This window comes from Enhydra lutris, unplaced genomic scaffold, assembly GCF_002288905.1.
Source record: "Enhydra lutris kenyoni isolate GAN:26980312 unplaced genomic scaffold, ASM228890v2 scaffoldscaffold9, whole genome shotgun sequence".
Lineage (NCBI taxonomy): Eukaryota > Metazoa > Chordata > Mammalia > Carnivora > Mustelidae > Enhydra > Enhydra lutris.
Window position 1 is genome coordinate 23,099,729 of NW_019154093.1, and position 72,089 is coordinate 23,171,817.

The following is a 72,089-nucleotide window of genomic DNA, read 5'->3' on the forward strand; positions in this document are numbered from 1 at the left end:
TGGGTTTCAAAAGCCCCAAGGCACTGGGGATGAACTCAATTCTATTCAAGCAAGTATCAACCACATTCAAGACACTTAATATAGGCACTGGGGTTATAAGGAGTAAGACATGATCCCCGAACCCCAGGAACTCCAAGGTCACAGTTTCCAGGGAGAGCTAGTAAACTTGAAATTATAATACATTACCACATATGCATTGAAAAGGCTTAGAAGTGGTAAAGACTAATGATTAAATTCCCTTCCTAGCTTTCTGAGATGGTACTTTTCTCACTTATTTCAGTCTTTCTTCTCTTCTCTATGCACTTAAGGGTATAAATTTCCCTCTAAACACGGCATTAGCTAGATCTTTTAAGTGTCAATGTGTATTTTTCATGATCACCCAATTAAAACCATTTTCCCAGGGCGCCTGGGTGGCTCAGTGGGTTAAGCCTCTACCTTCAGCTCAGGTCACGATCTCAGGGTCCTGGGATCGAGCCCCGCACTGGGCTCTCTGCTCAGCAGGGAGCCTGCTTCCCCCTCTCTCTCTGCCTGCCTCTCTGCCTATTTGTGATCTCTATCAAATAAATAAATAAATAAATAAATAAATAATCGCTCCTGTTTATAAACAAATAAATAAATAAAATCATTTTCCCACCCATGTGGTTTCTTCTTTGACCTGGGGGCTATTTAAAGGCTATTTAAAGGTATTTCTTAAATTCCCAATGTGCAGAATGTTCTAACACTCTTAACTGATCTCCACCTTGACTATCTTGTGGTCAGACATACTCTAAATGATTTTAATCCTTTGAGATCTGTCGAGACTTGCTTTATGGACCCACATCTGGCCAGATGTTCCATAGGTGCCCACTGGGTCAAGTTTGCTGATCGTGTCACTCAAATATTCTACAGCCTTCCTGACTTCTAAGATCCACTTATTCTACCAGGGGCTAAGAGAGGTACGTAGAAGACCTTACGATATGGCGGACTTGTTTATTCCTCCTTGTAAGTGGCTCTGTCCTTTTTTGTGGATTTTTGAAAACTGAGGTATAAAATACGGAAACCGTACATATACAGTTCAATGAATGCTCATACGCATACACCCCCGGTCCAAATCAAGCTACAGAACATTTCCAGCACCTCAGATTTCCAAGTCAATATGCTACCCCTCTCCGTTACCACTATTCTGACTTAGGGTGAAAACATTTTCCCTGTTCTTGAAACACATACAAATGCAATCACAGTATATATCCCTTTGTGCCTGGCTTCTTTTGCTAAATATTATGTCTAAGAACTATGTCTACATTCACGTTGTGTAACACAGCAATAGTTCATTCTCTGGACTGCTGTGTGAAATCGTATTGTGAAAGTACGGCATGTTTATCCATTCCACTACAGTGATGGGCATTTGAATTGTCTCCAGTCTGGGCTACTGTGAAAAATCCTGCTACAAGCAACCTTAGTAAACGACTTTTGGTGGGGACGTGCTCTCATTTCTCTCGGGCATATACCAATTCGTGGAACGGATAGATTCTAGAGGAGGCCTCGGTTTCGTTTTAGTGGTTATTGCCCATTTCTTCACTTTCCAGCAATTCTGTGGGAATTTTAGTCCTTCCATATCCCCAACACTTGTCATTGTCAGTCTTTGGAAGTGCTTCTGCTAGGTGTGTAATGGGATGTCAGTGTTGTGTACATTTTTATTTCCCTCATAACTAATGGCACTGAGTATCTACCTCCTCTTATAAGCCATTTGAATACCCTTCTCTTATAATTACCTGCTGTACAGAAGCATTAAATCACTATACTGTGAACCTGAAACTAATATTAACACTGTCTGTTAACTAACTGAAATATAAATAACAACTTCATGGATAGGAAAAAAAGTGCCTCTTCATCTTTTGCCCGTAATTTTGATTGAATTTACTTTGAGGCTGTTATGAGGTATATTAACACTTAGAACTATATCTTTCTCATGAACTGAATCCTTTACTTTGAAGTGCCCCTCTTTATCTCTGGTAAGTTTTTTGGCCTTAAAGTGGACTTTGTCAAAAATTAATACAACTAGGGCGCCTGGGTGGCTCAGTCAGCTAAGTGTCTGCCTTCAGCTCAGGTCATGATCCCAGGGTTCTGGGATGGAGTCCTGCATGGAGCTCCCTGCTTAGTGGGGAGTCTGCTTCTCCCTTTGCCTGCTGCTCCCCCTGCTTGTCCGTGTGCTGTCAGATAAATAAAGTCTTTTTTCAAAAAATTGATACAACTAGGTGAGCTCCTTTTTTGTGTTTGCATGTTTATCTTTTCGTATCCTTCATTGTTCAACATATCTATATGTTTTAAAGTGGCTCTTGTTAGCAGCAAACAGTTGAATTTTGTTTATTTAGTTTGATAATCTTTGTGTTTTGATTTAGTCCATTTTCTATTTAATTCAATTAATGACGTATTGGGTTTAAATCTACATCTTACTATGTACATTCTCTTTTTCCTGCCTATTCTAGATTTTTCCCCTCCTACTTACTTTTATATTTATATAAAATAAGTACATATTTATATGTATTTTTATATATGTATATATACATATAAATGTGTATTTATATATCATTGGTATTCCATGCTTTTCTTGCCTGAACTTGAAAATTTTACTATTGTTTCAGTGGCTATCCTGAAATTACAATTCACATCCTTTAATATACCAAAGTCTACTGCTGGCACTTTCACTCTCTTTCCAGTGTAATGACATCAGGCTCCCTGTTCAGTGGGGAGTCTGCTTCTCCCTCTCCCTCTGCCCTTACCCCCCTGCTTCTGCACTCTCTAAGTAAATAAATAAAATCTACTTAAAAAAAAAGTTAAAAATAGAACTACCCTACAATCCTGTAATCCCACTACTGGGTATTTACCCAAAGAATACAAGAATACTAATTCGAAGGGATACATGCACCCCTACATTTAGTGTAGCATTGTTTACAATAGCCAAATTATGGAAGCAGCCCATGTGTCCATCTGTAGATGAACAGATAAAGAAGATGGGGCATATATACACAATGGGATACTACTCAGCCCTAAAAAAGAATGAAGTCTTGCCATTCACTATGACAGAGCTAGAGAGTATAATGCTAAATGAAATAAGTCAGTCAGAGAAAGTCAACTTACCATCTGATTTCACTCATGTGGAATTCAAGAAACAAAAGAAATGAGCAAAGGAAAAGAGAGAAGAGCAAGAGAAACCAAGAATCACACTCTAAACTACAGAGAACAAACTGGTTATCAGAGGAGACATGGATAGAAGGATGGGTTAAATAGGTGATAGGGATCAAGGAGGGCACTTGTGATGGGCACCAGGTGTCGTATGGAAGTGCTGAATCACTAAAGTTGTACACCTGAAACTGATATTATACTGTAAGCAAACTATACTGGAATTAAAATAAAAACTTAATATACATAAATAATTCAATTTAATTAGTCTCTTAACTCTAATCTGGAGCCCCTGTGGGTCTATTCTATTGTCTCTTGCTTTTGTTGTTCTCATATTGTCTTGTCTCTTCCTGTGCCTGGTTATTTTTAATTGTGTGCAGACACTGTATTTGAAAACTTGTTTGTAAAAATAATTGAAGCCTAGGATGTTGTTTTTCTCCACAGAGGATTTATGATAGTTTATCCCAGAACCTAGAAACACTGGCAAACAGGGATTACCACAAATCAATTTAATGAGAATTCTAACTCAACTACAGTTCATTCAGTCTATCTCTTCTTCACCCTTCCCTCTAGGGTGTAGACTTTTGGGGTCCCAACCCAAAGCAAGGGGACTTAACTCCCTCTTTTTAGGCCTTTGCAGGCCCAAATTGTGCCCTTATCTTGGGAGGCTCTGGTAACTGCCCCTACCCTCCTTTCTCTCCTAATCAACAAAGGTAAGCTTGCAGAAGCTATGTTGGCACTGTGTGACCTTTTCCCTCAAGCCTAATTAGACCCTTGAATACTTGACCCATCTGGGCTAATTTCTTTCAATGTGGAATGTGGTTGGCCTTCAGAAATGGCCAGTCTCCATTATATGAACTCAGAAGCTAGAGGGCAGCTGGGGCGAGTGGTAGGCAGCCAGTAGACAGGCAGACAGAATAAAGCACTGAAGTAGAAAGAAGCAGAGAAGAACCATTTAGAGATCCTTAAAATTCTCCCGGTTCTTCATGGGACAGAAGCATATCTCTACTTGTGCTCACCAAGACTTTCCCCACACCCTTAGGATCAACTCCCCTTTTTACACTTATGCTAAACTGAGGTGGGGATTGTGTCCTTGCAGCTAAGGGCCACAATGTTAGGGAAGGACTAGTGTTTCATACATATATAGTTAAGATTTATGTATTTGAGAGAGAGAGAGAGCATAAGCAGGAGGGGCAGGGAGGAAAAAGAATTTCAAGCCCCTGACTCGGGGCGATCCCACGACCCTGAGATCACAGTCCAAGCCAAAACTAAGAGTCAGATGCTTAACCAAGTGGGCCACCCGGCACCCCTAGTGTTTTATATTTTGTCAAGACTATAGAATACTAGGGGCGCCTGGGGTGGCTCAGTGGGTTGAGGCCTCTGCCTTCGGCTTGGGTCATGGTCCCAGGGTTCTGGGATGGAGCCCCACATCAGGCTCTGCTTGGCGGGGAGCCTGCTTCTCCCCCTCTCTCTCTGCCTGCCTCTCTGCCTACTTGTGGTCCCTGTCTGTCAAATAAATAAAATCTTTTTTAAAAAAGACTATAGGCTACTGTTACTAATAAGCTGAGAGACAAATCAAGAGTCAACATATCTTTGAAAGACTTTCAAGGTAAAGGCCTGTGATTTCGAGGCCACCTTCTAATGTTTCTCTGCCAGGGACATCCCATAGGTCTTCCAGAACTGCTTTACCACCAGGATCACTTGCAAGGCACAGTCAACCGTATCTGGTAAGATATGTGCGTGCAGGTAGACTATGAGCAGTTGGAGGCAAGGCAGAGCCACACAGCTCCTGCAAAATAATGCAAGCAGTGAAGTGGGCTAGCACCAGGACACTAAGAAGACGCTGCATTTAGTGCCGAAAGGGTCCATAAAGGAGGTGGGCATGAATGCTAGCAATAACTATTGCTTGGAATAGGCTAGGAGCAGAACAGGTGCTCAATCAACCAGAGCAATAGCAAGACACATCAGTTGTGTAAATACAGTTCTTGGCAAACAAGGGTTGCCTCCATTTACTTCTCCCACGCAGGGTGGTGAACCCTTTGAGGACAAGGTCTATGACCTTGTACAATCAGTGCCCATCACAGGGTCTGGTATACAGTAGGCAGTGAGTGAATGCTGAATGAGTGAATGGAAGAATTAATAGCATTTTACAAGAACCAGTCTACAACACCTTGTCTTAAACTCCTGAGGCCATATGTTTCAGAATAAAGAACTTTTCAGATGTTAGAAAGGTAACAATGATGCATATTACGTAACACCCTCGTGGGGTCTGGGGCAGCACTTCATAGTCAAATATGCTACGACTATAAGCAGAGTCATATTACATGGAATAAATTAAGTCTACAAATAGCCCCACATCCATTCAGATCAGGTTTTGCTGCCAAATACATTTTGTCACCAAACTTAACCAATAAAAAAATGCTCTAGATTCCAGAATTATAAAGATCTGCTAAAAATGAAAACTCAAGGAACCCTAGAAAGGACCGCTAATTTTCACTTTTTTATTGGGAAACTATTGTTAGTGGTGCTCATAGCCTACATGAGTTCACAGGTAAGTTTAGCTGCTGATTAGACCTGGTTAAAGAAAATGAAAGGTCAGGGGGCGTCTGGGTGGTTCAGTCAGTTAAGCAGCTGCCTTTGGCTCAGGTCATGATTTCAGGATCCTGGGATCCGTGAGGAGTCTGCTTCTCCCTCTCTCTCTGCCCTTCCACCTGCTTGTTTTCTCTCTCAAAATAAATAAATCTTAAAAAAAAAAAAAAAAGCGGGGGGTGCCTGGGTGGCTCAGTGGGTTAAAGTCTCTGCCTTCGGCTCGGGTAGTGATCCCAGGGTCCTGGGAACAAGCCCCACATCGGGCTCTCTGCTCAGCAGGGAGCCTACTTCCTCCTCTCTCTCTGCCTGCCTCTCTGCCTACTTGTGATCTCTGTCAAATAAATAAATAAAATCTTTAAAAAAAAGGGGGGGGGGAGTCAGAAGGAATTATCCAGAATAAAGCTTAGAAAGTAAAAAATATTAAAATAAAGAGACAAGATGCAGACAAGACTGGAAGGAGAGGGAGTTCATAGTCTATAAGAGGACACGAATTTGTAATCGGTTAAGGTCCAAAGAGGGATGACAAAGCACTGAAAAAAAAGCACTGAAAAAAACACATAGAAATCTAAGTGAGAGGATCTGGAAAGGCTAAGCTCATTGTGAAGGATGGGAAGCGTGCCAAGACAGACTTTCAGGCAAGGGAACATGAGCACAAACACATAAAGGCATGGCCGGGCAACTCATGATCTATCACCCGCTCCGATTTCAAGGTAGGTCTATGAAACCTGACTATTTCTCAGCATTCCAACCTTACCTATGGGGTCTAACCAGATTCAAGCTTTCCAATAAGTGCATCGGATGGCAGAAGTCTACCCTATAGCAAAGGATAGTTTTTGTGCTTCAGACACTCATCTGAGAGCCCCAGTGAAAGAGAAAATCCACCTGAGCGGCAGTGCAGTCTCCTAACTTGCAGCATTAGCTACCTGACACTTGCTGGAAATACAAATTCTTGGGTCCACCCCAAACCTACTGAATCAGAAACTCTGGAGGTGGGGCCCAACAATCCGTGTTAATAAACTTTCCCAAGGTTCTGAAGCATGCTAAGTTTTGATTAACTCCTGATCTGAAGTACACCTTTCTCCCAGTACGATTCAGACCACCGCTTAGAATGTGTTACAAACATCTCTTGGGAAGCAGTCCAGACCTCCTGAAGCCACTGTGCTGCAGGGGAGCCCGGCCTCCACAGCTCCAACAGGCACTCCCTGTGAATCTCGTGTGTCTGATTCCAAGTTTCCAATGTCACTGCATTAGATTATCAACTCCTCAAGGGCAAGAACTGTCTAGTTCACAGTTCAGTTTCTTTCTAATAGTGGGGTGGTAACAGACACTCAGTGACTGTTTTTAAATGATTAGCTAGCTCTGGATCAACAGGCACATTATTACAGCAATGTCAAGGTACCGTGACTGGGAACTACGGGGGTATGTGCTTGTCTGACCTTGTCTTATTTCCCTTAACACACAAAAAAGTTCAGCTTATTTTAAAATGGTGGTCAGCAGCTTGTTAAGAATAGCTGGATTACTGGGGTGCCTGGTGGCTCAGTGGGTTAAGCTTCTGCCTTCGGCTCAGGTCATGATCTCAGGGTCCTGGGATTGAACCCTGCATCAGGCTCTCTGCTCGGTGGGGGGCCTGCTTCTCCCTCTCTCTCTGCCTGCCTCTATACTTGTGATCCCTCTCTCTGTCAAGTAAATAAAAGAAAAAAAAAAAAAAAGAATAGCTGGATTGTTAACTGTGGAATTAAAGCTATTTTTGTTTTAAGTTCTTTGGTTTTAAAGAGGACTGTGGGTTGGGAGAGCAAAAAAGGGAGTTGAGGGCCTTCGTGCAACACCTCAGCTACCTTGAGGTGAAGTTCAGACTAATTAGAGTAAAGCTGATAGACATAACTGTTAGCCTGGGGGAATATGATCCACTCAGAAACACTACTCCAGCCCGAAAAGAGATGGCTTTCAGCACCGCATCCTTTGTTTAGACTTGGAAGAAAGAGACCCTCAGAATTCAGGCTCCTTAGTTCTTACTGAACACAGGTCACCCACCAAATCAGTTCAGTTAGAGGCAAGAGCTCCACATTTCTCAAGAAGTTAAACCTTTTCAAGTTTTGTAACCGAGACTGAACTGAAATGGCTCAAGAAACACACACACACCAGAAATTAAATAATTGAACTCGAGGATACACGTATTTTAATAGTCCCGTTCAGAAAAACTGTCAATTTATTTTTCTACCCAATTCAGTGTCAGTGATATACAAAAATATAAACAGATTACCATATTTACAGGAAGATATACAAAACAATCACCAAGGAACAAATCCGGCAAAGTGTCAAACTGTTGCTTATCCACAGCCACTCAACTGTACGTGGTTTATTGTAGGACAGTTGCCCGGGAAAGATGCTATGTGAATTCAAACCTTCCATAAGCTCAAGCAAACACTACAAGAGCTGACAGAACCATGCTTAGCACGGACAGTCAGAGAAAACTTTTAAAGAACATGCTCTAATTTTCAGGCCAATGTTATAGCATGAGCGGGCTCACAGGCAGGATGTGGCTTCATCAAAGGAAATGCTTCCCTCCTCTTGGCCTTCCTAAGATCCTCTTCCTTGTATACAGGAGAAGCTCTCTTCGATAACAGGTGATTGAGCAACACCCTACCCAGAAGATGGTGCGTAGATTATCAACACAATGGGGAAAAGGAACAGACTCTCTTCTCAACTAAATACAATCCAGATTTGGGGAGGCAATTTCCAAATCTCCAGCAGGCGGACATTATGTGACCTGTATTTTGTACACAGCACATTCCCTTGAGAGAAAATAGGACTGAGCACCTCAGAAATGTTCCTATTGCTCATCAAATAGATCTTTTCCCAAAGTATATGGGGAATGCAAAACCCTAAACCGAGCCAGATATTAAAGGAATCGTCCCATCGTCACTCTCAGGAATCCAATGGGTCACATAGCACAATTCTTCTTTATTGGAAGCAGAAGGTTAAGAGTTCTTTTCTCCCAAAATGCCTCAGCCAGGGGCAGCCCAGAAAGTGGAACACAAAAAGCTCAACAACATGGAATGCAACAGTTTTCAGTCAACCTCGCCACAATCTTCTGGTCATCTCCAAGACACTACCACATTCAAAATTCAAGTTCATATTCAAAAAAGAGAGCACTCTACTTCAGATGACAAGTAAGAGAAAGAGGGAGAGAAAGAGAAGGAGGGAGGAAGAAAGAGAAAGAGAGAGAGAAAGAAAGGGGGGGGGGAGAAAGAAAGAAAGCAGGAGGGAGGAAGAGAGGGAGGAAGGAGAGAAAGCAGAGAAAGAAACAAAGGAACAGCAATTAGCCTAACTACTCCAAATGCTGGACAACCGGGAACTGCCTCCTGAAGACACTCAAGGCCAGCAGGATTCACTTATAATTTGGCATGTGCTGGCTGAAGGGGCAACAAACAAAAAGAATAAAGATATAATGCATCAAGTAATCAGACAAATGGTAGACATACATACCACATTAAAGATTCATATACAATACTGTGCTGATTTTAAAGAAGAAATTGGGGGAGAGGAGAGGGAACAGACAATAGGAAAAGAATTACAAGGGAGCGTTTCAGCCCAATACCAGTCCAGTGAATACTTACCAGTGGGACTTCCTATCTTTCATCTCCAAAGAAGTCGATCTAGTCAATTATAAAATTACCTTCTCACTTTTGGGACATACAACATACTCCCAAGTACAGTAAAGCCCTCCGACATTTTGGTTTCACTTGCTATATGACTAAGTTGTTTCTGGTTGTAAAGATTTTCCTAATATACTTTTATTAGCCAGTTAACACAGTAAAGGCTGCTCCCTCTGTGAGGCCAAGCAAGCTTCACCAAATAATTTGATCTAATGAAGATGAAGGGTGGGGGCTGGGGGGATGGAGAGGAAAAAGGGAAAGTTTCCTGGTTTTAGTTGCAAAACTTCTTCTCTCACTTGAAAACCTCTGCAATCACTTAATGCTTTGTTCCAGAAAAAGCAAGCAAAACTACTTGGGAAAATACCCATATACTTATTGTTTACTAGCATGATACAAAACAAATTCATAGTTGTTAGTCAATCATCTTTCGAAAACCAAATGTGAATGTTTAATCTTGTAACTTAAGAACTGAATTTTTCCACATTCCTTTATATAGAGTTAGCATCTGTAAATTGAGATCTTTTTTGGACAATCATGCAAATTTAATTTGTCCCTGGAAAGAAAAACACAACCTACCAGATTAACAAAATATGTCCTTTAAACAATAATTTTTCTGCGAATTTTTCTGCACTGTTACCACTTTTATCCTTCAGTAAACAGAAACTACTCTTAAAAGGCTTATGGATTGCAAGTGTACAGGGAGTTAAAACTCTCCGCACAATTAGGAAGATTGAATCAAGTCAACCTATTTTACCTTCTGAGCGGGCTCTATTCAGTTCAAAAGTAAATTCTAAACATTTTCCAGCTATTATTATTAAGCTAGAGAAGCTAGAGACATTTTCACTGCCATCGAGGCTTCTGTAAAATTGAATAAAGATTTTATTATACCACACACACAAAAAGCAATCGGTACAGAAAAGGCAGTTTTCGGTTATTCTGCTGAGAATTTCTTTCCATGATTTCTCCCATTAAAGTATAGTTTTCAAAGCAACCACCACGACAAAGGAAGCATCTAATTAGTCCATTTTCTTCTGATCCAAGAATGCTGAACATTTACTGTCCCATCTGTAGCTGTATCAGCAGTGTAATGAACACAGTTTATATTACTGAGCTATTCTTTGAACTCCAAGAACTGTTGAAGTCTTTTCTGATGTTCTGCAGATGCTTGCACAGCACTAAATGAAACATAAATTCAAAGCATAAGCTTTATTTTACATTAAGCATATTAAGTGAACCACAGAGCACAGAGTCAATATTTTTCAAAACAATTAAAAACAAATAGAAATCTTCACTTATTGAGTACTTCTGAGAAAGCTGGATGAAAACCCTCCTTAATCTAATGAGGAGGAGGGCTTGCATTCAGTAACGGCATGCTTCTACCTTCTAAAAGACCAAAGCAAATTAAGACTGACAAGGGAAAGCATCGATTTGAACCTGCTCTGCTGTGGAACCTGCTGTGCAGAGTTCCAGGCCTGGCAGCAGATTTTCTGGATTTTATTATTTTATTTAAACCAGATTCCAACATTATCTTTGAGTTGTGGAGTATTTGAATTGCCTTTAATATAAAATCCTTTAAACTAAAATGTTTGGTTAAAACACAATGGACTCCACTAATCGTTTTCAAAGGTAACAGCTTGGTGGTTTAGATTTAGTTCTCCCTTTGAACGTAGTCCTGTCTCAGATGGGGAAATGGAATTCTCTCCCCACGCTCGCCCCCACTAACGTACACTACCTTGATGAACTTAGAGCAAATATATCCCGAAACTAGTATAAAACTTCCTTTTAAACTTTTGGGCAAAAACTGAATACAGTGAAAGATTCTCGTTTTCTGGCTGTTGAAGATGTATTATTAAATGATAAAATTCCAGATTACAGAAAGTCACCACTATTAAAAGTGCCAAAAAAAAGTCTTATTATAGTAATTTCACTACAAATCATCCCCAATTGCCTTACAAATACACATCTCTGCTAGATTCAACCTTGCAGCTGCCTCCAATTGAACCATTTCAAGTACTTTACTGTGTGGACTGGTGAAGCCGGATGACACACCTCTTCCATAGGAGGGTCAACAGAGGTAAACAGACCTTTTGTGAAAAGGCCAGAGGTCAAGGAGACAACACCGCCTAGTAGTATAGTACAGACACCAGTGGACAGGCTCCGGGGTCAGAAGGATTTGAGTCTGAATTCTGATTCTGCATAATCATGGGGAAGTTAAACCATTAGGTAACTTGACCACAACCACAGATTGTTAATGACGTAACTAGACATAAATCCAAATGTTTTAACTCCACATCTTCTTTTCCCAGCATACCGTTCTGTCCTAGACGTACAAAATAGTCTCTGCTGACCTCATCAAATTTAAAACATGGCTCTTCCATGTTCTAGAGAAAAGAAACTAAGGCAGAATTTCATCCTCCTAATTTTTTTATCAGTCATCTATCCCCCTTTCATATCTAAAACTCTCCGCGCCCCCTCTCCCTGTTCTCACTCGATCATCGGTACACATATCCCAGGTTCCACAGCCATCCAGCATCCCCCACCTGACATCTTAGAGGCAGTCCTGGGCACAGGAAGAAAAAGAGGTGTTTTAAGAGTAGGAAGATCGGATTTCAGGTTCCTGTTCTAACACCAACTAGGTGGGGCTTTTAGGCAAGTCCTTCACCTTCTTGAGCCTCAGTCTTTGCATCTGTGTGGTTATGATAACCTCTACACTTCACAGACTCTTTAAGGAAATGAAACGAACATGGATAAAGTGCTCAGTGTACTGTCCAGAACAGTGCTGTCCCAATAAACTTCCTGTAATGACAAAAATGTTCTAGACCTGAGCCGTCTAGTACGGCAGCCACAAGCCATATGTAGTTATGGAGGACTTAAAATATGGCCAGTGTGACTGACCCACTGAATTTTTAGTTAATTTAAATTTAAACTGCCATATGCAGCTATCATATTGGAGAGCACAGATCTAGAAGACACTCAATAAAATTTTGTCTGTTTTTAAACAAGTGAATAAACCTTTCACAGCTCTTTACATTCCCACACAGAACCAAGTGTTCCATAAAAACCTACTATTTCTGCTGTGTATTATGGAAGTAAAAGCAAATATCCTGCTGTTTCTAAAATCGGGCAGTTTGAGGAAGCTCTGAACTATTTATTGATAGTTCTGCATACAGGAAAAGCAATCTCTTGTGTCTTCTAAAGTTCATTTATAATTGTGATAAACACAGTTAATAAACTTGTATCCCTTATCCTGCCTAACTAGATTATTTCATGAGAAGAAAGCAGTAAACATCAATGAAACTAAATATAAACAGGTCTGGCATTTGTGGTTTTCTCTCCGGTTCCGTTTCCGAAGGTGTTACGATCTGTCACTATTTTTCCAGCATGATTCACAAAGCACCAAGGACTCGTTTATGGAACACTCTGCTCACCCCAAGTCTTAACTAGCTAACCAAGATGTAATATCAGAAGTATTTTTAATATGCTTTTCTGTAAAGGTACTCCATTTTTTGCCTTTTTTCTCTCATAAGGATGTTTTGGTAATTAAAAAAAATTATATACATAATTCAAAATTATATAGAATATAATGAAATTACATTTACTGCTTTTATTAACTTTCTATATCCTCTTTTTTGTCTGTATGAAAGAAGGCCCCAAAGCTTATATGACAGGCCCAATTTTACAATATAAATATTACTAACTCCAAACTGTTAATTCCCAGTAGGAATCATGAAAGCCCCAAAAGAACATGTTCAACATGTGAGCCTTTATAATTCTCATATCTATTTCTCAAGGGAACTCCCGAAAGTGGATTCTTATCATGGATTAAAACAGGTAAACTTACTTCAGATGTTCACCAAATGTAGTAGTTATCCGATAGATGGCAGTTTTTAGTGATGCTCTAAATGCAAATCTTAATGTTTTATAAGAAGTGTCCACAAGACTTCCGGAAATCCGAGGTGGTTTACTGGAAGCGTGAGGAAGTTTGAAGTACTTATCCACTGCCTAGATCAAAAAAGAAAGAAAGAAAATAGTTCAGAATATCAAGGAATCCATATTTAGTCCAAAGGATTAAGGAGATTTTATTTCAAATAGATGGACAGAGATACACACATCATACAGACATACTAGACAACATTTATTCTGGATCACAATCAGAAGTTGGGGGGGGTAGGAAGCAAAAAAAGAACAGTGTGAGAAACAGCACAGTGGAGGTTCAGCCCCAATAGCAGTTAGCAGAGAAAAGTCCAGACCAGTCCTCTAAAAAGGAGCTATACTCCAATGGCCTTGAAAAAGCAAAGCTGGGAAGTGAAACACAGATATCCTACTCTGCTTACGGTGTGTGACCACTAAGAATACTTCTATTATAGATCTCAGCAAAAAGAGAGACAAGACCAAAACTATATGTAAATCAAGTTATTTACTAAACTAGCTTATTTTCCTTTTCATTTCTAGATGATAAAGCATCTCTGAACAAGAACAGGTGGGGAGAACTGACTTTATTTATCCTTGATAATGAGATTTAAGTATATCTTTTAAAGGTCCAAGGTAAACAATACAATTTTTATATGATATAACTACATTTAAAAAAGGGAAAACTGAAGAAACAAAAGTTTAAGTGAATTAATCTAGTATAGGAAGATCATTTCTACAGGGAGAAGAAATAATAGTAAAAGCCTATTCTTTATACTTATGGATATAACCACCAAAAGAACTAAAAACAGTTAAAATGATTTCTGCCATCAAGTTTTTTTTGTTTGTTTGTTTGTTTTTAAACTCATTTGACAGAGAAAGAGACACAGCGAGAGGGAACAGAAGCAGGGGGAATGAGAGAGGGAGAAGTAGGCTTCCCACCAATGCAGGGCTCCATCCCAGGACCCTGTGATCATGACCTGAGCTGAAGGCAGACCCTTAATGACTGAGCCACCCAGGCACCCCTGCCATCAAGTTTTTAATTTCAAGAACGCTTTTGTATCATCTGAGTGATCCTGTTTATTTTAGCATCCTAGTTTTGTTTTAAGGACCCAACATCTTCTATTTCTGAGGATTTTGATGATTTTTGTTGTTTTGGTTTTTTTATTTTGGTTCTTTCTTCCCTTCCTTTGCTTCTTTGGTCTCTATCTTCTGCGTTAGAGATTCTACTCAGAAATCTAGTGATCCCTGGCTCGAGACTGAGGGTGGGACCTCTTAAAAAAGCTGACCGAAAGCTGGGTACACAAGAGATTACCGACAACAGGCTTCACAACAGGTGATCTGCATGGGGTTTTTTTTAGGGTGGGTGCCCAGCTCAGTCAACTTTTTCTTCTTGGATTAGTCAGAGTTCCCAGAGAAGAGTGTTCCAGTACCCTGTCTGGAGGGCCTGTGCTCAGGTGAGTACACCCCTATGCTTTTCAAACAAGACCCACAACTGTGTCTGTTGTTATCTACTCACAACGCTGCCAGCCCAGAGCCCCCGGTGTTCTACCTTCTCTGAAGAATAAACCTCAACTGCTGGAGGGAGAAGCACCAGCAGCAGAGAATCTAGGGACCTAACCGATTTTCAAACAGCTCTCAACTATCCTTATTCTGGTACCTGTCCCTTCACCCTTGGTTCCAGAGGCACTTGGTGCCTGTCCCACTACTGACTTCAGATTTGCCTCTGAGATCTGTTAAGTTAGTTATCTCAACCATCTGCTCTCCAGCTTTGAAGACTCTGTTGCTGTTGTCTCCTCTCCTGTTTATGGATTTATGTCTTTTTAAAAGTCCTTTTACTGTAGTTTAGCAGAGCTTTGGGGGGAAGGAACAAGATTTAATGCGTGTGTTCAGTTTGCCATGACAAGTTCAAGTCCAATTATTTATTCTTTCAGTAGTAACTTATAAGAGTATTTCCCAAGACTGGGACATATTTGAGATCATTTTAGGCAGTATGGGGAGGTGGTATTCAGTGACACACTTAAGCAACATTAGATAACACTGAATCATAATGGATAAAGTTACTTCCTTTTCAATTTTCTTGTGAACTTTCTGACTAACCCTCATCAGACAAGGAAAAATAGTCATCATCATTTACCACCTGGGTCCAATAGATCATTTTTATAGTTTAAGGTTATCTCATAAAAAATTTACAGAAGAATGATACCATCAAAATGGAATATTTTAAAAAACTTTTGACAGGGGTGCCTGAGTGGCTCAGCGGGTTAAAGCCTCTGCCTTTGGCTCAGGTCATGATCTCAGGGTCCTGGGATTGAGCCCTGCATCAGGCTCTCTGCTCATCAGGGAGCCTGCTTCCCCTCCTCCCTGCCTGCCTCTCTGCCTATTTGTCATCTCTGTCTGTCAAATAAATAAATAAAGTCTTTTAAAATTTTTTAAATAAAAAATAAATAAAAACTTTTGACAGCTCATAATTTTGTTGAAGAGAGACTAGCCATTTTCCTTGCACCGTAACTGGAAAACTCTTCATCCTTAGGTTTATAAAGAAAAATTCAATGATCAATCCAGTGAGCTTTTTCATTTCAAAATCATTTATTTCCTTCCAATTACCTTTGTATACACCTTTGTGTACATTTAGCACTTATCCACTTATAAACCATATAAAGTAAATTTTGGGGTAAAATATCACAGAAAATGAAACAATACCATCACATGTACTTTCGACCAAGTGGGATGATTCACAGGTTCTTATTATAAAATATTGTCAGACAAGTCTTTCCTCTTGAATGACTTACTGGATGGGAATATTTCCTTTTTCTCCTAAAAAATACATTGTTCTGTCATTTATACTGGAGTTTGAGGAAATATACCTAGAATATTATCATCTGATTCACAGTCTGAAATTCCTCTTACATGATCACCATTAAAATCTAGAGCGGTGCTATCCAGTATGGTAGCCACTGAGATATACATGTAGCTACTAAGCACTTGAAATGTGGCAGCTCTCAACTGAGATACGCTGTTAAGTGAAAAATACATATCAGACCTTGAAGACTTAGTGTTAAAAAATATGTAGATTATCTCATTAGTAATTGTGTATTGATTGCATGATAAAATTAAAATACTGTAGATTTACTGAGTTAAATAAAATATATCATTAAAATTAACCTCATCTGTATTTTTTTTTTTAAGATTTTATTTACTTATTTAAGAGAGAGAGAGACAGAGAGAGAGGGAACAGAAGCAAGGGGAGTGGGAGAGGGAGAAGCAGGCTTCCCGCTGAGCAGGGAGCCCCATGTGGGGCTCGATCCCAGGACTCTGGGATCATGACCCGAGCTGAAGGCAGACGCCTAACGACTGAGCCACCCAGGCACCCTCATCTGTATTTTTTCAATGTAACTCCTAGAAAAACGTAAAGTTACACAAATGTATTGCATTATATCTCAATTTGACAGGGCTGTCTAGAGTTCTATTTGCATTCATGTTCTGATTTACCTAAATAATTACTGAACATACTGGTAATTGTCTTCCCATTACCAGTGTGAACAAAACATTTTAAAATTCTGAATTAGCAATCATATTCAATGAAAGCTTAAAATTAAAAAAAAATATATAAAAATGTGTATCTAGGCCTTTTCTTGAAAGATGACGTAATACTATGTGATTTCATCATTCTCCTGTTTTCTCGTTGGTCTTTTTACCACAGTTGGAAATAACTGATGAGTAATGATGAAATAATTTCCTAGGATGATCAAAGAGTAAACTGTTCCAAGATACTGGAAATGGAAAATCACTAAGATTCCAAAATACATCTTAGATTTTAAAAGGGTCCTAAGGGTAAATGCAAAAGAATGAATTTTATTGTTCTTCTCTTTGTTCTTCAAAAGACCTCTAAGAATAAAAGTTATAAGATATTAGCTCCTACAAATAGAACAGCTCAAACAAGAAATGCAAAAAAATTAGTAAGGAACAACAGACCCTAAGGACACAGAGTTAAATGAGGAAGAAAAAGTCTGAGTCTGGAGGTGGTATGTCCATAACGCATCTTTCATCCTCCTTAATCTCCTTTTATGACAAAGGATAAACAGTTTTCAGGTTCAGGGACTTCAGCAAACAGCAGTATCTACTAGCTAGAGCTTTCACTTACTGTCTTTTCTCACTTTGTCTTATCCTTAATAATGAAATCCAAAAAAGTCCTGAAAACAAAAACTTCTGTACTATTTTGGTGGCAAAAGCTGACCTCACCTCATCGAGCAGTAAAGCCTGACCTGAGCTGACATGGGCTGTTTAGTCCTTATTTCACTTAATTTCACTTACTATGAATACTCAGATATTTCACTGGTGAAAATATTAATGTATCTGATTAAAGGGACTCTACCCCAGATTCCAGTAGTATTATGTAATATATGGTATATATACAATGTTATATTCTTCAAATTTTTTAAATCTGAATTTTGAAATATTTCCTAGGGTATGAGATAAGGAACAGTACACCTATATTCTATTTGTAGCAACTCAAGTTAGTTGTCCTTTTACAAAAGTAATATAAAATTTCCTTTTAAATAAATTTAAGTTAAAAATGAATGACTTGGGGCGCCTGGGTGGCTCAGTGGGTTAAGCCGCTGCCTTCGGCTCAGGTCATGATTCCAGGTCCTGGGTTCGAGCCCCACATCGGGCTTTCGGCTCAGTGGGGAGCCTGCTTCCTCCTCTCTCTCTCTGCCTGCCTCTCTGCCTACTTGTGATTTCTCTCTGTCAAATAAATAAATAAAATCTTTAAAAAAAAAAAAAATGAATGACTTAAGGGGCACCTGGGTGGCTCAGTTGGTTAAGCCACTGCCTTCAGCTCAGGTCATGATCCCAGGGTCCTGGGATCGAGTCCCACATCGGGCTCCTTGCTTGGCAGGGAGCCTGCTTCTCTCTCCATCTCTGCCTGCTATTCTGCCTGCTTGTGCATGCGCGCTCTCTCTCTCTCTCTCTGACAAATAAATAAATAAATAAAATCTTAAAAAAAAAAAAAAAGAATAACTTAAAATACTAAAAAAATAATAGTTCAGGTGGCATATGACTAAAATTATAATAATATATGGTTAGTAAACAGTTACAGCAAAAACTATGAAAGTCTTACATGAATAACTTAAATCTAGGAAACACCAGTTTATAATATTTAATGATGTGCCCCATGGTCAGAACTGAAGTACTCAATTAGCTGTGAGTTTAAACAAGTATCTCTGAGCACTCATTTTATGCACCACTCATGGTTCCTGGCCTGAGGACTCAGATCACGTAACTGGGATCTCAAATACCTAGTTAAGGATTATCCCAAATAATTAAAAGGGTAAGTGGTGAGTACAGTACACAACTGAACAATACACTCTTCAGGAAAAGTTAAAAATTACAAGAAGGCCTTACCTTAGCCCTTACAGAAGCCTAAAAAAGGGCTATCCTATGAAAATAGGCACTTTGGGCCCATTTGGATTTATATGCAGTACTAAATACACAAAAGCCAAATGAAGAGAAAACCATAGTTGCTATCCTTTGAGTTTATCTGTCAGTGTCATTAACAAATGTCCACTGTACAGAGCCTTCAAAGTTCCTGGTCTCAAGGATCCTATGTATGACCCAGTTAAAACAACGGTTTATCCACTAAAGCCAGAATCCCAAACAATTGGTAAGGATAACAGCTTTGTTATGGAATTTCCTTAATGGAAATCATGACTGCAGAGCAGAGTTTCTCAATCTCAGTACTACTGACATTTTGGACTGGGTGATTCTCTGTTGTGGCAGCTGCTCTGCACATTACAGGCCATTTAGCAGCATCCATGGTCTCCACACAACAGATGCCAGTAGCCCTCCCCTCTCTCTGTGCCCATCACAATGTCTCCAGACGTTGCCCAAAGTCTCCTGGGAAGCAAAACTGCCCCTGGCAAGAACCACAGCTACAAAATAATAAAAATATTAGATGACGATGCTGATAACTACATTTACTGATTGCGGTTACTGTGTGCCAGAAACTGAGGTAACTGCTTTATGTACATAATTTCATTTAAATAGTAAAATAATTTTCTAACAAAGCCATCATGCGAACATCACAACCATTTCATTTAACGAGATGTTTTTATAATATTAGCATCTGCTATGTATTGCATACCTCTCTTACATTCTCTGATCATCCTGCATTTCTGTACATTGTGGTACTTATTATAATTGTAGTTAATTATTCCTATTTGTCAATCATCTGTTTTATACTCTGTAAGCTCCTAAAGGGCAGGAAGCAGGTCTGTCTTTTTCTATTCTGTATCTTAGCACATGGTAACTGTTAGATAATTGCCAGGCAGTTGATAACTTGGCCAGACACCACTCCAGGATTTTTACAGATATTATCTCTAACCTTCATAATAACCCTGCAAGGTTCTACATTTTAAAGATGAAGACACAATGGGGCGCCTGGGTGGCTCAGTGGGTTAAAGCCTCTGCCTTCAGCTCAGGTCATGGTCCCAGGGTCCTGGAATTGAGCCCCACATCGGGCTCTCTGCTCAGCGGGGAGCCTGCTTCCTCCTCTCTCTCTGCCTGCCTCTCTACCTACTTGTGATCTCTGTCTGTCAAATAAATAAATAAAATCTTTAAAGATGAAGACACTGATCTAAAAGATATTTCATAAGTTACCCTCGGTTACTAAGAAAGTACTGGAGGCTGGACTTGAACTGGGCAGCTGCCTGACACTCTGTCTCTTGGAATGCTTGCTTACAGTATTTTTTTTACTTAAATTTAAATTTGTTCGCTAACATACAGTGCAATATTGGTTTCCGGAGTAGATGTTAGTGGTTCATTGCTTACATGCAACACCCAGTGCTCAAGTTTGCTTACAGTACTGACTGTAATACCTTTTTTTAAATCTTGAAAGACCTTTTCTCCTGTACACTATAAGAACACTGTCGTACAACATGGTAATAATAACAAAGTAATAAAACCTTATATTTGCTGGGCACTTAATATGGGACAGGTACCTTGGGTGCTTTACAGAGATGGTCTCATTCAGAATTCACATCCCTGTTGTCAGGGATGAAGTAAGTACCATTATCACTCCCTCCAATTTCCAAATACAAATGCTGACATTTAGAGATTCCTGTATTTATTGGTTATATAATATACTCCCCCCGTCATTTTATAATTTCTGAGTTGGAGCTGTATCTTCTAATTAATGATATCCTGGATTCAATGAAATATGATAAACGTTTTTCCAAGGTTGCAGAGCTAGGAAGTAGTAGGAAATAGGATGTAGACACAGGTAGAACTGACTGTAGCTCTGTCTTTGGTCCTTCTGACACACTGCCATTCCATCTTAGGAAAGGAGGTTAAGAAATGCATAACTCTCCAAGCCCTCACAGAGGCAAAGGACTGGGGGTCTGAAAGCCTAGTTTTCAAATCTGCCTCTACCATTTACTGAGCATGATCCTGGATAAGGCATATCAATAGATACAGACTCTTTGAGACAGACACAATCCTATAGTACGTTGGGTAGAGCAGCACACGAATCTAGCGGAACAGAGAATGAACTATGACATATAAGAGAATATTGGTCAAGGGTCTCAGAGCCTTCAAACCCATGGTTCTCCACTGCTAATGCCCTGCAAACAGCTCAGGGTCAAGTCCTAGTTCTGCCACCTACAAGACTTGTGAGACCTGAGGTATGTCACCACGCTCCCAAGCCTCCCTCATCTGTAAAATAGGCCTAAATATCTCTGTCCTACTTCCTTTACAAGACAGTTATGAGGATTAAAAAAAAAAAAACCCAGAACCACCAAGAATGGTATGAGTGAAATCATACAGCATTTGTCTTCCTCTGAATTTCACTTAGCATAATACTCTCTAGATCTATCCATGTTGTTCCAAATGACAAGATCTCATTCTTTTTTAGAGCTGAGTGATATTCCTGTGTGTGTGTGTATGTGTGTGTCCCCACGTCTTCTTTATCCATTCATCTATGGACAGAAACTTGGGTTGCTTCCATATTTTGGCTGTTGTAAATAATACAATATACATAGGGGTGCATATACTTTTTCAAATTAGTGTTTTCATTTTCTTTGAGTGAATACCCAGTAGTGGAATTACTGCATCATACGGTAATTCTATTTTTAATGTTTTGAGGAACCTCCATACTGTTTTCCAGAGTGGCTGCACCAGTGTGTATTCCCACCAACAGTGCATTTTTTTCCAAATTCTCGCTAACACTTGTTACTTCTTGTGCTTGTCATTTTAGCCATTTGGACAAGAGTGAGGTCAGATTTGAGAAACAAAACAAACAAGGGGTGCCCAGGTGGCTTAGTCAGTTAAGCATCTGCTTTCAGCTCAGGTCCTGAGATCAAGCCTGGAGTCAGGCTCCCCACTCTGGGCGGAGTCTGTTTCTTCCTGTCTCTCTGCCCCTCCCACTGTTCTCTCTCTCTCTCTCTAATAAATAAATAAGATCTTAAAAAAAAGAAGAAGAAAACAAATTAAAAAAGAGACAAACAAAAAAACCCAACTGACTCTTAGCTATGGAGAACAAACTGGTGATTGTCAGAGGGAGGCTGGTGAGGGAATGGGTGAAACAGATGAAGGGAATTAAGAGTACACATATTGTATGAGCAATGAGCAATATATAGAACTCTTGGATCATTATATTGTAAACCTTAAACTAATAACACTGCATGTTGATTATACTTGAATTTAAAAAGTTTAATAAAATTTAAAAAATAAAAAATCCCAGAAGTTTGGTATTTAGAGAATTTAAAATTAAATCTTCCTAATTAAAAAAATAAAATAAAATAAAATAAAATATAAGATTAAATCGGTCCATAGACTACAAACTACTGTCCTATTATTATTTTATTGTAAACTACACTGCCAGCATGATGAAAAACAAACTCTGCTATGAATGTCAAAGATACACCCAAAGCCTGGGAACCCAACAGTGTGGTTAGGCAAGGCGATTGTTAGATGGTGTGCAAAATACTAGGAAATTCTTTCATTACAGAAAGGTAGCTGGGTAAGAGTACAAATAATAAAACTATTCACGTGTTCCCACATGTCTTAAAAAGGTACATGAGAAAGTGAGCACAGAAAGAATTCAAAGGCGGAAAAACACAAATCACTGGCTTTGATGGGTAAAACTTTCTAAGAGGTAAAATAAATTGAGAGTTGAAGAAAGGAACGGCAAAACATGTTTTCTTTTCAGGCTTCCCAAGACCCAGAGATGCACCAACTGCCCTCCTTTAAACCTACTTCAACACCACTGCCCCAGAAAACCTAGTGTGCAGCCCAGCTCCCACCTCAAGATGCTTCCGGCACCCAGTGCTCCTATTTCTCATCTGACTTACAGCTACAGTGACGAGGCACCCAACATGAAGTCAGGAAAGGCAGCCTGTTCAAAGGCAAGAAACAGGTTTTCTCTGTTTTTAGATCTAGGACTAAAAGGATCTACTACTTTAAAACTGTGCACCCGGTCTGGCAGCAGGGATCCACCAGGCTCAGCTCTATCCTCTTGAGCCTCTGGCCAACAGGTAAGCTTTATCTGCACAGATAACTTAACTACTTTTAGTAGCTGTAAGTTGTATAATGAACCAAATTTATATCACTGAACAGAGTCCTAATATCCTAAATAATCTGATTAATACCAGAGGGTTAGTAACTTCCTTTTTCTATTTCTATAAAATTATTATTAACAAAGGAATTAGTTTCTCTTCCTGGTCTCTCTTATATTGTTGACTTCCCAAGGGTGAGAACAGTACCATATTTAACTTCTAACATATGCTTTGTCACTCAGTAAACATGAGCTATAAGAAACAAACCGGAAAACCTGGGAAGGAGGGAAAGACACAACCTCTCCCAAACCCAAATACTGCTTACCTCTTGCAGCGTCAACAAGGTATTAAGAATAGCTGGTAGTGTAGTCTGGACAACTCCAAATCTGTCTTCGGTAAACGATGCTGCTACTAAGTGAGACAGACCTCAAGAGGAAAAGAAAAAAAAAATTTAAAGGAAATCCAAATTAGGCACATCTATTTGCATCAGCTGAGAAACGATTAACATCCTGAATATGTCAAGAGCTTAAAATATTGGGGGGGGGTACAATAGAAAAATGGGCAAAAGACTGGAACAGGCACTGGAAAGGTGCTCAACTATATGGAGTCATGAATAAGATGACAGTCTGCATTTGAGCACAAAAAAAAGCTTTTAAATAATATTGTGTTTGGTAGTGATGAGTGGTAGAAAGAAAACCAAAGCAGAATAAGGGAAGAGAGTGACAGCTGTGAGGACACTTTTCACAGGGGTTCAGGAAAGGGCTCTCTGAGGAAGTATCATTTTAAGCACTCAGAAGGCAGGATCTAGGAGATGAGAAAAAAAAAAACAAATCCACTTCTTTAACAACTAAGTTTTCATATTCAAGCTAAATTAAACACGTTCAAAGGTTAAAAATGTTATGTCAATATAAGTTGACAGTTGAAAACATTCTATTAATTGCAGTTTTTTGAAGTAGAAAAAGACAAGCAAGAATCCCAGGCTCAGTTTCCCCGCTTGTATACAAGGATAATTTCTGCCCAAATTAAAGTATATTTAAATATCTAAGAAAATTGATCCATATAAAACAAAGACATAAAAATGTATCTAAAAATTCAAAGACTGAGGTCAAGATCCAGACCTGACCTTTCATGGATATACTTCAGTAAATATTTTTTTGAAGATGCTTCAGTATTTAACTGATAATTAAAATCAGAGTTGTATTGTAGTTCACTGCGATTGCTTACCTTCTAATGCCCAAATATGCATTTGGGCATCTGAAAAAACAGCCTGAATAGAGGCCTCTGGGTGCTACAAATACAACAGAAACATTTAAGTAAGTTCCGCTGGGCATTAACTCTGTCATTTCATCTAATCAACTAGGCAGCCTATCACAATAAAAAATTCTCAGCAGCCTCTCAAGACTTAAAATCTGAAATTCTTATATAATAGGATTTAACTGCAATAAAGCATTCTGCCACCAACTTATTGTGTGACCCTTGCCCAATCTCTAAATCTGCCTCAGTTTCTCATTTAAAATAAGAGTTACACACACTCAACTCACCTCAGATTAGTATACAGATCAGAGAATGGCTACAATGCTTTTTTTTTTTTAACTCCAGAACTGCCTAAATACATATTACCTCTCTTAATTGTCTACCCTCAGCCCCACTCAAAAGAAACACCATCTAACCTTCTTTAAGATAGCAAGGTCAAAGAGTAGGGAGCACCAATTGGCCCATTTAAACAAATGCTGATTTTGTGATGCACCCAACGAAGCCTATTAAGTACATCGGCATGTTACATTTCTCAACACCAAACAGCAGCGTGTACAACTCCTTATCATAAAATAGATCCCCACTTGCAAAACTAGAATCAAAGGCAGCCATTCACTTCCACGGAAAAACCAGATCTCGTTCAGCATCTGCTCTGCTACTTATTGGCTCCGTGCCCTTAGACTAGTACTTGACCTCTCTGAGCCTCAGGTTTCCTTATCTATAAAATGACGACAGAGAGATATCTCAGAGGAATGCTGTTATTATTAAATGAGGGAACTTAAGAGGAAACAACACAGTGTACATAAGACACAAGGATGAGTCCTCTTCCTATCCTCTATAGTAAAACTTCGGACAACCCCTCTTCCTCTTGGTGGAAGACAAGACACCTTCCTCGGGGGGGCTGATGGTTGTCCCAAAGCTCTGATAGAGAGCCTAAGGTAGATTCTTTTTGGTAAAAGTCATTGCTAGGTGGGTAGATCTTCTCTGCCACCAAAGTGAGAAAACAGTTTCAAGCCCTTGAAATGATTCTTTGTTATGTGTACCTATATTCTGTCAGAGTCACTCTTACTCAGATCTCTCTCCCCAGAGAATAAAAATGAATGATGCATGCCAGTGCCCTTGGAGTACAGTATTAGCTAATACTGTAATATCTTCAGAACGAAAGAAGCCAGACTAAAGTAACTAAAACAAAACAAAAATTCTTTCCCCTACATATGGGCAAAGGTTTTGCTCATCAAAGGATTAACATACAACAGCTGTAGTGAGTGAAAAACGAAGGATTCTTTAGCTTCTGCCATTCAGTTACTCTCCTATGACAGCTGGAGCAGCTGACACACAAGTTGGAAAGTCATTTAGTTTGTGGCCTGAATTACAACTTTTTATCTCACACAAGCTTAACATCTGCAACTTAATCCAGTCATCTCTCTTCTGAACACCAAACTGGCCACAAAGATTGTAGCAAGACAATGAGCCATGAGGGACCGCCATGGATTTGACCATTTTGCAGGAAGCGGTTGCCCATCCCCACAAAGCTGCCTGCAACCAGGAGACTCAGAAGTCCAACACAGTCAAGCCACAGGAAGTCCCTGAGATGAGCTGGGGGTCTAGGGCAGCTCTTACTCACACAGAGGTTCATTCAGCGAAGCACTCTACGAAGCTGTCTGGCTTGCTAAGGATTGAGCTCAATATTTAGAAGTCAAATCCAGTCTGGTACTTCCTTTCTTCTCTCATTTCCTCTCCCCCCATTCCCAACACTGAACTATATATTCTTACCTTACTGAAAAAATACATTATCAGCACCCGTTTTGATAAGAAATTCTTAACCTAAGTTGGAGAAAAGGAAGAACGAATACATTTAAAGTTTTCAGTTCTATTCAAATATAATGTTAATACATCCCCAGGTTCTTGCTGACACTCAATTAAATGAAACACTTCACATCTTACAGAGAAAGGACAGTATTTGCAGTAAACCACATAAGTAAATACCTTTTGTACGTAAGTTGGATAACCAAGATGGATCGTCTAACCTAAACTGAGTTTCCATGTATACATGCTAACCCCCAAATTAGAGTTCTATGATAAAAGGAATTCAAAGTGGTTCCAGGGGTATTTTCTTACTCAGTTCTTGACAACTGTCTTGAGCTTTAGCCTCTTAATACCAAAAAAGTGTGTGTTTCCCTTATCAAGGGAAAAAAAAAAGAATCTTAAGATAGGAAATAGTTTTCTACTAGTTGACATTTACATGGGAAACAATTTTCTTAGTATTAAACTGAAAGCTACATACCCCAACTGACTTGAAAGTGAATTCATGATATGGCAGGATTTATGACATGTAAGGCAAATGGGATCCCAAAGTTTGTGAAATACCCACAGTGCCTCTATTAATCAATCATTCCATCAGCAAAGATGTTGTCATTCCTCCCATATTAAAAAATAAAACCCTTCCTTAACCCCTCAACTCCCTCCAGCTATTAATTACCCCATTTCTTTGCACCCCTAATAGCAAAACCCCTTGAAAGATCCAGCTTTCCTTGTGGCCTCTGATTCCTCCCCCAATCTCTCCTGGCCCCATCCAATCCGCATTTGTCCCATCTGCTCCACCCAGAAGCTCATCAAGGACTCAATGACCTCCACATTCCACCCTGCCCCCCAGCAGTTCATCCTAGAGCGGCTCTCAGGCTACCCATCAGCAACATGTGGCACCACTCACTTCTCCTCTTCAGTTTTCTTCCCACCTCCACAGTCACTTGGTCCCCTCTGCCATTCCTCCTCATCACCCAGAACTGGAATTACTAGAGGATCCCGTTCTTGCATCTTTCTTCTTCTGTATACAATCCCAAAGAATTTTCATGGAGTCTCATGGCTTTAAATACTGCCTGTATGCTGATGACTTCCAAATTACCATTTCTAACCCAAAACTTTTCCCTACCCTCTAGATATATGTCTCAGTTCTTAGTATTTTCAATTGGTTGTCTAATAAGTATCTCAAATGGACATAAACCGATCTCGTGATTTCCCTACCTCACCTCTATCAAATCTCCTCTTCCAGAATAATCAGCTAATTGCAACTATACTATATCAGAATATCCTCAGGCCAAATTCCCAAAAGTCAACATTAACTCTCTCTTTTATGTCACAACCAGACCACAAGCAAATCCTATTACACCTGCTCTCAACATATACCCAGACCTTGATCACATCTTGCAGTCCCCACCACAACCACTCTGGTCACGGATACCATCACCTCCCACTAGATTACCTCAACAGCTTTACAACTGTCTCTCTGCTTCTGTTCCTGCCCTCCGAGAATTTTACCTCAATACGACAGCTAAAGCAGCACTTTCAAAATGTAAGGTTACATCATGTCAATCTCATGAACAAAACCATCCTGTGCCTTTCCATCTCACTCAGAGAAAATGTGAGTCTTCAAAACAACTAAGGCTCCTGATAAGCTCTGAGTGCTGCTACCTCTCTGACTTCCCCAACACCTACCAGTGTCCACACTATCCCTCACCCGAACCAAGCCCACTCTCACCTAAGACCTTTGCATTTTGCTGCTCCCCGCCTTCCGTTCAGGTCTCTAATCAGGTGTCACCCAAGCAACAAGACCTCTCATAACTGCTCTATTCTTCTGTACAAAACTTAAGTCATCAAATTTCTTCCCTTTTAAAACACATATTGTTCATATTTTGAATATAATGTATTGGGATCCATCTTATAATCAATAGCATGACATGATTTAACTGGCAACTTTTTCCTAATGGTATCCAAAATAAGTCTTACCGTTAGTAGAATTTTTTAATACTAAAAGAGATACAGTTTAATACATTTGCTTGTTCATCTATTTCCCTTCACTGGAATGTAAACAAATAGTCAGGGGCTTTAGTTCAGCGTATCCCAGTGCCCAAAACCACACTCTGCATATATAAAGAACTCAGCAAATATTTCTTAGATGAAAGAATTCACAGAGCAAAGGCATCGCATTAGGTGAAGTCATATGAAGTTGCAACTTACATAGCTCCAAACCAGTCAAATACCAGCAACTTCATATGAGTCAGTCCTGGATGCTCTCAATGATACATGCGAATATAAATCCTATAATCCTATCACCCTACCTGTTCACGTTTATTCTGAATCCATGAATAAATCATACTGGGCTGTCTCGCTGTCTTACCCTCAGCACTAACAGAGGTACATGGAGAAGGATTAGAAAATTCAGTCATTTGCTGATCTAAAGAAAACAAAAAACAAAACAAAAAGCCAAGAAAGTGAAAACTCGGGTTATCTGAGTCTCTGTAACTACATTTCAAATTTTAGAAAACAGTCCCCTTACCAGAAGCAGAAGTCCACAATCTTGGCCCTCTTCTTATGAGCTGAGAACTCTGAGGGGACCCATAGCAGGTATTTACATCAAAAATTCCAGCCATCCGATTCACCACACTAGAGCCAAACGGGCTTCCAAGGGGACTGGCAACATCAGGCGTAGATAATTTGGAGGAAAACAGTGACATCTTAACTAATGGTGGCACTGAAGGCCGAGGCATCTGGCTGGATTTTGGGGTCTGAAAAGTAGTTTCTTCTGTAAAAGAACAGATCCAGTGCTGAAGAGGCAGCCCGAACAAACTGCACCCATCTCGGGTTTTGGTTTCATGCATTTACCCAAGGCTCAGGAGCGGGTTTCCTTTGGGTTTACATCCTCAACATCCAGCTTTCACTGCCGCAGCTCAGTGACCGCTCGTGGAGCACTCTGCACCCCCTTCTGTTAGATTGGCACAGCCCCGCTTGTTTTCTCCCCCCAGAGAGTATCTTCAGCTTCAAGGTCAGTTTCTCTAAATCTAAGCTGTGTTGAATGAACTTACCAATTTATATTTCACTTTCAAATGGCAACTTCAATTACTGCACTGGAATATGCCCAGTGCTACACCAAGTTCCTACCGCAGCTGTCACCTGACTAAAGCAAACCTGTACTGTGAAAGTGTACTGATAAAGGGTGCACACTTATCCATTTTCTACAGCATTTTTTTGAGTTAACAAAAGTCACACCAGAGATGAATTTGCCCAGGATCATCTACAAATATGATCTGTAAACACCTTGCTCAACAATTATCTTATAGTTGTATCTTATAACCAATTTATAGATTCTGTTGTATAAAAACAAAGGAATATTTTTCCAGCCACTTCAGTACAAGGCACAAAGACAAATAAATTACACTAGTATTCTATCTTCTTAATAATACCTTCTTAATAATACCGCCATAATACCTGGGTGGTTCAGTGGGTTGAGCGTCTCAGTGAGTTGAGCATCGGCTCAGATCATGATCCCAGGGTCCTGGGATCCAGCCCCACGTTGGGCTCCCTGCTCATCAGGGAGCCTCCTTCTCCCTCTCCTTCTGCCCCTCCCCCTGCTTGTGCTCAAGCTCATACTCTCTAATAAATAAAATATAATAAATAAAAAATATATATATACACATATATATATGTGTATATATATGTATCTACAGGCAGGCAGAGAGAGAGGAGGAAGCAGGCTCCCCGCTGAGCAGAGAGCCCGATGCGGGACTCGATCCCAGGACCCTGGGATCATGACGTAAGCCGAAGGCAGCGGCTTTAACCCACTGAGCCACCCAGGTGCCCCCATACAGGGATTTTTTTAAATATCAAGATGAATTGCCAACATTTAAAAAGTGGAAAATTTCACCCACAATATTTTTAGCTTTCAGGCTTCACCTAATGGCAGGCAGAGGGGATGCGGCACAGAACACCAGGTCCAAATTCCCACAGGGGAACAGTGGACTGAAGCTTACCCCTTCCCCGTTGGGTGAAGCCAGCGCTCTCAAGTTTACCACATTCCTCACCCAGCCAGTTTTGCTCATTTTCATTCAAGGCCTGCCTCCAAAAGGCATGTGGACGTTAAGACCTTTCATCAGTCTAACATTCCTAGGCCTCTTCTACTTAAGGAATTTGGTCAAATAGCCTCTGTCCCTCCACTGTACTTCTCAGCTTCCATCTTTCAAATATCCTATGAAGCTATCTTAAAACAATGAATGTGATGACCCCATGGTGAAATTGCTCAGTCACTGCAGGTGCTCTCCTCTGGGCATTGTCCAGCAACTACCTGTCTCAGGGATACTGCAACGAGGACAGCACCCAGTATGACATATAATGTTTCACCTGGCTCTGCACTTGAGGAAGCTAAAGGCTTCTATCAGATGGGCCACAGTTTGTTAGCCTTTCTAACACCACAGACACAGCAGACTTAACTTCTTCAATCTATAGTGATACCCAGGCCTTTTTCTTGGTTCAGTATAATAGTCCATGTATTAGATCAATTTTCCCTAAAAACAAATCCCTCACAGTCATGTATACATATCCTGAGATGAACTACTGCCATGTTTCTTAGGGAAAAAAATGTACATGCTTTGCCTTCTCATAGTAATATAGGAATTACCTGGAGAATTTGATTTCTTGGGTTCCACGGGGTAAGAGGACACCATTCTCCCATTCGTAGCAGCGGCTTCTTGGTAGAGAACCAGTTTCTGAGTCATATCATTTAAAAGATTCAAACACTCCCTTGAAATGGCTGTCCAGTTGTGGGGATGTCCACCTAGGAGGTCCAAATACCAGCTTTTAAAATGTACATAATCTTACAGTCACCTTCTCAAAGTGAGGAGAAAATTCACTAAGAAACACTACATGGCAGGAGCACCTGGGTGGCTTAGTTGTTTGGGCATCTGCCTTCCGCTCAGGTCATGATCTTGGGGTCCTGGGATGGAGCCCTGCGTCAGGCTCCCTGCTCAGTGGGAGTCTGCTTCTCTGAACTCTGCCTCTCCCCCCTCCACTCATGTGCAAGCGCGCTCTCTAATAAATAAATAAAATCTTAAAAAAAAAAAGAAATGCTATGACACTTTGCATCAGGGCCCACTTTCCTTGGCTAAGCTACTATTTATACTCCTGTCATCTAGTACACAGCAGGAGTTCAATAAATATTTGGGCAAAATAATTTTCCAAAAACTCTACAAGCAAAAGCTTGATATTTTAGCATAAAACAAAACCAAACCAAACAAAAAACTCTAATACTGGCTGCTAAAAATAGAGCCAAACACTAGAGTATGGGTTCAGTGAAAAAGAGGATTACTTCCTTAGCACCACTGAACAAACTAAAGACTAAGACAATGAATACAAGCATGGCTAATGAGAGGTAACCCACGACCCTCAATTACCTATATAAACTGTTGTGTCTGGCCCACTATGTTTTCTTACATTTTCATTAATAATAGCCCCTATTTGTTATTATATCTGTAAGAATAACACAGATAATAATCATACTTGATAACATAATAACAATCATACTTTACACTTAGAGAATTTACATTCTTTATTATTTAATAAACTACTGCAATCCAGAATCTTGTAGAAATTCCCTTACTTCTCATTATCTTTTCATTTTCTAAGACCTTATCACCTATAGCTGCCATGTAAAAATCAACCAACTAATCAATCTTTTTATGCTAAGAATAGCTGAGGAGTCCACTGAAAACTGGTTTCCCCAGCCTGGGTGACAAATAATGCTCCTCCCCTCACTTGGATCCCTCCCTAAACATTGTCCCCATTTACAGCTCAAGAGGAACACAACTTAACCTGCATGCAAACAAAATACTCCATCAGTAAGTTTCAAAAGGTTTTGTACTGCTCTTAACTCAGGACCACTAAGGAACTATGTAATGCTTGAGTTAAATTTTAATAATACGCCCTAGAATGTAAGTTCTCTAGCAGAGAACATGTCACCCAATTACAGTTTACTGGAGTAACTGGTGAAATTATTTAATGCATAGAGCATTCCCTGGTGAACCTAAGTCTGATAGAAAAGACTTGGTTAATTTTCCACAGCATCAGCTCTGGATGTTTCATGCTACTAAAAAGAAAGTGTGGCTCAATCATTTTTACTTTCATGTAACTGAATTTCATTTCCATGTAACACTTAACTATAGAGGTTTCTTTTGGAATGTGGGAATTGGCAAATATAGTAAAATAATGAAAAGCCGATTACAGAGATGAAAAGCTACCTAGGTTCCCTATTCTCCATTGGTGACTGGGCTGAGATGCTTTCCATCCAGGAACAAGGGAGAGCACTGGCATAGTTGTAACAAGGAGTTTGTAACAAGTAAAAATGGAGAAGTCTTTCAGAGCTGCCAAGAGCATCCTTGGGTCACTATCAAATCTAGTACTCTTTTACTTTTTTTTAAAGGGAGGCAAAGTACATTGGGGAAGGTATATACTATGGTGAGTGCTGTGAAGTGTGTAAACCTGGTAATTCACAGACCCCTGGGGCTAATAATACATTATATGTTAATAAAAAAATAAAAATAAAAATAAAAATAAAAAAATAAAGGGAGGCAAAATAGCATGGCAGAAGGAGGGAGCTCTGTACTTGGGAGTCAAAGGACAAAATTTCTTACTCTATGACAATAACTTTATGTAAGCCACTTAATCTCTCTGAGACTTAGATCCCCCATCTAGGGATTAGACCACCTGATTTTCAAGACCCTTTGTAGCATTAAAACTTTGAGGATTCTTAAACTGTACTCTTCTGCCCTAAAACTGTCAACCTACCTCATAATTTTTTCAGGTTAAGGGAATGAGGCTGCTGAAGAAGATAACATATAAGAGTTTAAAAATACTTTTCTGGAAATATAACTTCTACCCACAACAATGGTGGTTAGAATCTTACTTACATAAGATTTAAATCAATACTTCACTTAATGGACTCACAGCTGTGTGATATTGTATTAAACACATCTCTCTCACCAAAAACTTTAAGTGGAACACTTTCTGCACACACATGCCTGTGTCTGTTACTTTTAGCAATACCTGGCTGGCTAAGGCTAAAAACTTCTTGTCTTCGTGAAGGAGAATACTGAGAAAGCAACATCAGGTCCTGCAATGCCAAATACTAAAAAGAAAAAAAAATACACATTATTTAATTTTTTTAACTTCTATATAAAAATCTTATTTATGAATTGGGCTCAGCATTATATATGTAAGGGGAAATTAGTTGAAATTTTTCATGAAGGAAATACTCTTCCACTTTCTAGACTCCCAGAACTTTCCTGCCTCTACCTTCTGTAGGCTGCCCCACTCACTGGAGGCTCCATCTATAGATCTCTTTGTGTCTTTTCCCACTTCTATGGTGGGAAACTTAAAACATCACTTCCTCCTGAACTTCCCAGGTCCCCCCACACAAACATATACTCACACAGTTCTCAACTGTGGCACTTAACATAATTTATTGTAACTGCCTGTTTCCTTGTCTCATGTGGTTCCACCCACTAGACTGTGAGGCAGGGATAGTGTTTTACTTGCTACCACATCCAAAGGCAGTACCTGGCACACAGCAGTACTTTACAAAAAATCATCATTTTGTCTCCTGGCAAACCCCTTCACTCATCATTCAAGACACCATAACTTCTGTGAAGGTTTCTTGTTTTGGTTCTAAGCAGAATAAGTGGTTCCCACTGCACTTACCACAGTAAATTTTCATTAGTTTGTATATCTGCCTTTTCCATTAGGCTATGCTACATCTAATTCATTATTATGCCTTAAGCAACTAGCAGTGACTGACATCTACCAAGTGAATACAGATTTGTTAAGTAACACAATGAGTACCTGATATATTTGTTTTATCTAATAAATTAGTCATAAGTGATGTTTAAAGATAATCAGAACCTCAGTGGGTCATTTTCTTATCAATTTACAACTTTTCTAGAGTGTATTCCAAACTCTGGGTTCCATTTTCTTCAAATTTTTTTTTAAGCACTATGATCTCTTAACAGGATCACATATATTATAGATCTACTTTAAAATTTCAAAATGCAATTTAAATCAAAACAAGTTATTCTCAGTTAGTTTAATTTGTGAACTTACTACAGCTTCTTTAAACTCTTTTCATTAAAATTTATTTTAGGGAGCGCCTGGGTGGCTCAGTGGGTTAAAGCCTCTGCCTCTGGCTCGGGTCATGATCCCAGAGTCCTGGAATCGAGCCCCGAGTCGGGCTCTCTGCTCGGCAGGGAGCCTGCTTCCTCCTCTCTCTCTCTCTCTGCCTGCCTCTCTGCCTACTTGTGATATCTGTCTGTCAAATAAATAAATTAAATCTTTTTAAAAAATAAAATTAAAAGAATAAAATTGATTTTAGGATCATTATCATTATCTATTTTGAGTTCACTGTATGTGTACACCTACCTTTGATCATAACAGCCAACAATACTACATGAGTAAAAATACACCTTGACTCATGATAAAAACAACAGCAACAACAACAAAACAAACAAACGAAAGACGGTACTTTGTTTTGCTACCATGAGGAGTTTGTGAAAAGCTAACGCACATGGTTGTATATCATGGTATTTCATGGTTGGAACTATTTTTATATCTGTCCTAAATACAGTTTAGTTTAGCTTGTACAAATACACTGAAATATATTCTTGTATTTTAGTCACTTGGAATAAAAACTGAAAAAGTAAAGAGCATTCAATGTAGCATGTACTTGATTTTTTACAATATTGGTACTAGAATATTCTAGGCCCTCAAAAAATGTATCAGATACACTGCATATTAAGTCCATTCCGTAAGACAAGTTAGAGGTGACTGTATGAAGACACAAAATGTAAGTTCAGGTACCTTAACAATGAGCGGTGGATTGCTGTTTAAAACCTTTGGGAGGCATTCATCTGACTCTTCTGAAAATGGTGGCTGAACAGGGAACAGATGAGCCTATCAAATATAATCAAATATAAAGACTATGAAATGATGATTTTCTTGACTTTATTACATTCAGTAACTTCACACTAATGGTAATTTATTACAACAGGAGATAACACAACAAATTAGTATCTTCAGTATTTTAATAACAGGTTGCATTAAAATTAAATATACCCAAACACACTACTTTCCAAAATGTTACTTTCCCAATTTTATTAGATCCCTGGCTGCCAAAAATAGAAACAAATATTCTCTGAAGCCACTGATACAAACCTACAGAGGATACAAACCTACAGAGATGGTAAATGAAACATTCATTTTCTAAGACAAACACTTGGATGACAAAGACAATGGAAATCCCATTCATTTAAAATCATTTCAATACAAAATTTAAAACTTTCTCTCAAAGAACAATTATTGTCTTACATTAAATATTTTAATAGTAGTAATATCAATAGCACAGAAAACTGATTTAAAATTCAGGCATTTAGTATGTGCTCAGTAGAGAAATGGAAACCTTCAGAATAGAATTACACTACAGATAAAACAAAGTAAGCTCCACTAGCAGTTCACTCAGTTTAGTTGCCAAAAACCAGGAACAGTAACACTGTTCCTTACAGACACAGACAGACAGCAGACACACAAATGATGTCTCAGAAAAGAGACTGAAACCCAACTTACTCAAAATGGCTCTGGGCACAAGAGCACACTGCTCAGTGCTCTGCTATAAATAAGTCTGTGCACTCCCAAACACAAAAGCATTAACAAAAAACTCAATACAAACCTCTGTGGCAAAGATTTTGAAGAGTATCCATGAGATATACCAAGTCATCAGAAGAAAGACACCACATAGCCAGACATGGTAGAGTAACGAGAGATTGAGGAGGCCACGCACAGTGTCAAGAGGCCTGTGAAACTGCCTATGAAAGCAGAAATTACTGTTTAATCCTATGAGGAAAATACAATCTAAGCATTTAATAGACTTGGGCCTCATAATGAAAAACAAATAAATCTTACTTCTAAATAATAATGGTGATATAGATGCCTTTCCTTTTGCACCCCATAAAATTCTCTCCCTGATACCGTCTTATGAACTACATAAGGGAGCCTTAAAGGAGGAACAGACCTAAATTTGTGCTTAGTTTCTTCTGTTCCAAATCTTCACTGTCATTTACTATGAAGGAAGAATGAGTCAAGCCTATAAACCAACCCCTAGAGGCTGGGTAAAATTTTACTATTGTTACTTTGTAATTTGATACATAACCATTCAACTAGCACCTCTCCTGGGCCAGATTTCAGCTCTATCTGTACACCCTAAAAACAGTTCCACAGTAGTTAACAGGACATGGCACTATCTAAAAATCACAATCTTCACTTTTAAAATGATTTAAGAAACTGTTAGAAGGCTTAAAGGACACCTGGGTAGCTCATTTTGTTGAGGATCTGATTTCAGCTCAGGTCATGATCTTGGGGTCCTAGGATCAGCCCCATGGGGCTCTGTGCTCAGCCGGCAATCCACCCGTCCCTCTTACTCTGCCCCTCCCCATACCACACATGCACTCTCTGTCTCTCTCTCTCAAATACAATCTTTTAAAAAAAAAAAAAAAAGCTAAATAAAGTGAACACTCACTGTTTTACCAAAACATTAAATAGATCAATAGGCAAAGTCATCATAGCCCTACAACCACACAACTAGCAATTTTTAAAAAAAGATACTATTTATTAATTTGACAGAGAGAGAGATCACAAGTAGGCAGAGAGGCAGGCAGAGAGAGAGGAGGAAGCAGGCTCCCCGCTGAGCAGAGAGCCTGATGTGGGGCTTGATCCCAGGACCCTGGGATCATCACCTGAGCCGAAGGCAGAGGCTTAACCCACAGAGCGACCCAGGCGCCCACAACTAGCAATTTTAAAAACAGGATTAGAACCTCTGGCTCTGCCATTTATCAGTGCTGTGATTATGTTAACTGGTTGACCTAACCCACCTCAACTTCTTCTTCCATATAATAGTGGCATAATTTCTTTCTACCTCTTATGGCTATTATGAGATTTGAAACACCTTATATTAGGAGTGCCCAGCATAGAACTTAACATTTCCTGGGAAGAAGCAAGCTATTTTCAGATTTTTAGTAAATTTTTTTAAGTTTTTTTTAAATTTATTTGACAGAGACCACAAGTAGGCAGAGAGGCAGGCAGAGTGATAGGGAAGCAGACTCCCTGATGAGCAGAGAGCCCGATGCAGGGCTCAATCCCAGAACCCTGGGACCATGACACGAGCCAAAGGCAGAGGCTTTAACCCACTGAGCCACCTAGGCGCCCCTTTAGTAAATCTTTATTGAGGGCCCACCATGTATTAAGGACAGTATATTAGGCACTGCCATATGAACAAAATACATTTTAAGTGAAAGAAAGAAAAAAGTACTATATTAAATTACAATAAAATTATCATTATTTTTCTTTTTCCGTTTGACCCAATGTAAAATTCGGATTAACATAATAAATGACCCATGCATTTAGTTTCATATCTAGCAATTAAGCAAAAGACAAAACTAAATTTTACCTAGGAATTTTTAAAGTTAGAAATTGAAATTCACAAAGTAGGAACCATAATATATTAAGCACCCACAAATATCAGTATCTTCACTCCCGAAAAATGGTATTAGTTAAATCCATATACAATGCACAAAAAAACCTCACAGTAGAATAATCAATAATTAAAAGAACAAATACTACTAGAGAAATTTACACTTACTTGCCAAGTAAAGATTAAAGCTTTAACTATGTGCAAAGTACATTGGGAATAACTAGAACAATACACCTGAGTGCTACCCCTTGATTGCCACTTAATGACCTTCAACTGATCGCATGACCCTGCTCAATTTTGGCTTCCTTAGAGGCAAAATTAGAATAATACCATAGCACTGTGCTCGCCTACTACAATATAGCAGAGAATGATGATGACTGAGGAGAAAAGCAAAAGAGTGCAACTCAAGAAGCTCACGTTTTCATAATATAAAAGTTATATCTAACGAAGAACAAATTATCATTGCTGACTTCCAGGTAGAGGAACTGGGTGACCAGAGACTGGAGCAAAAGGATTCTTTTTTACTGTATACCCTGTTTTATGGCACTGGAATTTTAAATTATGTGAGCCAGGTTTATTCCAAAATGAACACAATTATTTAAAGGCTAAATCTGAACACCACCATCAGGAAGTGGCAAACACCTAAAAAGGATGGAAACTAGCAGCGTTAAAAATCAGACTTTTCACCTGTCACTTACTCATCTATCTGAAGATCCATAGCGGTGCTAATCCAAGCTTTGGGAATATGGCCTGAAAGGAAAAAAATACCATGCTATGAACATAAAAAGTTAATACAGCAAATCTTAACCATGCTTTAGTATGAGGTTGATGAGATGACCAAGTAGACACTAAGACCTCGGTCAGAATGCTACATTTTTGATTAGGAGTGGGCAGAAGGAGTGCCTAAAAGGCTCCATCAGTTAGGCATTCAATTCTTGATTTCAGCGCAGGTCATGACCTCAGCCCTTGGCTGTGAGATCAAGCCTGACGTTCTGTGCTCAGCAGGGAGTCTACTTGAGATTCTCTCTCCTTCCGCTCCCTAAGACTCCCACTCTCCCTAAAATAAACAAATAAATCTTTTTTTTAAAAAATGGTCAGGAAAAGAGAATAATTTCTAAATACAGAAGTCCTTGCTTTGCATGGGTCAGATTACGTACATATTTCAGTCATATTTCAGTGGTAGTTAAGTTAAATCACAACAGTCCCCCAACAACACAATTCAAATTTCAGTTACCACAGTATATTTACTGTGAGCAACTGAACATAGTACTTCTAGCTTTTCAGTACACAAATCAGTATGTAGATAATGGATACACACCATAATTTGTGACTAATCACATCCCTTCTTTCTAAGTCTGTTGGTGACTGGTCATTCAGTTCAGGCACAGACAGCAAAACATGTAATTGTGCTGCCTCTTTGTCTCCCTGAAAAGCCCACACAACATTTTACAAAAACGAATAAGTGAAAGAGGACACTGGCCAAAAAGACTAAAGTGCAACAAAGAAATGAAAAGTGGTAACATTTGAAATGAAACCTGAATGGAACGTAAGTGGGTTATAGAAGATACAGCTGACCACGGAAATGCTGACTGGCTGCTACGTCAGCCCAGTTGTACAATACAATTGTTGGGAACATCCAGGCTCATGGTAGCAGGTTAATAAAAAACAACCAAGTGTTAACATTAAATGACAATTATAAGGGCAATGTAGAAAAATGGGTTATATAAACTACAAGTGAAGGAAGGAGACAACAGAACGGCCTATGCCCAGTGAGAACAACTCTAAAATTATTCCATAGAAAAAAGTAGGAGCAGAAAGTTATATAGGTATCCCCTGCTTTTCCAAAGTTTGTTATGTCACTTCACTTTAATGAAAGGCCTATGCTAGCACCTGTTTTCACAACTGAAAGAAATCCAAATTTACAAATAAGGCACAAAAGGGAAAACAGCATTCAGCACTTGTTTTGTCCCAAGCCAGAGCTGTCATGGCACAGAAGCAGGGCATCCTGAATGGTGAGAGGGGTGCAGCCAAGTTCCTAACCTGCGAAGTACACTCAGCATCTCAGCATCAAGCCTCCAGAGCTTTCAACTGTGTCTGTGAGCATCTGTGCTTTATCCCCATTTGCTTTGTGCATCAGTTAGCAAGATGTGTCCGAAGGCATTAGAAAAGCCTAAGAGAGGTTATTTTGGGGGTTTGGAGATGCTCAAAGATCTTTCCATATAAATTAAAGCTAATTGCTTCTTTACTTGGTGCCATTTGGCTTACAGAAGGTTTCATAGGAACTCTCTACTTTCAGATGGTGGGGGAAACCTATAGTCTGAAAAGAGTATTTTAGGATGTTGAATTTTGTTTATATATTATTATGTGTTGCTATTGAGCTTAATGTTTTCCACTCAACTTGAACTGCTCATCATATTAAATAAGTACATCTATTTTTGTACTTAGAATTCATGTTAACAAATTCTGTAAGGTTCCCTCAGCAGCAGGATATTTCTAATATATTAGTACCAAGTTACAAAAAGTTATAAAAAGGAGTAGGTTATTTATAGAATAATATACAATATTTTTTTAAAAAGCATTTTTTATTATAGTAAAAACCACATAACAAAATTTATCATCTTAACCTTAAGTGTACACACACTATATGCAATTTGTGCAACGGATCCGTGAACTTTTTTATCTTGCAAACTGAAACTCTCTACCCACCAAGCAACAACCCTCCTGTTCCCCTTCCCACACAGCCCTGCCAAGCACAATTCTACTTTCTGTTTCTAAGAGTCTCACTGCTCAAATAATACCTCAGATAAGTAGAATCATGCAGTATTTGTCTTTTTGCAAGTGGCTTATTTCACTTAGTATGTCCTCAAGGTTCATCCATGTTGTAGCTTGTGACAGGATTACCTTCCTTTTTTAAGGTTGAATTATATCCCACTGTATGTATATACCAAATTTTCTTTAACAATATTGTTCTTTAACTAAATACTCTATGAAAATCTAAACAATGAATCAGTTGGACTAATCACATACCTACAATTAAGAAACATACAAATACAATCAAAAATGACTTTGCAACTGACATTTTCTGAGCAATGAGCTAACACATACACTGTATCAAAAAGCAGAAATTCTTACCAAGAAAATAATACAGGATGCAAAAATTCCTAACCAGGAACAGTGACTCCACACAACTATGCTTAACTAACAAGAGCAGAGATCTCCTGAAGCGTAAGAATTTGTATTGCTATGAAAAAAGAAGAAAAACAGAATCAAATGACACATCCAAGTAGAAGTTCAATTTTATTTTAAAGCAAGCACATAACTAAAACAGTCCACATATAAAAAAACATAATCACTGTATAAAAAGACAAAGTTTATTCCAGAGGTTAAAAAATCAGTAATTTCTGATGATAAAATATTTAATATTTACATTATACAACACCTCATGTTGTATAATGTCAGAAATGACATTATTAACAATACTGATCTATACTTATACTAAGGACTACAGAGACGGAGTAAGCACAAAAAACATATGACCAGAACAACAGCAGCTAACATTCTTTGGTTCTTTAGCACGTACCAGGTACTGTTCTAAGCACAACCCTATAAAGAAGGTTCCATTATTATCTGCATCTTATTTATGAGAAAACTGAGGCACACTGAACCAACTTACCAGCTAGCAAAAGGAAAACCTGACATTTTAATTCAGGCAGGCCAGTTTCAGAGAATGTAATCTTAAATATAATGTACACACTGCCTCTACACTAACTGTTTTTAAATGCTATCTGCAAGAAAAATAGGAGGCAGAAGAAGACACTAGACTGAGTCAGGAGACCTGAGTTCTAGTGCTTCTATCTGCAGCACTGAGCAAGGCATGCCTCCAATTATGTGTGCGGTAAGAAGGCTGACCCAGCTGGACAGTGCACTAATGAGTAGTACCTTCAATTCTAACAATCTAAGAAAGAAATATCAATTAAGAAAAAATGCGAAATGCTTTTTTCCTGATAAAACTAAGCTTCTTGTGAAATAAAGAGTATTTGCCCCCCCTCCCATTCCTGCCCCAAAAATACCAATGGAAAAAAATATTTTTAAATTATTGGAAAGAACCTAAGGAAATTTAATGCAGCAAAGATGAATTTCCCAAATTCTGGTCTTCTTTTATGCTGCTATTATGACTGTTCCTTCTTTAAGGAAATTCAGAAGCTAAAGAAGAGCAAATAATTACAGTACACAGTATAGTATACAGGTAAAAGTTTTATCTTCATACCATGTCTGTGAACTCCTACAGTATCTTTGCCAAAAGCAGCCCATATGAATACTTGGTCACTAACCACACAGCTTCAAGAATCCTGGTTTATTTGGATATATTCAAAGTCTGAGATATGGAACTGCACAATTCCATGCAGCCACTGGATGCTAACCTTCTTGACACCACCACCACCCCCAGTAAAAAGAATATAGTTCCTATACTATTCCCACTGAAGCTCTCACCTCAACCATTACTCACAAGGGTCCAAAGAGGAGAGGGAAGCAGGTAGGCATTTCAGTAGATATGCAGAGAACAGCTAATATACCCTCTTATTGCTTCCCAGCTGAAGTGTTTTTCAATTCCCTTTTGGGTTTCTTCTGTTATTTGGCTAGAAACTACCCTCTACAGAGGATTTACTATATGCCAGGCTCTATAAATCTTATCTCATTTAATACTTTCAGTCTTGTTGTCCTAGAACTTGCCAAGCCCTGTCTTGTTGTTCATCCACTTCTTTGTCCTCTACTCCACGCTAATGTTCTGCTTCTCCCTATCAGCCTGTCATTAAGAGTTTGATAAATGGAACTGGCTTTAGAACTACAGGCTAGTTTAAAGAAAAATTAATAGGCTAATGGTAAACTGCTTAGAATTAGATCTCCAAAAAGACCTAATCTTTCACAGTTACGTGAAAACAGTAGTTACTGAATGATAGGGATAATATAAAACTGTTTATGGAAGCTCCACCTGACAAGATACATAGCGTTAGAGGCACTCTATATGTAAATGTACAGGAAAGGGTCTAGCAGAATATACACTAAACTGGTCACAATTATCTCTGAGGTAAAGACTGAGATTGGCCCCAGAATGGCCAAAGGAATTTTCATTTTATCTATAATATTTGAATATTTTTTTAATTGAAATGTTACCGCTATACTCTTAGGAAGTAATCTAACACCACAAAAAATAATGATGATGATGCTAATAATAATGGTTGTTACTGTTTGTAAAAAAGTAATAAAAAATAATTTTTTTTTAAGGTCTAACATTCTCCGGTCAGCTTGCCCAGTTCAAGAAAAAAAGTAAATGGCTACTGCCATCATATCACTTTATGGAGGTTCAGAAGAAAAAATAGGTCTGATCTTACACTGAGCTTACAATTTCCTGAAAAATCAATCCTGCTTTCCTTAGCAACTTAAAGTACATAAGGGAAGGTCATATAACGTAGATCAGGCTCTGGTATGTTGGAAAGCTAAGGTATGGTGTCCTTCTTCCCCCTCAATCTTCTGAGGAGGCAAATATACCCAGCTGGGCAAACAAAGGCAGTTACAAATGTGATAGATGAGAAGCTATGATCCTGGGCACAAAGATTCATCATTTCAACTGCTCCTGCCAAAATCCTGACCTCCCTTATTCTATTGCACCCACCCAACAAAACCCCTATTCCAGGGCGCCTGGGTGGCTCAGTGGGTTAAGCCTCTGCCTTCAGCTCAGGTCATGATCTCAGGGTCTAGGGATCGAGCCCCACATCAGGCTCTCTGCTCAGCAGGGAGCCTGCTTCCCTCTCTCTCTCTCTGCCTGCCTCTCTGCCTACTTGTGATCTCTGTCAAATAAATAAATAAAATCTTAAAACAAACAAACAAACAAACAAACAAAAACCCTATTCCAACCATCCGCAGGCTGGAGAGAGCACCCAGCTGGGCAGACCAAATAGCACTATACACTTATGGTTCCAAGAGATGCCCCCAAAACATTTTTTTGGCCAAATAGTGAATGACCAAATGTTATAAGCTAAGCTTCTGCCAGAGTTGAACCTGAAGTCAAAGCTAAATATTACCATCAGAAGAGAAACTTCTGGGATACAAGAATAAATCTAAAATTTAGTCAAACGAAATTACAAAAAAATTAGTAGGCAAATTTAGTAGGCAAATGTGACATTGCATGGTAGGAACAATTTTTTTTTTTTTAAAGATTTTATTTATTTATTTGACAGATGGAGATTACAAGTAGGCAGAGAGGCAGGCAGAGAGAGAGGGGGGAAGCAGACTCCCTGCTGAGCAGAGAGCCTGATGCGGGGCTCGATCCCAGGATCCTGAGATGACCTGAGCCGAAGGCAGAGGCTTAACCCACTGAGCCACCCAGGCGCCCCATGGTAGGAACAATTTATTTGTACTGTCAATTACTGGCCTGCCACTACATTTACTCTACTGCCTATATGTGATGTTAAACAAATGGTTGCTTTCAACTGAGGTTCAGGAAGGAGCAAGGTATTTGGGGGTATTTCATTTTTCTCTAACATTTTTCTTCTTCATATTCTTAATTATATTATAAAAAATGATTTAGCATGAATATTTCTGTACAGAATTTCAGGGGTTTTCTTCCTTATAAAATTTTAAAGTGGCAAAGCTGATACTCCGCTTTTAATTCATCTTCTCAAAATGTGAAGAATTTCTAACTGGGACTCTTTCTTCATACACTCACGGTCTGCAGGGAGGTAAGGGCCAGCTCCTTTTCTGTGAGCACTCCCTCCTGCCGTAGGTGGATTTTCAACAGACTGCTCTTCAGGGAAACCAGGAGAAGCCTAATTTACACACTCCCTTACTCTCACATTTGTTCACACATCACTCCCTCCCCACCAGACTGGGTCCTAGTGGGAAGGGGCTGTTTCTAAGACTTTTGCTCCAAGGCCCAATCCTTGGCCTGCCACAGGACAGGAATGAAGCAACTAAGAACACAGCCAGGAAGAGTGGGAACAGCCTGGGGAGAACCCTGACGCCATAGGAGAAATCTCAACTGATACTTCTTTCTCCTGCTTTAGGAGGTAGTTCTAGTTGCACAGAAGGCTCCTACCAGATTAGATTTTTAAAAACCTAACTGAAAGAGAGTTCCAACTGTCCTAGTCAAAACTGTTTTATTTATTTATACACATCGTGCCTTGTTCTAGAAAAGATTTGAGACAGTAACTGACATTCTATACTTACTTGCATATCGTCAAGCCCATGAGTTCTTAGGTTCAAAAAGAAGCTGGCAGCTGCACAGAGGTACACTGCATGAATGTCATCATCATCCTCCCCCAGCCCTGCTAGGTCACGGCCACTGCCATTACCTAGCAGGGAGGGAAAGAGTGGGCCAAAGCAGTATTCTCAGAGTGGCAGTGGCAAGGGCAGTGATGGCTCTCACACATATGCTAAAATCTCATGAAGACATATCTCTCCTCTCCAAATGGCATTTTGATGATCTCAGTCCTAAGTTTTACCGACCAAATGTTGAGTTAATCAGATGAGGCCAGTTATATATATATATACATCAAGGCAAGTTTACATCTGCCAAATTCTGACATAAGGTAACACCCAAATGCTATCTTACCTGTATGATGGGAAATGGCAGATAATTCATGTTGTTAATAAAATACAGGAGACTATAGCTGTAACCCATAAATGCTCCAGCCAGTAGGAAAAAAAGGTGATACTCATTTAAGCAGGTCTGTGCAGCAGGGCTGTTTAAACTGGAGAGAAACAGGTTATTAATTCAACAGTCATGGACACATATCACTTCTTTAGGCTCAAACCTTGACTTAATCACTTATTAAATGTCCCAAATTCTAACAAAATAGTTCATTTCAGGTTCAATGCGGGCAAGACATGAACAAAACCCTCTCCCTGATGCATGAGAATTTGACCTCTCTAAAGGTTAACGTGTTAGCTCTTCCTCTGGAAATCTGAAAAGGGTAAGAATGTCCCCAATGCTGCTTACAGGTGGGTATGCTGTATCTAGACAGAGGAACTAGAACTGAACGTTATGGACCTGCTAGAGATGCCATCACTTTGGGTTTCTCTCTGTGTTGTCTCTTATAACTGGGCAATCCTTCACGAGGACCCTTCTCACTAAAGAAAATTGATTACATTAGGGAAAAAAAAAAAAACCTGCCTTATGTAATAGTAGCTGAGGGACAAAAAGAAATTAAATATTCAGTAGTATAGGGGCGCCTGGCTGGCTCAGTCAGTTAAGTGTCTGCCTTCAGCATCAAATCATGATCCTGGGGTCCTAGGATAGAGGGCTATCCTAGGACTCTATCCAAGATGGGCTCCCTGCTCAGCGTGGATTCTGGTTCTCCCCCTCCCTCTACCCCTCCATCCCCCACTCGTGCTATCTCTCAAATAAATAAAATCTAAAAAACGAAGAAGAAAGAAAATAGGGAACTTAAGATTACTACCGTAATCTTTTTTTTTTTTAAATTTACTTATTTGACAGAGAGAGACAGATCACAAGTAGGCAGAGAGAGAGGGGGGGAAGCAGGCTCCCCACTGAGCAGTGAGCCCAATGTGGGGCTCGATCCCAGGACCCTGAGATCACGACCTGAGCCGAAGGCAGAGGCTTAACCCACTGAGACACCCAGGCACCCCTACTGTAATCTTTATTGATTTTTAAAGTTAGAATATCAACCTCAAATTTGTATCAATGTCATGTGTTCAAGAACTGTTAACAGTTTATGGGGTGCTTGGGTGGCTCAGTGAGCTGAGCTCGACCAACTCTTGATTTCGGCTCAGGCTATGATCTCAGGGTCATGAGATCAAGCCCCATTGGGCTCCGTGTCAGGTGTGACGCCTGCTCAAGATTCTCTAAGATTCTCTCTTTCCTTTCTCTCTCCCTGACCTGTGTGTGTGCTCTTTGCCCAAAGAACTGTATCAGTTTCAAAATTATACAAGTACTCTACTGAAGAAGGTAGTTGTAATTAAAGTTTTTTTCTTCATTCTTCCCATACAATCCTTCCTTAAACTCCCAACCTAAATGCCTCCTCCTCCAAGAAGCCAGGGATCTTCCCTGCCTCCTAAACTGCCACAGGTTTTATGTGCACATCTCACTTTCTTATTACATCCCATGTCACAGAAGTTCCTATTTCTCTCCTATCACACCTGTTTGTGTCCATGGCTTAATTCCCCTCCTGTTCGTAAATCTCAAGCACCTTATAGTTTATGCATGAATCCCTCTCATAAATCCAACAGCACCTAGCACAGCACCTTGCATAGATCATGTTTTTTAAAAAACCTGTTGAATTCAGCAAACATAAATATCAAAAACATTTGATATTAAATATAAAAGCACCTTCCATAAAAGTCTCGAAAGCAAAAAATGTCCATAAACTATTTATCTGTGCAGGTCACCTTGGGCTTAGTAATTAAACAAGTTTCCATAAAAAGAATATATTTACTGGGACGCCTGGGTGGCTCAGTTGGTTAAGCAGCTGCCTTCGGCTCAGGTCATGATCCCGGCGTCCTGGGATCGAGTCCCACATCGGGCTCCTTGCTCATCAGGGAGCCTGCTTCTCCCTCTGCCTCTGCCTGCCATTCTGTCTGCCTGTGCTTGCTCTCTCTCCCTCTCTCTCTCTGACAAATAAATAAAAAAAATCTTTAAAAAAAAAAAAAAAAAAGAATATATTTACTATTACCTCTCAGTACCAGTGCAGGGAACCACAAGGAAACGGTATTGACCCTTGGTTATCACCACAGCACACCAAGCCACGAGCATTCCCATTGCAGCATGGACAAAAGAATGCATGAGCTGCTGGGGGTGAATGATCTTCCCTATCAGTGCCAGTCTGGAGCAGGGAATGGAAGGCACAACTGTAAACAAAGCACATTACCATGACTTTAGGCTGCAGTGAATGAAGTCAGAGGACCCGAACTATTATTCCCTCTCATACTTGCACAAATATTCCAAAGGGGAGGAAGAAACAGAGAGTCAATGTAAAGTACAGAAAAATTCCAAGTTAAATATTTGAACTTAAAAGATTTTGAAAAGGTTGAATACACAAAGATGTACACAAAAAAGAAAAACCAAAGATTCTGAGAGATAAAGCCTAAGGATAGCATGATTAACATTTTTCAGTTCTTTTTAAGTAAAATTTCCTGACAGTTCAAATAGTGTCTACCCTGCCACTCTCTTAGGTGTCAGAAAATAAGAAATCATAATTTTTAAAAGACAGTGCTTGTCCTCTGACAAGTTATTTTTACTTCAGCATTTGAACTGGTCAATATATAGTCCAACTGTGAAAAAATAAACCACAAAATACATAAATAATGACAATACTGAATACCAAAATAAATGTTTGTATAGGAATTTCTAATGCCTCTGAAATAATCAAAATAAGTTTTCTGGGTGTATTTGGGTAAGTGAGTGTGGGTAGGAGGGATGTTGATCCTTGAAAACAGCTAGTAGAGGGTTTCCTGAGCTAACCATATACATATCCTTCTTTTAATATATTCCAAGTGAAGAGACTGTAGAGAGATGGAAAATTCATGTGAAGGGAGAGGGCTTAGGTGCTTTATACTTTGAGAAAGAGGCTGCTATCACCTCTTCTTCCCTGCAAGAAATGCCCATTAGACCTACTGAGTGTGCAACTGACTTATAATACTCTGAACATACCAAAGCTTCTCGTGTCTCTAAGCCTTTTTACGTGCTATCCTTTTCCCTGGATCATTACCTTCCTTCTCAAATAAATACAATTCATCCTTTTAGCGTCACCTCCTCCAGGAAGCTTCCCAGGCTGGATAAATGGTGCTCCTATATTATATATTCCCATACTATCCAGTGTATTGTAATTAAATATATTTGATGTTTAGTCTGTCGCCCTATTAATTGTGATCCTCTCAGGATAACTGGGACCGTAACATTTATCTTTTATCCCCACACAATGCACAGCACATAAATGCTTGCTGAAGAAATGAGCCAAAGTGACTAATCAGACTTTAAGAATGACAAGACAGAGAGCCCTAGTGTGGCATCTACATCAAGATGACCTAAGTATGTGGGACCATGTAAAAGAACACGTGCTATAAGCCAAGGAGATCTGTATATGGCTTGAACAGAAAAAGATATCCAGCAGTTAGGAGTGAGGGACTAGGAAAGCAAAGGAAAAGCGTATGTGTTATAACACCCAGAGTAAGATTGGAAATTTTATACCAGCTCTAAGAAGCAACTACTGAAGAGCTAAAAAGAGGAATGATGTTATACTCAAATAAGAAGCTTCTCACTGTACCATAAGGACAGACACAGGAATCAGAAAAGGCACAAAAAGCAAAAAGAAAAACAGGAAAAGAAAAAGCCCTGGAATCTAGCAGGTGATTCTCCCAAGGCAAAACATACAATTGGGTTTTTTTAAACTATAGAATTATAGACTTTTATATTTGAAAAGGACCTTAGAAATCATCTGGTCCTGATCTCCTACCCTATAAAGGAGTTATTTTTATAATACATCTGCTGAGTCACAGCCTTAACAGCAGCTGTGAACTATTAAAAGGTCTAAATTTTTTTTATTGTGGTAAAACACACATAAGTAAAGTTTGCCATGTTAACCATTTTTTTTTTCCATTTTAACCATTTTTAAGCATTTGTTCTGCGGCATACATACACTCACACTGTTGTGTAACCATTGCCACTATGCACTTCAAGACCTTCCCCCCAACCTCAACCACAACTGTGCCCAGCAAACAGCTCCCCATTCCCTCCTCCCCCAGCCTGTGGCAACCACCATTCTACTTTCTGTCTTTAAGAATCTGACGACTCTAGAACCTCCTATGTAAGTGAAATCATACAATGTTTGTCCTAAGAGCTCTAAATATTCTTTTTTTTTTTTCTAAATATTCTTCAAACAGAGAGAAACAAACCTTCAAATAAATTTTTAGTTAAAACATTCAAAGCAGATGATTCTGTAGGTACACTTTAGGCTGACACAAAACAAGCCTATTACACACATCCACATACAAAACGTGCTGAGCCTGCCATTAATAATAATAATATAAATTCACATACTTTTAAGATGATTAACATCTGAAAACTCACCTGCATAGAACTCCACATTAAAAATACTTATTATTACTACGACCACTGACAGCAGCAGGAGGTAAAAGATTACACAGGAACTATACAGATCACTGAAAGAATCTAAAACACAAGAGAGATGAATTAGTAAGTTCATTCAGTCATATAGTCATGATCAGTATATTGCAACAGAAAACGGGTTTGAACCACAACTAACTTTCCTTTTAAAAGTTATCTTTTTTTCAAGAATTCATTTATCCACTGTTGACAGGTCCCACAGGACATCAACTCAAGAACTACAGTGTGAGTTATTTGGACCAAGCTCTGGGTCCTTTAAAATTATACTAGAATTTCTTTTAGATGACCCAGATGTTAACATCAGAAAAATACTACCATATGTAAATGTCTTTCCTTATGTGAAACAGAGAAGTACCACATTTGGTAATATACCAACAAGGCTTCTTTTTACAATGTAAATAATATTTTTCAGATCTCTTCTTAACAAATGCAATTAGCTTCTATTACTAAAAAAGTAACATTTCTGGAAATAGCATAATCCATAAATCATTCAAATGCTGAATTAAAAAAAAAAACAAAAAATCATGATATCTTTGTAAAAATACTAATATATTCACATTTTAGAGTAGTTCAACAAGCAATATTTCATTTAAAAAAATCTGGCCAAGTTTAAAACATATATATGTGTGTGTGTGTGTGTGTGTGTGTATAAAACATATATATATGTGTATATATATACACATATATATATAAAACATAAATAAAAATAAAAACAGCAAGGAAATACATTTGCTGAATAGACTAAAACTTAATGAAATCAATAACTTTTAAGAGAATAATTTATTGACCCAAACTAAAAAGAGTATTTATTAAGGATTCACAATTAAACCCCAACATTATACTGAGCTAAGAGAATGAAAGAACTGATTCATGTGACTGGAAATAAGGGAAGAGTACAATTTCTCTAAAAAGACTTTGTGAAGCAAAAGTTGAAAGAGATGAGTAACATTTGATGAGAAAAATGGCATAAATCAAATCTCATCTGCAGAGAAAGTATTATTAGGATTAAAAATCCCTGACCCATGAAATGGCAAAAAGTTTTTTCTTGAATGCCAAATCTGAACAATGGGTAATGGTTCTAGATTTCAGGACTGAATATTCCAAGCTTGTGACGAGACCGCTGAGATCAATGAGGGATCCAGGTTCAGGGAAGGTGGTTACAGAAATACCTGGCATCCCCATGCTGGCTCATGGCTTAATTTTATCTGCCCCGTAGGTCCCACGCAAGAAGTGATTGAGATCTCTCAACAAGAACTTAACACTACTACAATTCTTTAGCAGCAATAGCTCCAAAGACCACAAGGTAAAGCTGCTAACTCCTTGAAAATTAGCACTTTTTTTCTGAAAATTAAATTAACAACACACTTTCCACTTCCCTAGGCAAAAGGAATTTGTTATTGTTGTGGAGAGGGAAATAAAAAGAATTTCTAGAGTATTTGTGCTTCTTAGCCTTAGGCAAGACTTTAAAAGAGTTCAAAACCTACTCTGGCAACACTTCTCTCTAATTCCAGTTGGCATAGTGGAAAAACAGGCTTTGAAGTCAGAGACCAATGTTCAAATCCTGGTTCAGTTACTCACTGACTGTATGTCTGCACAGGCTTCTATAACCTTAGTCTCAGCCTCCTCATTTATAAAGCAGAGATATTACTTCTTTATTATATAGGGTTGTAGGAAGGATAACAATATACTTAAGATGCTTAGTACGGTACGTGGCATACAGTACATGGCAATAATTGGAGGTTATTATTAATTAACATGACCATACTTTAATAAATTTAGTAATTTTACTTTGATCTCCACATTTAATCCTCTCCAAGCTTTTCTTCCTCATCAGTCTTTGTGTTCACCTCTACGCTTCTTAGTCTGTACCTCCTTCCTCCTCTTCTCTCTTCTCATCTTTTTATTAGCCACAATACAGAAATGAAGTAGTCTTATTTTTAGGTAGGCTTTTTAAAAAGATAAATGTCATATTTTCTACTCCAAATTTTTAAATAGACAAAGGAAACAGTTCTGGTCCTTAAAAAAGAAAACGTCAAAAAAGCAGTCAAAAAAGACAAACACATAAAAAAAATTAAGCTAAGTTTTCAGTTATGCGGTCTTCTAATAATCTTTTTGCTCATATGATAATACAGATCTCTGACAGGTTTACTAATCTTATAATTACACAGTGAAAAGGTGATTTATAAAGGAAATGCCTTAAGGTCACCTCAAGGGGAATGTTTTGCCATGTCCATCAATAGGGGCAGTGATTAAAAACAAATGATCTGAAACATAACACAACTTTTATGTTGAGAAATAGGTCCTGTAAATTTGATTTCCCCAAACTGAGCACCACTTACCAGACAGCCACTGAATAGGATGAAATAAATCAATGCTGCTGAAGATGATAAATACTGTGGTACAGACGGGTAGAAGCAGCACTGACCAGATAATACTCGCAACTATCCTCCAGCCCAAAACCTATAATTAAACAAACAAAATCCCTCAATCATGAAGTCAAGCTACTTCAGTTATTTCAGTTATGCAAATCCTATCTTTTCATATGGGATGTCAATCACTAGTATTTACACCAGATCATAGCCCGTGCAGCTATAAGCTCCAATGGTTACTTCTATTAGTAACATGACATACAACTACCGCTGATGCTTGCGTTTAGGTCAGAGTCAGACGCTACATTAAACATCACACTCTGAGGGAGGAGAGGAATTGTCTTAGTTTTATAACTGTATTTTACAACAACTTATACTTGTCTCTCTCTTTTTTTTTTAAGATTTATTAATTTATTCGACAGACAGAGATCACAAGTAGGCAGAGAGAAGGCAGAGAGAGAGAGAGGGAGAGGCAGGCTCCCCGCTGAGCAGAGAGCCTGATGCAGGGCTTGATCCCAGGACCCCGGGATCATGACCCCAGCCAAAGGCAGAGGCTTTAACCCACTGAGCCACCCAGGCGCCCCAGCCTTATACTTGTCTCTTTAGGTTTAATTGATTGATATGTCAATATCTAAAAGTTGTATACATTTTATAGGGATCATCTGCATACTGTAATTGTGTTTACAATTGTTAGCTATGGCAGTTATTGGACAGTTAGCGCAATGTATTCATGTGTGAATCACCAGTGCATAGCACTTAAGCAGTACAAGATACACTACTGAATAAGTGAGTAAAGAAGAGATACTGAGGGGTCTGAAGCATGAACGTGCTTTACTTTAATCGGATTTACATTTTGGAAGGTAAAATACTCTTGGGTTTGCAACATGCTTATGATGAAGGTGGATCAGAGGGGGCAAGACCCACACAAGAGACAACTAGGAGGCAGTCTACTACACCTGCCCAAAGCCAAAGTTCACAGTGTACAAAGGAAGGCAGTGGCAATGGGAAAGAAAGGAGGAAAAAAAAACAAAAACTGCAGTCATATTTTCTGAAGTACATCTATAGAAAATCAGTAATTGATAATATAGGTGGTAAAGAACAGGCAAGACTTAAGGACTCAAAATTTTAGCTTTGGATACAGCCTCTGCTGAGGCCACATCATATTCTTTCTAATTCTAGACATTCTTTCCCACTTCTTACGCCAAGTGATCAACAAGTTATTCATTTTGCACCTACCAGGTACACCATCCTTGCATAAAACTCTTGACAATCCCTCCCCCAGTTCCCATGCAGGTCATCTCTGTCATTCTAAACAGCTTCCACTCAGGACTCCTCTCCCACCCCATGACAAGTCTGCACTCAGGACGTCCCGCCACTGCACACTAGTAACCAGCTTTCCCTAGCCGCCCCGCCCACCCCTCAACCAGACTCCACTCGGGACACCCCCCACATCCCTGTAATCACTCCCTCTGGCCGCCCCCTACCCCGCGCTCCCCACGCTACACAGGAGCCGGCCCCTCCCCCGCCCGGCGCGCACGCGCGCTCAGCGCGCGTCCGCCCGCCAGGCCCGACTCCAGCTTCGGGCCGAGCGCGCGCCACAGTGCACGCAGCACTCACGCGCCACAAGATGTCCCGCGACCCGCCGGCGTAGGGCCGACTCGCAGCCGTGGCCATGGTGATGGCGGTCCCTGCGCTGAGGCGTGCAGGAGACAGTGCGCCCGCCCGCCACCGCTGTTCAAAGGGAGAAAGGCCCCAGGAGGACCCTGTTGGGGCTGCCTCAAACGCTGCCTGAGAGAAGCCCGGGCCAGGGCCCAACCAGTCCCTTCGAGGCTTCGTCTGGACAGGCCTAACGCGCCAGAAATGGCCCCCGGACACGTCCCCCAGAGGGAGCTGGGATCTCAGGACCCGCCCTCTGGAGTCCAAAAGGTCTCTCCGAAGCAGGGTCCAGCGGGACGCCAGAAACCGGGGGCGACGCTGCATGCTGGGAACTGTAGTCTCGATGGCGCTCTGGGCGCAAGGGAGCGTTGCATTCTGGGACTCAGAGTTCCAAAGTACAGCATGCCGGGAGTGGAAGTTTTCCCAGAGGTACCTTGTGACGTGCTGGGAATCGTAGTCTTTTATAAAGCCGTTAAGAGTTAACAGTGTCCATTGACCGGGTTTTACACTTAGATCTGGCAAAATGATTGGCGCTTATTTCTCCCAATTTTCTTTATCGACTGCCTGAAAGTGAAATCAAACAATGTTGTGGCCCTCTCCACAGAGGTACTCACTGATTTTACTGAAATGGAAAATAATCTCTATGAAAGTGAATTTGGGGGCTTCTGGGTGACTCAGCCCTTAAGCGTCTGCCTTGGCCTCAGGTCAAGATCCCAGGGTCCTGGAATCAAGGCCCGCATCCGGCTCCCTGCTTCCCGGGAACGCTGCTTCTCCCTCTCCCACTTACCTTGCTTCTGTTCCCTCTCTCACTGTGTCTCTCTCTGTCAAATAAATAAAATCTTTTTTTTTTTTTTTTAAAGTGTATTTGGTTTCCTAAGATCTGGTTCCTAGTTCCATCTCTGCCACTTGCTAAATGGAATGTCTTGATCCTCTCTGAGACTCCATTTCTTCATATAGAAAACAAGGATAAAAATAAAGATGGCATCCAGTGATGTTGCGAAGATATGAAAATGCTACTACAAATACGGATTATCCTTAATTTCCTGCCAGTAAGGAAAAAGATTTTTACCGATCCAAGTCCCACTTAATGAGGTCTTCTCTGATTGCATTAGCCCTCAGTTAGATCCCTGGAGGTATACTGCTAACGCCTTTTAACACCCAATTATATACCACAGTCAACATTCAGTACTCTGTAAAGACAGATTAAGTGACTTACTGATTCTGGAGAAACTCAGTCTAGTGAGAGAAATTGAGATCACACACAGCGCTCTGTAATGTTTGCTATAATGTTGCTTTAAGATTGTATTCATTTCCAAAAACATGTTAATATCAATCATGTCTGAAGCCCTGCAGAATAAACTGGGAATACAAAGGTAGATCAAGTCTCTGCCAAGAAGAAACCTTTCTGGTGGTGGAGAAAGATGATAATCATTCTAAATGAGTGTCATTAAACACAGACAAGGTTACTTACAGTCAGTTTACTTTGTTTAGTTCCTTTAGTACCTGGTTCAGACTACTAGTTGTCTACCGCAGCATATCTTTCTCCTCTACTTCTTAGAAATAGAATCCCTGATTTTTAACTGGGCATGTGGCTACATTTCCTAGTCTCCCTGGCCGCTAGGTGGAGCCAGGTGACTGATGAGTTCAGGCCAATAAAATGTAATCAAACTATTGCATGGTAGTTTCCCAGAAACTCCCCTTAAAAGAGAGCTAGCAACGTCCTTTGCCCTCTTCTTAATCCTTTCCTGCATCCAGCTGCATAGAATTTGGATGTGTCACACTCTAGGCAAAATCAAGTACTGACCTCAAAGTAAACTTGATTACTGAAGCAACCATACCAATCCTAGCTACCTGCCCTTACCTCCTGACTTCATTTACACAGCAGAGACAATTATTTATTGTTTGCGCCACTTTTATTTTTAGAGCAACTAATCATATTCTGAAATCATCGTGTGTAACTACCTATTTATTGTCTGAATTCTAACTAGCACATAAATGTCTCATGGGTAGAGACTTTGTCTATCTTGTTTATCATTGTTTCCAAAATGCTGTAAAAGGAGGAGGTAGTCAATAAATGTTTGTTAAATGAACAGAAGAATGAATGGAAGAAACTGCAGCAGAAAGTGTCTATTCAGGACAACAAACTTTGTTACCTAATTCAAAGAGGAACGGAACCCAGGGAATAGATAATAAAAGTATTCAAAGGGCTGAAAGGGCTTAGGGGAGAAAGAATAGGGTTGTAGTAGCAAAGGGAGAAGGGAGTTATCCAAATATCATGAAGGTGCTACTCCTTCTACATTAGAGCCCACCAGCACACTCATGATGTGGGGCTGCTGGGGGGAGCGCCAGTACTGCTGTTAGAACTACCCCACTGCTGTTGAGCAGGAAATTGTATTATTTCCTTAATTTGCTTTAGCTTATTTTGAAATCTTACATTACAGTTTTCATCTGGTTTTGTGGGCATGTCTTTCCAGAATGTTTTCATATCATTAGGGATATTATTCAGCTCCATGTTTTCATTTTTCCTATAATAACTTCATTATGAGGTTTGATTGCAGTCCTTTCTGCTGCTCATTTTTATATGAAATTCGTTTTCCTGCACATTTAGGAAGGAGGGGTGAGTTAGGACAGTTTTGCTAAATTTGAGACTCTATCACTTCTTTCTCTGTTTCCATGAAGTGTTCAAAAATATGGCTTCAAACTTTCTGGATCTTCTGGCTCTGTGCCCTTCCCCCACTTTCATCTGATTTCCCTTTTCTTTGCCCCAAATATCCCTGGCCTACTCTATCTGTATTCTATTCCCTGCAGTTTCTACTCTTTGGCTGGTTTTCAGAGCCCAACTTCTTCAGATCCTTCTTTGGACCCCTTGCACTCATCAACTGAAAACTGGGTTGTACCAAACTGCCCCCAAATCTAGCTGCTTTCTCCTATTGGTCCACTGTACTTTCTAGGGAGTACCTCTTGGTTATTTTGGGGTTTTCTTATTTTTAGATTTCTCAGACACCCAGCTGCTTCCTTTGCTTCTTTCCACAAAAATGCTGATACCATGCAAGTCTTTAAGTGGCTAGTGGTTTACACCTGCTTGAATTTTGGGGTTTGTGGTGATATCTTGTCACCCAAGTTTGCTATTGATGTTGTCCACAGGTTTTTGGTTTTGCTATCCCAGATACTCTATTTTTATGGAGGAATTTGGGGAGATTCAAAAAATGTCACTGCCATCTTTCCAGAATTCTTTTCTCTTAAATCCTTTTATTTTTTTTCTTTTTTTAGGTAGGCTCCATGCCCACTGTGTAGCCCATGAGGGGCTTGAACTCATGACTCTAAGATCAAGACCTGAGCTGAGAACAAGAATCAGATGCTTAAATGACAGAGTCACAAAGGTGTCCCTTAAATCTTTATATACAAACCAGTGAAATCAAACTGACAATAGAAAAACCACCATCCATTAATTTTTCTAAAAGCAGGGGTTCCACGATGTAATAGTTATGTATCTCAAACCCATTCTGGTTTCATTCACGGTGGCAGTGTGCCCAGCTAAAGAGCATTTCCCAGCCTCCCTTGCAGCTAGGGATGACCATGTGATACATTTCTGACCAATAAGATAGAAGCATAAGGCATTAGATGGGGTTTGGGAGAAAGCTCATTAAAAGACAGGTCAATTCAACTGGTCAACACTCTTTGCCCTTTCCCTTCTTCCTGCCTGTCAAAAGTGGAACTGAGCTGGAGAGAGCTGAGCTGCCATTGTTCAGCTGTTCACTGTTCAGCTGTTCACTGTCTGAGCAGTGAACATGAAAAGTTACAGTCAAGTCTTTAATCAGTTACTGTGATGTTATAAGCAAGATACGAAATGGGAGAAAGCATTGGCTCCCCTTATGTTCCATTTTTCTCCATGGCACAGTGCCACACAAGGGTCAGGTGGGTTGGTGCGGATATGGGCACAGTCTTACTGCCTAAACAAAAATCTCCTGCCATTTTATAGTTTAGGAGGAGGAAGCGGGGAGAGGCGATGGGTGGAAGAGTACTGAATACTGGGTCAGAGTGGAAAAGACATCTTTAAGGACCCCCAGTACGTTAGTCTCGGCAAAGGCACCTGAGAGAGGCCATGGCTAGGGCCCTCACCCCTTAGCTCCATTAGGCCTCCAGAAGAAGGAAGCGGGGCTAGAGATGTAGATTTGCCTAAGAACAAGGCTGGGGTGATGGTAAGGTGAGGCCAAAGCCGCTGACCACAACTCCCCTCAGAGGGCGCAGTGCTTAGGCTGTGCACCTAGTCTGGTGTGTGTAGGGGGCTTTCCCAGGAGGCCTGTCAGGAGGTAAAGGCCTTCAGGTCCATAGCCCCTAACTGCCCACGATCAGGCCTGAAAGATCACACATAGGGTTCTGGCTTGGAGCCAGACTCTTCATTGCCTATACTTTGCTGGAAAACAGCACACGTCTTGGGATCAGATGATGGCAAACTCACACTAAGGACTGCTGAGCAGAAGAAAATTTTTAAAAAGCCAGAATCCTTAATGGCATCATGGAGTAGCTGTATTCATCTGGGTGGGGCTAGCTCTAAACTTCTATTTCCATGCGAAAAGTACAAGTGCTGATTTGTTTAAGCTACTGCTTTCAAGAGTTCTCTTACGGTTGAATGTGATTCCTAAGTGCGATTCCTAAGTGCTTCGAGGGGATCCCGAGAGTAGGGGCTCCTAAAGGGTGGTGCTGGCTGGTTCATGAAATTTTCACTGGTCCTTGGTAGGTGAGAAAAAAAAATGAACAAAGTAGTCAGCTTTCCAGAAAGCTCAATTTATTCAAGTTTTTAGTACTGACATTATATCCTTCCAGATTATTTGAGATGATAGCCTCTCTTTTTATAAGACGATGGTTCTAATTTATGATGCTGATTATGTCTGAAATCCTTACTTTAAAAATCCTGACCTCTGTATTAAAGAATCTCTAAACATTTTTTTAAAGATTTTATTTATTTATTTGACAGATCACAAACAGGCAGAGAATTCCAGGACTGTGAGATCATGACCCTAGCCGAAGGCAGAGGCTTTAACCCACTGAGCCACCCAGGTGCCCCAAGAATCTCTAACCATTTTGGGGGGAAAACTTTACCAAGTTACACCACATAAGTACTCAGTAGTAACTAAATTCCTCCTCAAACGTGGATATTTACATGTGCCTGGGAAAAACTCACTGCTTTCCTTCCCTTTAGCACTTACAACTCTTCTGTGACCAGATATGTGGATCTTCCACACCAAGCAATTCTCACACTACCTGCCTGGAGGTAGCGCAGAGCCCAGAGGGTAAGGGCACAGTCCCCCAAGACTGCCCCCTTGCTTCAGTTGTCAAATTGCAATCAGTGGGTCCCCAGGTTACCCATGAGTTCTGTCCAACTTGGCTACAAATTAAGAGGCTCCCAAGGCCCCCTCCCTGGGTTTGGTAATTTGCTCCCAGGACCCAGAAAAAGTTTACTCACTATTGCTGATTTATTACAAAGGATGTTTTTTTTTGTTTTTTTTTTTTTGTTTGTTTGTTTTTAAAGATTTTATTTATTTATTTGACAGAGAGAGATCACAAGTAGATGGAGAGGCAGGCAGAGAGAGAGAGAGAGAGGGAAGCAGGCTCCCTGCTGAGCAGAGAGCCGGATGCGGGACTCGATCCCAAGGACCTGAGATCATGACCTGAGCCGAAGGCAGCGGCTTAACCCACTGAGCCACCCAGGTGCCCCTACAAAGGATGTTTTAAAGGATATAAATGAATAGCCCGGTGGAGAGATACATGGGACGAGGTCTGGAAGGGTCCTAGGTGCAGGAGCTTCTGTCTCTCTCGGAGCTGGGGATGCACTACCCTCCTGGCAGGTGGATGTATTCACCAACCTGAAAGCTCTCCAAACCCGTTCTTTTGGGGTTTTTATGAAGGCTTCATCATACGGGCCTGATCGATTATTACTTCAATTTCCAGGCCCTCACCTCTCTCCAGGGAATGGGGAGTGGAGCTGAAAGTTCCCAGCTTCTAGTCATGGCTTGGTCTTCCTGGTGAGCAGCCCCATCCAGATCCCACCACCCCAAGAGTCACCTCATTAGAAAAAAAAAAAATGCTCCACCACCCAGGAAATTCCAAGAAATTTGGGAGCTCTGTCAGACACTCTATCACACAGGAAATAGCAAGGCTCTTAGCAGCTCTGTCAGAAACCGTAGCAGAGGCTAATATATACATATATATATTTATTATTTCATATTATCCTTCTATTCTTTAGTGGATAAAAATCCTGCCACTTTTGGTGAGACACAGGAAGGGGAGGTTGTAGATGGCAGGTACCGGCCGCTCACAGGGTCCACATGTGTAAGAATCACTGCCTTGGGCAGCAGGAGTCAGGTGTTAATGAAAGAACACCAGGGTACCAGCTCAGAAAAGGTCTGGAAGGTAGAGACACCAAGTTCTCCAAAGAGTCCCTGAAGACAGAATAAACACTGAGCTGGTGGGGGATGGGGGGAGGAGGGAAGAAGAGCTGCTTTCAAACATCTGAAGTCAACAAAGGGAAGAAAGCTCAGACTAGATCTGAGAGGCCCAGGGGAAGAGCTCAGACCAAGTGGCAAAAGCTGCAGAGATGTGCGCACAAGGACTTGTTCCCAGAGGAGACAGCGACCTTGAAGAGGCTGAGGCCGGCAACCCCCCAGCCATGATCGTGTGCCCGCAGGATCCCTGGGATCAGGGACCTGGTCTGTTCTGTTCACTGCTCCAGCCCCATCACCTAGAATGCTGACCAGCACATATGAGCACTACCTGCATTTGTGAAGTAAATTCATGGAGGGGAGGGTACCCTGTGTTTGATGGGAGGTTTGCCAACTTGACCTTAAGCTCACGGTGGCCTGAATTTGTGTACCTCTTCCTTTTTCGGTGTGACCAGCCTTTTAAGTCCACGTGTGTCTTTGTAGCTGTCTCAGAAATACACTGGAAATTCCTGGCCTGAAGAGGACAACAGAAACAGTAGGGGATCAGCAATCCTGACCGGCAGAAGCCCAGCCTCCCAGATGGCACACATTTTGAATAAAAAAATAAAACAAAGTAACTAAGTTGTCACTGGTTTCTCCCTTTAATACACTATATCCAGGAGTCATGCCACCATGAAGAAGAGCTCAAAGTGCCCTAAAAAATTTTTTCTAAAATCTCTGTGTCAAAATATGTTATAAGGGAGCAAGTTCTTTCAACCCTCTGTTCCATACTTACTGGAGGAAAAATTCTGATGTCCACTTTAATCCCCACATCCCAACAGCTATCTCATTAAATAAATCCAGATTTACTGCAGCTTCCAGCATGCTAAAGATAAAACATCAAAGAAGAACTTGAGGTCAAAGTCATGAAATGCAGACAGACATTCTATGAGGTATTTATTTTGCAACAATCAGGTTTGGTTGCCCAGTGTCAAGTCACCATAGACAAATTGTTCAGGCTCCCAATGAATCCAAACCAAAGTTCATACAGTTCGGTCAGTTTACGATGGCAAGCACTGGAGAGAAGAGGATCACCTTAGAGGATCATCTGTATACAATTCCGAAGAAAGTCAACAGACGTTAGGATGGATCCATTTCACATGTTAAGGGCATCCCAGGACAGCGAGAGGCAGATGGCAGGCACACCTCCCACGTTCCCTTGTATTTTGTCCTAAATCGGTGCATAGTTACAACGATAACTGACAGGTGAGAAAGAAGAGCCGAAAGACACATGGACTGAACAACATTTAGTTACTGTTTGTTAAATTGGGTGATGAGACTTCAGCGTGGCACCTTACAGCTGCCGGAGGGTGGGCCATGCCATCAGTTTTCCCGCTGGCTTGCTTCCCTGCAGTAGATGCCATGTCCCAAAGAACCACACTTCAAAAACCAGAAAAGAGAACTGAAAAACAAAAAGAGTCACTTTTAAGAAAAAGACTCCCCCATTGGATATTACAATGGACTATTACGCAGCCATTAGAAAGGATGAATACCCACCATTTGCATCAACATGGATGGGACTGGAGGGGATTATGCTGAGTGAAATAAGCCCAACACAGGAAGACAATTATCATATGGTTTCACTTACTTGTGGAACATAAGGTATAACATGGAGGACATCAGGAGAAGGAAGGGGAAAATGAAGAGGGGTAAATCAGAGAGGGGGACAAACCATAAGAGACTATGGACTCCGGGAATCAAACTGAGGTTTTTGGGGATGTGGGGGATGGGTGAGCCCGGTAATGGGTATTAAGGAAGGCACGGTCTGCATGGAGAACTGGGTGTTATATGCAAACAATGAATCATGGAACTCTACACCAAAAACTAATAATGTACTGTATGGTGACTAACATAACATTAAAAAAATTATAATAATAAAGAAAGAAAAAGATACCCCCCCCATATTTAGAAAGGACCTAAACTGTAGGGAAGGGTACTTGTTTATGTTCAGAGGTATAGCTTCAATACCAGACAACCTGGAGCCCTGAGTCACCAACTCCAAGAAGACTTATTATGGGAGGGGAGAGGACATTTTAAAAAGTTTTCCTCTATTACTTTGGAAAACCAGTGATTTTCCTCTGCCAGATCCCATAGCTACCTTCCCCCATCCTTCTTTGTCTCCCTTCCTTGTAACAGCTGTGTTAGGTGCTAGAGGAGGAATAAAGTAAATATGGAGGGACATGAAAAGATTTGAAAACTGGAGAGCTGTTTGTGGTTGCTGAAGCACAAGGTTGTGCAGGGGACAACGGCAGGATATGAGGTAGGACAAACAGATTAGGGACTGATCCTGCAGGGAGTATAGATTTTGTCTTTTAGACGATCAGAGGCAAAAAAAAGAAGAAGAAGGAGAAGAAGAAGAAGAAGAAGAAGAAGAAGAAGAAGAAGAAAAGAAAGTTCGTAAGTGACACAGTTTTATAATTTTTTGAAAAGTGCTTTGGCTATGCATAGGATGGATTGGAAGAAGGAAAAGAAAAGAGATAGAGAAACCCACCAAGTTATTATCATAGTCCAAATGTGAGCTGATTGGGTCCTGAACACCAGGAACATCAGGCAGAGTACTAATAGGACAGACCTGAGAAACATTTCAGGGGTAGAATAGACAAGTTGTACGGACAGGTAAGATATGGAAGGTTAGAAGGGGGATTCTACATTGATGATGAGGTTTCTAGGGTGGCCAGGTGGATTTCTTAATTATTCCAACAAATAGTGATTAAGGACTCACGTGTCAGATGGGTTGGGCATTGGCGTACCATGATGAATAAAGCACCATGGTCCCAACTCTCAAGAAAGTTACACAGTCTGGCAGTGAAAACTACCAGGTAAACATATACATAACATATTACTTATGTAATTGTAATTGTGAGGTACTGTGAGACAGTATAATAAAGAACCTAACCTAGTCTAACGTCAGGGGCAATGTGGATGGTTTTGTGCCATTCACGGAGACAGGAAAATATAAAGAGGATCTGGTTGCAGGGGAGATGGGTTTAGTCTTGAACGTAATGAATTTGAATCATCTGTTGGTACACCTAGCTGGCGATTTGCAATAGATGAAAATTTGGGAAGAGGTGCTAGATATAGTTAAATCCAGGGTGGGGATTAAGAAATGTGGCAGAGAGGCCGTTTCCTAATAAATGGCCTCCAACCTAAGAGAATGTGCCAGGCCTCCTACTACCCTCGGGGGTAGGATCGCAACTAGGAAGGTGGGCCTAAGGCAGGGGTATCTGCCTCAATGTCCCGGCTCTAGAAAAGAGAAATGTTGTCAACAATATATCTGTGAAAAGTGGTTGGAGAAGCATGAATGCTGCAGTTTGCTGGACTGGAAGAACAGTCTTTCCTCACCTTCTGGTAAACATTAGCTCGGGCTTCTGAAATGCTAAATAAAGGTAGAGACAAACGAGCCCACAGGGCAGGCACTGAAGATTTTATTTTCATAAACATGCTCTTTTTCTCTCATCTCTCCAGCTGTCTGTTCCAAATTAATGTCAAGACCAGAGGAGGGATTAAAGACAGAAAATTTCCCTTGCCCGGCTGCCAACCTTTAGTAGGTAGCCTGACAGAGGCTGGGGATTCCTGGGGCTTAGCCCAGAGGGTGGCGAGTAAGATGATACTGTCCTTTGTGCCAGACTTGGTCCCTAATGCCACCATCAGCCAGAGCTCCCCTGCCTCTTACCTACCTACAACCCGATTCCTGGCCACTTCAGGCTCCCCATGTTGGGTGGTCCCACTGCGACCCAGGCCAGCCCTTAGCCCCCTTCGTGGCGGCACCCCTGCACCCAAGCCTGATCGGGGGTGTTCAAACCCAAAGTTCCCCAAGTTAGGGTTCTCTTTTTAATTTAGCAGGGCCTTCTAGTCTATCTGAAACCTGAGATAGAAAATGGGGTGTAAAATCTGGGAGGGGAAGGTCCAATCTCCACTGTTGACCCCAGTGACCCAGCAAATGGTGGCCAAGGGTAGGCCCTCAATGAATGAACAAGTAAAAAGTGCTCAAGTCACCAGGCAAACGAACCAAGCATGTGTGCATGTGACGGATCTATGAACTGTCAAGTTCAAAATCAAGCTTTCCCCAAAGCCTGTGGGATGCTGCAGCTATATTGGTCAATAAATCTTCACTCTCTAGGGATTCTCAGTCTATGTCCCTGTGAATAAGAAGTGCTCTAACAGAGGAACGTACAAAGAGCTGTACGAGAGCACAGAGGAGTAAGTAATTTAAACTTCCCCAAGGACAGGCTATCTGAAGTGCGTCCTGAAAAATAAATAGTGGGCTTCCAAGTAAACAAGCCAGGAAGGGGAACTCCAGAACTTAAAAACCTTTAAAAAAAAAGCCTTAAAAGGTTTTAAAGCAATGTTTCCAGTAATTAATGGGAGTGCTGTTGCTGTTATTATTGGACCGTTACTAGTGCCTGGATAAAACAATTAGGTACTTATGTGCTAGCCCAATTCTATCACTGCTGGTATTGTTGTAAAGTGAGATTCCCAGTAGGTAAGAAAGGAGATACAGATATAAGATAAAAGCAATTTAGAAAAAACTCTGTAGTGCTAAATAAGAATTCAAAGTATGAGTATGAACCCACATTGCATCTCCTTTAAAAAAGGCATCAAGCACACAACACATCTATTTCCTGACTCTGAACAGTGAAAAGGCCTGTGAACAACCAACCCAATGGCAAGAAGTACTGCTAGCGTCCAGATTGTGACCTGGTATGACTATCTCCCTAATGAACAGAACCAAGACTCCTTCAAGAAATGACTCAGTCTGGATCTGGGACAGGAAATGTTCAAGATGAGCCTGGAAAAGCCTGGAAAATTCTGTTGTAACAGATAATAACACATTTATCAGAGGTTCTTAGGGCTATGCCAACAGGACTCGGGCCAATTTGAAGAGCTTCCCATTAGCCAAAGAAGGGACAACTTGAATATTGGTAAGCATAATACTTGCAATGGACTGAAACTAACTGGTCATTGTTGCTGAGTGCTAGCAAGCCAACTACTGTTTTGAAAGTAGGTGGGGAAAAAAGCAAAAGAATCATTTATCCTGCTTTTCTCCAGGAATTACATCACTGCCGAGCCAAATAGTAGATAAAAGGAAGTTTTTATGAAAGAAGTATTCTAATTAATAAACAAAGAAGCAAAGATAGAACTGAAATATCACCATTTTGAAAACCCTAATGATTTAACAGATGTAGGCATCGCTTAATTACTTTAAATATCAAAAAGCAAGAGATAATTACACATTATGAGTTTATGGGTGAAAGCATTTAACACCACATATCAAGTAGTCTTGCCAAAACCAACCAACCAACCAACCAACCAACCAATGCTCAATCTGACCAAACCTTTAGATACAACCACCAGTTTACAGAAAACAAAGGCAAAGCAACATGATAAACAACACCATAGAAATACAATCAGCAAAATCCAGATAGTGAAAACTATAGGATAAATCATTCTTCAACAAATATATGGTAAAGGGAAAGGGGGGAGAATGAAGTGGGAATCTACCATTTAAAAAACACTTAAGAAATACATCAACAAACTGCAAGGTGAAATTCAAACACTGAAGTACATATGATGCTTCAGAGAGATTGGGGAGACACTCCAGACCAAGGCAATAAAGTGGATACCACAATAAAGTGAATCAATGAACTTTTTGGTTTGCCAGGGCATATAAAAGTCGTGTTTACACTATACCAGAGTCTACTAAGTATGCAATAGCATTATGCCTGAAAAATGTACATACTTTTTTCTCTGACATAATTTGGCAGAGTCAGAGTGAGCATGAACAGGGGAGGGGAGCAGAGGGGGAAGCAGGCTCTCTGCTGAGCAGGGAGCCCAATGTGGGACTTGATCCCAGGACCCTGGGATCATGACCTGAGCCAAAAGGCAGATGCTTAACTGACTAAGCCACCCAGGCATCCCAAAATGTACATAGTTTAATTAAAAAATACTTTATTGCTAAAAAAAATCTTAAGCGTCAAATCAGCTTCCAGCAAGTCATAATCTTTTTACTGGGGGAAGGTCCTGCCTCAACGTTGACGGCTGCCGACTGATCAGGGTGGTGGGTGCTGAAGGCTGGCTGAGGCAATTTCTGCTAAGACGGCATGAGGTTTGCCACATGGATTGATTATTTTCACAAACAATTTCTCTGTAGCACACGATGCTATTTGATAGCATTTTACCCACAGTAGAACTTCTTTCAAAACTGGAGTCAGTCCTCTCAAACCTTGCTGCTGCTTTATCAACTAAACTTCTGTGATAATTGTGAATCCTGTGTTGTCATTTCAACCACCTTCATGGCATCTTCACCGGGAGTAGATTCCATCCTGGGACACCACCTTCTTTGTTCATCTGTAAGAAGCAACTGCTCACCCTCAAGTTTTACCCTGAGAGGGCGGCCGCGCAGTCCCACCTTCAGCCTCCGCTTCCCGTTCTCTTGCTCCTTCTGCCCCATCTGCAGTCACTTCCTCCCTGACGTCCTGACCCCTCAGAGTCGCCCATGAGGGCTGGAACCAACTTCTTCCAAACTCCTGCTCATGTTGCTATCCTGACCTCTTCCCATGAATCACGGATGTTCTAGGATGGTGAATCCTTTCCGGAAGGTTTTTATTTCACTTTGCCCAGAGCCACCAGAGGAATCACTGTGGCAATGACAGGCTTATGAACTGAATCTCTTAATCAGAAGGCCGGAATGATTCCGTGATCCATGGGCTGCAGAACAGATGCTGTGTCAGAGGCATTCGAACACTTACCTCGTCCGTCTCCATCAGGGTTCTTGGGTGACCAGATGTACTGTCAGTGAGCAGGAATATTTTGAAAGGAATCTTTTTTTTTCCTGGGGATGTCTCAACAGGGGGCTTAAAATACTCAGTAAACCGTCTTGTAAACAAGTATGCTGTCATCCAGACTTTGTTCTGTTTACAGAGCACAGAAAGTATAGATTTAGCTATCTATACTTGAGGGTCTATATCTTGACGGTCCTGGGGCTTCATGAATGGCACATGGGCACCAGCTTTAACATAAAGTCACGAGCTGCATGAGCCCCTCCCACGCGAGTCAGCCCGGCTCGTGGGAGGGGCTCGCTGAGGCTTTGAGGCCAGGCGCTGACTCCTCTGCCGCTGTGCACGTCTCACACGGCATCTTCCCCGACAGAAGGCTGCTCCGTCTACACTGAACATCTGTTGTTCAGTGCATCCACCTTCACGAATGATCCGAGCCGGAGCTTCCAGACCACCTGCTGTGGAGTCTACACCGGCGCTGGCTGCTTCACCCTGCACTTCTACGTTATGGAGGCGGCTTCTTTCCCTAAACCTCACGAACCCACCTCTGCTGCTTCCAACCTTCCTTCTGCAGCTTCCTCACCTCCCTCAGCCTTCACAGAATGGAGGAGAGCTCGGGCCTTGCTCGGGGTCAGACCTGCCTTAAGGGAATGTGGTGGCTGGTTTGCTCTTCTATCCAGGCCGCTCACACACTCTCCACGTCGGCAGTAAGGCTGTTCCACCTTCTTATCATCCGTGTGTCCCCTGGAGCAGCGCTCTCAGTTTCCGGCAGGAACTCGTCCTTCGCTTTTGCAACTTGGCTGTTTGGTGCAGGAGGCTTCACTTTCAGTCTGTCTTGGCTTTCGACATCCTTCCTCACTAAGCTTAGTCATCTCTAGCTTTTGATTTAAAGTGAGCGATGGGGCGCCTGGGTGGCTCAGTGGGTTAAGCCTCTGCCATCGGCTCAGGTCATGGTCTCAGGGTCCTGGGATCGAGCCCCACATCGGGCTCTCTGCTCAGCGGGGTGCCTGCTTCCCTTCCTCTCTCTCTCTCTGCCAGCCTCTCTGCCTACTTGTGATCTCTGTCTGTCAAATAACTAAATAAAATCTTTTAAAAAAAATAAATAAAGTGAGCGATGTGTGACTCTTTTTATTTGAACACTCAGAGATTATTGTTGAGCTATTAATTGGCCCATTTTCAATATTACAATTTTTTAATAGGGAAGCCCGAGGAGAGGGAGAGAGACAGGGGAATGGTTGGTCAGTGGAGCCATCAGAACACACATAACCTTTATGAAGTTTACCATCTTACATATGGGTACAGATTATAGCAACACAAAATAATTACAACAGTCACACCAAAGACCTGTGATCACAGATCACCGTAAGAAACATATTAATAATGAAACAGTTTAAAATATTGCAAGCATTACCAAAATGTAACACAGAGACACAAAGTGAGCAACTGCTTTTGGGAAAACGGTGCTGATAGACTCGGCTCAACACAGGGCTTCCACAAACCTTCAATTTGTAAAAAAACAAAACAAAGCAAAACAAAAAACAAAAACACACACAGTATCTGTGGAGCGCAATAAGCAAAGCTCAATAACACAAGGTATGCCTGTATTAAGAAGATACAATTTTTTTTAGGTGTGACTGTGGTATTACGGTTATGTTTTTAAAAGTTTAAAAGTGTCTTTTATAGATCCAGGATTTAAATATTTATGGATCAAATAATACATGTGCTTAGATATGCTTAAAAATAATAAGGGGTAGGGAATCTGGGTGGCTCAGTGGGTTAAAGCCTCTGCCTTTGGCTCAAGTCATGATCCCAGAGTCCTGGGATCAAGCCCCTAATTGGGCTCTCTGCTCAGTGGGGAGCCTGCTTCCTCCTGTCTCTCTGCCTGCCTCTCTGACTACTTATGATCTCTCTCTCTGTCAAATAAATGAATGGAATCTTTAAAATAATAATAATAATATGGGGTATTAATCTTAGATGTGCTTCAAAATAAGATAGGTGGATGGATGAAATAAAGTTGGCTGTGAGTTAACAACTATGCAAAGTAAGCAATGGGTACATGGACATTCACTATACTATTCACTCTGCTTTTGTCTATGTGTAAAAACTTTGCACTAAATAAGTTTAAGCAAGAATGAAAAGTTACTGTGTTGTGTGCCTGGGTGGCTCAGTTGGTTAAGCATCTGCCTTTGGCTCAGCTCATGATTCCAGGGTCCTGGGATCGAGTCCTGCATTGGGCTCTGTGCTCAGTGGGGAGCCTGCTTTGTTTTCTCCCTCTGCCTCTCCCCCTGCTTGTGCTCTCTCTCTCCCTCTCAAATAAATAAATAAAATCTTTAAAAAAAAAGTTACTGTGCTGACCCACTCTCCAACCCAGGTTCTTCCGATTGACTTCAAAGAGAAAAAGGAAGAAAACTGATGGAGAAACAGCACAGACACTGAAACTGGACTCTCTGGGCAGGGACATCTCAGATGTGGTGTGGACAAGAAGGGGCTGGTGGAAAACCGCTTTAGTCATGGTGGAAAGTCATACAGTCTGGAAGCTTTGTTAAAGAGGATTATAGCATTGAGTTAAAACTGATTTCAAAATAAAAGAACTGATGTGTATAAACATAGTAAAAGGGTTTGTAGCTTTGGCTTATAATATGAACACTCTTAACAGGAGTGAGTGAAAGGAAAATTGCACATAAACCCTGTGTATCAAATCAGGAGGGTTTTTTAATTACAAAGGAATCTCCTAAGGCCCTTTGCTCATCTCTTACTAAAGCCCGATCACACCGCAGTGTAATTACCTGCTGGCCACCCTCCTCCAGACAGACCCACTTGTCATAGCTCCTGGGAAGGCAGCCCCAATACAAATGCCATCTTTCAGATACCCTATCCCACAAGCCAAAGTAAGACTCCCAAGGCACAGTTTCTAGGCTTCCCCCGGGTCTTGGCTCAGAGAAGAAATGGCACTGGCCCTCAGGTGATAATTTAATTAAAAAAAAAAAAAAAGGAAGTATGGGGTGCCTGGGTAGTTCAGTGGGTTAAAGCCTCTGCCTTCGGCTCAGGTCATGATCCCGGGGTCCTGAGATCGGGCCCCGCATCGGGCTCTCTGCTCTGTGGGGAGCCTGCTTCCTCCCCCTCTTTCTGCCTGCCTCTCTGCCTACTTGCGATCTCTGTCAAATAAATGAATAAAATATTTAAAATAAATAAATAAATAAATAAATAAATTTTAAAAAGGAAGGAAAAGAGGGAAGAAGCAAGCCAGATATTCTCTGTAATATCTCCATGATTTATATAGGGGTGGTTTCCCTGATCACAAGTTATTGGAGGCTCCTCTGTGATCCCGAGTTTCCAGGGAGAGAAGGGGTGGATGTTCTCCTGGTAATCCATGCCAGGCTAAGCCCTCCAGTGTGCAGATTTACATGAGGAAGGTTATCTGCGAGATTAGAAACCATTCTTTTTCAGTGAAAGCTGGGAGTCTAGAGATTACAGAAGAAGGCGCAGGCAGCTCATAAATCCGCAGAGCCTGGGGCTCTGGACAGCCCTCGTTGGCAAAGCGATTGATGCTTCTGCCATGGAAGCTCCAAAGAAACTCTTCGTCACTATCTCATTTGGAGACCTGACACCCGAACGGAGACACTGATGCCCAAGTTTATAGATCTGAGCAAAGCCCAAAGGTGTCAAATCTATATAAATCAGGATGGGAGGTCTACAAAGGCCCGGAGGACCAGGCTTTTCTCAAACGCCAGCTTCTGACTCTCTGAAGGTTTCGAGCACCTGGGACACTGGCCTGGAGCCTTCATAACAAAATGCAAGGAAGAAACTTGAGTTCTAACACAGGAGCAGCCTGAAAGAGCCCCTCCCTAGGTCGATGTCAGGTATTTTTGGCCAAGAGAGACCCAAGCAATGGCTGCTACTGTGGGCTCAACCTCTGTCCTCCAGCTGGGCTCAGATTTTCTTGTTCCCAGGGATAGGAGCCCACATCACATCATTGTGTCCCAATGAACCTATGACTTCACCTTCCCAAACGCCATGAGAAGCTAACTACTCTCTTCAGAAAAATAGGTAACTGATTGCTTCTGCCCAACCTTCAGGGTCCAGCTCAAACAACACCTATTCTATGAAGCCTTCCTTCAGGCCAGTGAGTCACAGCTTCTGTGCTCCCACCATGTTCACCAATTCACAATTTGGGTCTGGCACGTCTCTACAAACACTGCCTGTTTATTATCTGTTTAGCTGTTTTACCCATGGACCAAGGCTCCCCGAGGCTGACTGTATTTGACTTTCTAGGTCTCCAGTTCCTGGACCACGGAGGCCACAGAACAGCCTCAAGTAAATGCTGAGTGAAAGAGTAAATGAGGGCTCCGTGAGCAAGACATCTCTGATAAAAGCCCACATCTCCCCTCTTGCCTTAATTTTACAAAGGGTCACCTCCAGCCACCCAACGTTAATTGAGCACTTGCTCTGTCTGTGCCAGGCAGGCATTAGGCCAAGCACTGGGGAGTTCAAGTCCAATCAGACTTAATCCCTTTCCCATGGACTTCAATCTCAGGAAGAGACCCACCTTGCCCCAGGGCCTTCTCTGCTAACAGTTAATGAAATCCATCTGCAGGAGGAGCTTAACAAGTATGTAGACAATCAAACCATAAGGCAAACAAGCTACCATATGCTCATTCTAAGGCAGTGGACTGTAAAAACCACCCACTGAGGTAATGGAAGAAAAATTTAGAACTTCTATTAATATTTATTTTTCATCAAAAAATAAAAAATTAAGCTTTAATAGTTACTATACGGATTGACAACAGACTATGTAAATATTTCAAATACATACATATTACAAGGGTGTGTGCTTATGGCGGACAGACTACACAATGGCCTCCACACAATGTACATGTAGATCAAATCATCACAATGTATACTTTAAGTAACTTACAATTTTCTTGTTAATGATACCATAATAAAGCTGAAACATAGTGTAAAATAAAAATGCCCTCCTATCGTTTCTCGGCCTTTTGGCCAAGATCAAGTGAGAAATGCCCTCCAGTGATCCCTGCCTCCATGTACTCATGCCTTTGGGTAATTCCGTCTCACTGAGTGTGGGCAAGACTTGTAACTTGCATCTCATCAAAAGAATATAGGAAAATTCAGATGTGGTGTGGACAACAAGAAGGGGCTGGTGGAAAACAGCTTTAGTCATGGTGGAAAGTCATACAGTCTGGAAGCTTTGTTAA

At 40.5% G+C, this 72,089-nt stretch overlaps 2 protein-coding genes across 4 annotated transcripts in view; both read right to left on the minus strand.

Moving 5' to 3' along the window:
* Positions 1 to 10,265: 10,265 nt before the first annotated feature.
* LOC111143425 (NDC1 transmembrane nucleoporin) lies at positions 10,266 to 53,712 on the minus strand. Of its 2 annotated transcripts, none has more exons than XM_022497159.1 (18): positions 53,583 to 53,712; positions 51,936 to 52,056; positions 49,540 to 49,641; positions 47,147 to 47,321; positions 45,067 to 45,205; positions 40,590 to 40,698; positions 38,156 to 38,207; positions 35,661 to 35,796; positions 34,796 to 34,888; positions 32,990 to 33,071; positions 30,570 to 30,725; positions 28,455 to 28,700; positions 28,237 to 28,352; positions 25,895 to 25,945; positions 24,092 to 24,155; positions 23,193 to 23,293; positions 13,246 to 13,406; positions 10,266 to 10,579 (listed from the first exon to the last, which is right to left on the minus strand). In XM_022497159.1, exons 1-18 carry the CDS (start codon positions 53,637 to 53,639, stop codon positions 10,516 to 10,518), a joined length of 2,025 nt encoding a protein of 674 aa, XP_022352867.1. In that variant the 5' UTR covers positions 53,640 to 53,712; the 3' UTR covers positions 10,266 to 10,515. The 2 variants fall into 2 exon arrangements, with proteins under 2 accessions (XP_022352867.1, XP_022352868.1); XM_022497160.1 differs by having other exon boundaries at positions 47,147 to 47,203; positions 49,542 to 49,641; positions 53,583 to 53,675.
* A 7,260-nt stretch (positions 53,713 to 60,972) lies between these two features.
* LOC111143561 (Yip1 domain family member 1) overlaps positions 60,973 to 72,089 on the minus strand; it is a 39,335-nt gene continuing 28,218 nt past the window's right edge. The window contains exon 11 of one of the 2 annotated variants that reach the window (XM_022497385.1): positions 60,973 to 61,502. The gene's annotated coding sequence lies outside the window, so the exon portion shown is untranslated. The remainder of the gene's footprint in view (positions 61,503 to 72,089) is intronic. The other variant, XM_022497386.1, reaches the window with a different exon arrangement.

Coding starts and splice junctions, on each gene's coding strand:
- LOC111143425 (XM_022497159.1), bottom strand. CDS start 53,639: ATGGCCACGGCTGCGAGTCGGCCCTACGCCGGCGGGTCGCGGGACATC. Junction 52,057..53,582: donor CGCGGGACATCTTGTGGCGC/GTGAGTGCTGCG, acceptor GTTTAATTATAG/GTTTTGGGCTGGAGGATAGT. Junction 10,580..13,245: donor ACATTTGGTGAACATCTGAA/GTAAGTTTACCT, acceptor TGTTTCATTTAG/TGCTGTGCAAGCATCTGCAG.